The sequence below is a fragment of the Hypanus sabinus genome, chromosome 24 (assembly GCF_030144855.1).
Source record: "Hypanus sabinus isolate sHypSab1 chromosome 24, sHypSab1.hap1, whole genome shotgun sequence".
NCBI classification, from domain to species: domain Eukaryota; kingdom Metazoa; phylum Chordata; class Chondrichthyes; order Myliobatiformes; family Dasyatidae; genus Hypanus; species Hypanus sabinus.
The window spans coordinates 32,228,018-32,299,241 of NC_082729.1; the positions used below are offsets into that span (position 1 = coordinate 32,228,018).

The 71,224-nt window shown below is 53.8% G+C and overlaps 2 protein-coding genes across 2 annotated transcripts in view; one reads left to right on the forward strand and one right to left on the reverse strand.

The window, feature by feature from the left end:
• Nucleotides 1-12,713: 12,713 nt before the first annotated feature.
• On the forward strand, nt 12,714-54,474 carry LOC132380614 (creatine transporter-like). The gene is made up of 13 exons (XM_059949548.1): nt 12,714-13,297; nt 19,506-19,637; nt 25,473-25,710; nt 26,028-26,160; nt 30,802-30,936; nt 32,460-32,563; nt 40,115-40,239; nt 41,348-41,460; nt 42,588-42,725; nt 50,930-51,032; nt 51,480-51,580; nt 52,372-52,542; nt 52,999-54,474. The coding sequence occupies exons 1-13, from the start codon at nt 13,063-13,065 to the stop codon at nt 53,131-53,133; spliced, it is 1,863 nt and encodes a 620-aa protein (XP_059805531.1). The 5' UTR covers nt 12,714-13,062; the 3' UTR covers nt 53,134-54,474.
• A 5,307-nt stretch (nt 54,475-59,781) lies between these two features.
• bcap31 (B cell receptor associated protein 31) overlaps nt 59,782-71,224 on the reverse strand; it is a 44,613-nt gene continuing 33,170 nt past the window's right edge. Inside the window, exons 6-8 of the mRNA XM_059949549.1 lie at nt 68,109-68,229; nt 60,761-60,861; nt 59,782-60,414 (exon numbers count right to left, since the gene is read on the reverse strand). Coding sequence (XP_059805532.1) covers nt 60,376-60,414; nt 60,761-60,861; nt 68,109-68,229 — 261 coding nt within the window. The 3' untranslated portion in view covers nt 59,782-60,375. The remainder of the gene's footprint in view (nt 60,415-60,760; nt 60,862-68,108; nt 68,230-71,224) is intronic.

Here is a 71,224-nt window from a genome sequence, read left to right on the forward strand (position 1 = left end):
TCTGTGGTGTTTGAAATATTCTTTGAAAAGTGGTGATAAAATGTCATTCACCTGAGCCTGTAATTGTTCCCATGCTCAGAAATATTACCTGATCCGGTGAGTATATCCAGCCTTCGTCAACCTGGCTATACAAGTTGGCAGGTTCTGTTGTCGTTGTTGGAGATATTGGATATCGTGTTCAGCTTTGGTTTATGCTCTATGGGAAGAAAGGAATTCAACCGAGTGCAAGAATTGTCACTCGAGGTACTGCCTCCCCTACCTCCCATCGACCTCCAGGCTGTGCTGACCGCCAGCTCTAGTGCATGCACACCCATGGCTAAGAACAGCTCCGATGCCATATAGAAATTTGCTGACAGTGAGCCACAGCGCAGGAATCAGATGGGATACTGGACTGAGTGGTGCCACAAGCTCGTGCCCAGTGTGTGTCGCACTGAAGGGTTGGCAGCTGCCTTCCCAAAGAGGAGCTAAGGCAAACATGAGCCGTTCCTTGTTGGTGGAACAGTGATGGAGAGGGGTCAGCAGCTTTAACGTATCGAATGTTATGTCCTGCACCCAGCACGTTAATCAATCACGCAGAAGACTGCCAGCGTCTTTTCTTTCATAGGAGGGTGAGGAAGCTTGGCATGTCACCAAGTGCTCCAACAAACATCAACAGATGAACTGTTGAGAGTTTCCCGACTGGTTATATCATGCAAATCAAATATGTTGGAATGTAAGATTCAAGGTTCGATATTGTTTAATGTAATTTCAGGACACAAGCGTCAAGGAGAATGAAATAACTGTTACTGTGGATCTGATGCAGCACAAAAACACACACACAATAAGATAAAGAACACAATAATTAAAAAGAAACACAATAAATAGCACATTCATCTCTATTCTGTGCCATGTCACATGATAGTTTTGGCAAATTTTTCTACAGAAGTGGTTTGCCGTTGCCTTCCTCTGGGCAGTCTCTTTACAAGACAGATGACATCAGCCGTTACCCATATTCTTCAGGGATTGTCTGTCAGTGATCACATAACCAGGACTTGTGATATGCACCAGTTGCTCGTACAAGCATCGACCACCTGCTTGCATGACTGGTGACCCTGATCAGGAGGGGGAAGAGAAAAACAGATGCTACACCTTGCCCAGGGCTAGCGGAGGGATGGGGCACCTTACACATCCTCACTGCTGCTCCGGGATTCACCAGGTTCAAAGACCGTTACTACCCCTCAACCATAGCATAAAAGGCGATGACAACACTCACTTGCTGCATCATTGAAATGCGCCTACACCAATGATCTCAATTTAAGGCCTCTTTATCTCATGTTCTCATTATTTATTGCAATTATTCACTGCCTGGTTCAGAAATTGCACCATCTCAGATCGCGAGACCCTGCAGCGGATAGTGAGGTCAGCTGAGAAGATCATCGGGGTCTCTCTTCCCGCCATTACGGACATTTACACTACACGCTGCATCCGCAAAGCAAACAGCATTATGAAGGACTCCACACACCCCTCATACAAACTCTTCTCCTTCCTGCCATCTGGGAAAAGGGTCCAAAGCATTCGGGCTCTCACAACCAGAGGGAGAGATTATTATAATAATAATATAATATATTATAATTTAATAATAATATTAGATTACCTCTCACAACTCTCTCCAAGCTATCAGACCCCTCAATACCCAGAGCCTGGACTGACACTAACTTACTGCCCTATTGTCTTGTTTATTATTTATTGTAATGCCTGCACTGTTTTGTGCACTTTATGCAGTCCTAGGTAGGTCTGTAGTCTAGTGTAGATTTTTTTCTCTTGTTTTCACGTCGTTCAGTCTAGTTTTTTTGTACTGTGTCATGTAACACCATGGTCCTGAAAAACGTCTCGATTTTACTATGTACTGTACCAGCAGTTATGGTTGAAATGACAATAAAAAGTAACTAGACTTGAATTTATTTGTATCTGCATTTGCAGAGTTTGTTGTTCTCTGCACTCTGGTTGATCTTTCATTGATCCTGTTGTTGTCACTATTCCTTAGATTGGCCGAGTCTGCCCACAGGAAAATGAATCTCAGGGTTGTATCTGGTGACAAATGTGAACTTTGAACCCCTATCAGGGCATTGGCTGTCGACAGCATCTCTCCAGACTCCTCTGTCCTGGGCTTGTCATTCAAGCTGTCGCAAGATGTAGGCCATCTTTGAAGATCCTTCTTCTCCCAGTACAGGTTCCTGGAGAGCTTCTGTAGCTCTCTCATGTTTGCTGTTCTCCTATCATCTATCGGCCAGAGATTGAAAAATTGCAGTCAGAGCCCCAACAAGGTCCTTTACCTCCCACAGCCGCCTGGGATCGCCTTGTACCTTTGCAGAATTGATGCAGCTGGAGGGAGAGAGGAGGGGTTGAGGCAGAGAAGTTCTGATGCCCCTACATCTGGCCCAGGGGCAAGGCTGGGTCACTCTGAGCGCTGAGCCAGTTGGAGAAATCAAGAGTGGCTTTGATTTGGGAGGCTACATCTGGGCCCGGAGTAGAGCGTTCTAGGCCCAGAGCCTTTCGCTGCATTAGTGACTGGGTCCGAGTGTGGGGGTACAATCCCCTGTGTGGGCAATAAAGGTTGGAGGCAAAAACTGATCTTGTTTGCTCTCCCACGATATTCAGTCCACTCTCTCTGTGGCACTGAGATTGCCCCCAGCTGCACTGCTCCATGCCTGCTAATATGATGGAGTGATATCAAGGCTTTGGGCCTGCTCCAGACTTCTGATCATTTTAGCTCAGAATGCTGTTGCTTGCATCTATTGTTTGCAGGATTTGAGCTTTCTCCCCCTTGTCTCTGTGCAACAGGTGGCGGTCTTTATTTAATTCTTTTTGGTTGCTTGCTTCGTGGCTGCCCGTAAGCAAACCCAATCTCAAGGTTGTACAAGTTCTGCAGTCTTTGGTAATAAATGTACTTTGAAATCTTTAGGGTGTCTAATGCATTACGTGCCTGATCTGTTTACTGGGGACTTTCACCTCACTGAATTATCCAATTACAAAGTCTGCTCTGTTTGTGAGTGCTGATGAAAAGACTTCATCAGCACCTTCTACACTAAGAGTGACTATCTACACTATCTACAACTCCAAAAGCAACAGATCAGCAAAAGATCTGGGCAGATGGAATTCAATCCAGCTCTTTGGGAGGGGAAGGCAGAGTAAGTGGCAGAACCCTCTTCCTCATTCCCAGGAATCATTTTCCTGAACCCCCTCCGGAATGCCAGCACGCCCTTTCTTGAAAATTCTGTATTTTCTGATATTGAAATGCTGAAAGAATCTGAGATAAAAGTTTGGGAAATTCGATTGGCGAGCAGACTCGATGGCCTAATTCTGCTCCTATATCTTATGACCTCTCGTTGCAGCCTCACTCAACCTCAATGGAAAAAACCTGCTCCCTCAGTACTAAATTAATGCAAACTAACAGTGCACATGGTTCCTTAAAGTTGTTATAGTCAGGAGTGGTACTGGGGGCAGGGTCCTGCTACCTATTAAATGTCATGTATCTCAAACAGCCTCTGACAGCCAAGCCCAGCTCCGAGACTTCACATGTGGCTTAGCTGCTAACCCTTTCTTAGCTAGAAACCATTTCTATTGACAGCTTGCTGGTGCCTTGAAACCAGTCACTTTGGGCAGATGGGGCTCATCATTAGTCATGGTTGTCAGCTCACCTAGGAGAAGGAAAGGTCTGATCTCAAACCTCCGCTGCCTCGCAGCTGTATCCACTCACGGGGAAGGCTTCGGGAGGGAAAAAAATCCTACGCTGAGTTCCTGCAACACTGCCAATGCCAAACTGCATCAGTGTCTGCCGTTCCTTTGGATTCATCAGATGGGTTGAGTTTGTTACATGGGCAACGGCTTGCTCTTCATACCATACTGCCCTGGCAGCTCAGACACAACATCCATGGTCGAACCTGACCAACAAGGGCCTCTAAAACAACATTGCAAACCTCCCCCCACTCCTCTGCCTCACCTGGGATATGGTGTCGCGGTGCACACTCGCAAGACTAGACCCAAGTATGGAAGAACAGCAGACTCTCTCTGTCACAGCGAGTGCTGGCAACAACTCGACCCAGGAGCGGGAGGGGGGGGGGGGGAATGGTAGACTACCCATGAAGAGATTAGATGTAGGGATACCAACAGAGCATTGGAGGCACAACCGAGCACCATTGCAAGACAACACGTTCTCCGCAAACGTACAGGATGGCTCAGCTAATGGAGCACAACTAGCGTCTTCTTCACGTAATCATAGAATCCGGGAAACGTGCCGACAACAATTAACTTGACAAGATTAAATGGAGAGCGTCTAGGTTTCACGGCTCTACCAAAGCGTGATAAACCTTGAAACTCAACACTCTACAGCAAGCCAGGGAGGCTAGCGTGGCTCATGACATGACGTGGTTGTAACCCCTTCTATCCGGACAATCCGGTCTGAGATTCCTTCCCCTGCTGGCTCAGTTTAAAACTTCCCCAACAGCACTCAGACGCCTCTCAGTAAAGGATGCTGGCCCCACCCTGGCGAAGGAGCGAAACACCCCAGTTGTCCAGATCCCGCTTTCGCCTGAAGTGCTGCCCGAGATTCAGGGCCCTAGCCCACCTCCTTCTGTGTTCCTCCAGACAAGTCCCATCACCCTAAAGCCCACCACCTGTGCCGTCGCTGCAGAGATTCACGGCTGTAAAGTACACCAGCTTCACCATCCCTCCGGACAGAGATCCGGGACTGTCCCTACAGCTAAAGCCACCTCCAGAGGAGAATCAGGACCTGAGCCCACCTCCTCCAGAGTCCCATCACCCTAAAGCCCACCTCCTGAACCATCCCCCAACACAGAGATCAAGGACCATGAAGCCCCTCTCCTCAATCGTCTCTCCGGTGGGCTGGAGATTGAGGACCCTACAGCCCACCTCCTGAACTGTCCCTCCATACAGATATCAAGGACCCTACAGCCCACCTCCTGAACTGTCCCTCCATACAGATATCAAGGACCCTACAGCCCACCTCCTGAACTGTCCCTCCATACAGATATCAAGGACCATGAAGCCCCTCTCCTCAATCGTCTCTCCGGTGGGCTGGAGATTGAGGACCCTACAGCCCACCTCCTGAACTGTCCCTCCAGTCAGAGGAGGTCCAGACCCTTAAACCCTACCCTCGGCACCATCCTTAAAGTCAGAAATCCAGGACACTAAAACATACCTCCTGCACCAGCCCGCCAGACGAAGATCCAAGACTGAGGCCTCACTTCTGCACCATTCTGGAACACTAAAGTCTGTCTCCTGCACGGTCACTCTAGACAGAGATACAGGGCCCTAAAGCCCATCATCTGAACCATCCCTCCAGTCAGAGTTCCATGACCCTAACACCCACCTTCTGTGCCATTCGTACATACAGAAATCAAGGACCACAAGGCCCATCTCCTGCACTGGCCCTCGTCAGAGATCCACCCCTGGCACCATCCCTCCAGTCAGAGACAGAGGATAATAAAACCCACCCCTGCACGATTACTCCAGCTAAAACTCACCACTCGCACCATCCCTCCAGACAGAAATCGAGGATCCTTCCTGCACTATCCCTCCAGCTATAAATCCTACCTCCTGCACCATCCCTTCAGTCAGAGATCCAGGACCCTAAAACCCAAATCCTGCACCATCCCTCAATAAAGTTGTCAAGGACAATAAAGCTCACCTTCTGCCCTGTCCCAACAGCTAAACCCATCTCCTGCACCCTGCCCTGTTCCAACAGCTAAACCCATCTCCTGCACCATTGCTCCATACCGAGAACCAGGACCTAAAGCCCACCTTCTGCCCTGTTCCAACAGCTAAACCCAACCCCTGCACTATTGCTCCATACCGAGAACCAAGACCTAAAGCCCACCTTCTGCCCTGTCCCATCAGCTAAACCCATCTCCTGCACTATTGCTCCATACCGAGAACCAGGACCTAAAGCTCACCTTCTGCCCTGTCCCAACAGCTAAACCCAACTCCTGCACCATCACTCAATAAAGTTGTCAAGGACCATAAAGCCCACCTTCTGCCCTGTCCCAACAGCTAAACCCATCTCCTGCACCATTGCTCCATACCGAGAACCAGGACCTAAAGCTCACCTTCTGCCCTGTCCCAACAGCTAAACCCAACTCCTGCATCATCACTCAATAAAGTTGTCAAGGACCATAAAGCTCACCTTCTGCCCTGTTCCAACAGCTAAACCCAGCTCCTGCACTATTGCTCCATACCGAGAACCAGGACCTAAAGTCCACCTTCTGCCCTGTCCCAACAGCTAAACCCAACTCCTGCTACATCCTCGAGTCAGAGATCTAGGAGCCCAAAGTGCACTACGACAGCATCCCTCCAGCTACACCCCATCATCTGCACCAGCCTTTCCAGACAGAGATCAAGGACACTAAAACTTCGCTCCTGCACCATCCCTCCACTCAATGGGAGATCCAGGACCCAAGAGCCCATCCTTTAATAAAGCAGTCAAAGCACCAACTCCTGCACTGTCCTTCAAGTCTGAGATCAAGGACCCTAAAGTACCCAACAGACAGTGTTCCTGGACTCAGAAGGCCACCGCCCCCCCCCAACCCCCCCCCCCCCCCCGCACAGTCCTACCAGATAGGCATCCACAACCCTAAAGCCTGTCTCCTGCACCATCCTTAAAGATAAGGCCCATCTCCTGCCATCCCTCCAGCTAAAAAACAACTCCTGCACCATCCCTCCGGTCAGAGGAGATACAGGAACCTAATACCCATCTCCTGTGACAACTCCCCAAATAGAGATCCGGGGACCCTAAAGTCGACATCCTGTAGCTCCCGTCAAGGCAGAGGTCCACACTCAAAAGACACTTCCTGCACCGTTCCCCCCATAAGTCCATAAAGGACCATTAACTTCAGCTCATGCACTGTCCCTCCAGTCAGAGGAATTCTAGGACTCTAAAGTTCAACTCCTGCATTATCCCTTCAGTTAGAGATCCGGGACACTGAAGTCCATCTCCTGCACGGTCATTTCAGAAGGAGCCCATCTCCTACAGCATCCCTCCAGTCAAAGATCCTGGACCCTAAAACCCATCTCTTTAACCTTCCCATTAGCCAAGGACCATCTCCTGCGCCATCACTCCTGCTGAAGAACACCTTCTGCACCATTCCTGTAGTCAGAGGAGATCCAACGCTGCACCAGCCCTCCAGCAGAGATCAAGGACCACAAAGCCCATCTCCTGCACTGGCCCTCGACTGAATCCAAGGTCCTAAGGTCAACCTCATGCGTTTCCCACCAGTCAGAGATCCAGAACAATAAATCAAGATCACTCCAGCTAATGACTAACACCTGCAGCATACCACCAGACCCTAATCCCTCCAGTCAGACCCTAAAGCGCATCTCCTGCACCGTCCTTCCAGACAGAGATCAAAAAACCTAATGCTCCTTCTTGCACCAGTAAGAGGACCCCAAAGCTCACCTCCTGCACAAGCCCTCCAGTCAACTGGAGATCCGGACCGCTAAACCCTACCTTCTGCACTATCCCTAAACTCAGAAATCCAGGACCCTAAAACATACGTCCTGCACCATCCCACCAATCAAGGGGAGATCCTGTAACCTAAAGCCCAACTCCTGCACCATCCCTCCAATCAAGGGGAGATCCTGTACCAACTCCTGCACCATCCCTCCAATCAAGGGGAGATCCTGTACCAACTCCTGCACCATCCCTCCAATCAAGGGGAGATCCTGTACCACCTCCTGCACCATCCCTCCAATCAAGGGGAGATCCTGTACCAACTCCTGCACCATCCCTCCAATCAAGGGGAGATCCTATACCCTAAAGCCCACCTCCTGCGCCATCCCTCCAATCAAGGGGAGATCCTGTACCCTAAAGCTCACCTCCTGCACCATCCCTCCAATCAAGGGGAGATCCTGTACCCTAAAGCCCACCTCCTGCACCATCCCTCCAATCAAGGGGAGATCCTGTACCAACTCCTGCACCATCCCTCCAATCAAGGGGAGATCCTATACCCTAAAGCCCACCTCCTGCGCCATCCCTCCAATCAAGGGGAGATCCTGTACCCTAAAGCTCACCTCCTGCACCATCCCTCCAATCAAGGGGAGATCCTGTACCCTAAAGCCCACCTCCTGCACCATCCCTCCAATCAAGGGGAGATCCTGTACCCTAAAGCCCAACTCCTGCACCATCCCTCCAATCAAGGGGAGATCCTGTACCCTAAAGCCCAACTCCTGCACCATCCCTCCAATCAAGGGGAGATCCTGTACCCTAAAGCCCAACTCCTGCACCATCCCTCCAATCAAGGGGAGATCCTGTACCCTAAAGCCCATCTCCTGCACCATCCCTCCAATCAAGGGGAGATCCTGTACCAACTCCTGCACCATCCCTCAATAAAGTGGCCACGGACCATAACGCCCAACTCTCGCACTGTCCCCCAAGTCTGAGATCAGGGACCCTGAAGTCCGTCACCTGCAATAGCACTACAGACTACTACTACTGTAAATCACAGCCCCTGCACAGTCCAGTACCCTAAAGTCTATCTGCTGCACCCTCCCAAAAGATAGCGACCACCTCCTGCACCATCCATACCCCCACCTCCTGCACCATCCATACCCCCACCCACTGCACCATCCATACCCCCACCTCCTGCACCATCCATACCCCCACCTCCTGCACCATCCATACCCCCACCTCCTGCACCATCCATACCCCCACCTCCTGCACCATCCATACCCCCACCCACTGCACCATCCATACCCCCACCTCCTGCACCATCCATACCCCCACCCACTGCACCATCCATACCCCCACCTCCTGCACCATCCATACCCCCACCCACTGCACCATCCATACCCCCACCCCCTGCACCATCCATACCCCCACCCACTGCACCATCCATACACCCACCTCCTGCACCATCCATACCCCCACCCACTGCACCATCCATACCCCCACCCCCTGCACCATCCATACCCCCACCCACTGCACCATCCATACCCCCACCCACTGCACCATCCATACCCCCACCTCCTGCACCATCCATACCCCAACCACTGCACCATCCATACCCCCACCCCCTGCACCATCCATACCCCCACCCACTGCACCATCCATACCCCCACCTCCTGCACCATCCATACCCCCACCTCCTGCACCATCCATACCCCAACCACTGCACCATTATCCATTTTGAGATAAGTCTTGAAAGCCCAGCACCTGCAGCATCCTTCCAATCAGAGAGCCAAGACCCTAAATTCTATCCTCTGCACCATCCCTGTACATGCAGGGTGTACGTGTCTCTGTGCTCCGTGTGTGTGTGTGTGTGTCCCCGTCCATCCCAGTGTGAGACAGACACACAGTGTGGGTGTATATATCCCTGTGTGTCCACGCATTCCCATGACCTTGTGTCAATGTGTTTAAGGGTGGGGGTGTATTTGAGAGTGTTTGTGTGCGTGTGTTTCTGTATGTACATCTGTGTCTGTACATTTATGTGAGTGTATGTGCGTGTGAGAGAGAGAAAGGGAGAGTGGTGTGTGTACGTGCACGTGAGGGGGTGCATGAGGGAGGGGTGTGTACCTGTGTCTGTGTGAGAGTGTGTGGTGTGTCTGAGAAAGAGTGGTGTGTGTGTGTGAGAGAGAGAAATCGGTATATGTGTGAGAGAGAGTGAGAGAGGGAGAGAGAAATTGGTATGTGTGTGTGTGAGAGAGTGAGAGGGAGTGCGAGAGAGAGAAATTGGTACGTGTGAGAGAGAGAGTGAGAGAGAGAAATTGGTATGTGTGTGAGTGAGAGAGAGAGAGAGAGAAATTGGTATGTGTGTGAGTGAAAGTGAGAGTGAGAGAGAGAGAGAGAGATTGGTATGTGAGAGAGAGAGAAATTGGTATGTGAGAGAGAGAGAAATTGGTATGTGTGTGTGAGAGAGAGTGAGAGGGAGTACGAGAGAGAGAAATTGGTATGTGTGAGAGAGAGAGTGAGAGAGAGAGAAATTGGTATGTGTGTGAGTGAGAGAGAGAGAGAGAAATTGGTATGTGTGTGAGTGAGAGAAAGTGAGAGTGAGAGAGAGAGAGATTGGTATGTGAGAGAGAGAAATTGGTATGTGTGTGTGAGAGAGAAAGAGAGTGAGAGAGAGAGAGAGAGAGAGAAATTGGTATGTGTGTGTGAGAGTGAGAGAGAGAGAGAAATTGGTATGTGTGTGAGTGAGAGAGAGAGAGTGAGAGAGAGAGAAATTGGTATGTGTGAGAGTGAGAGAGAGAGAAATTGGTATGTGTGAGAGTGAGAGAGAGAGAAATTGGTATGTGTGTGTGTGAGAGAGAAAAATTGGTATGTGTGAGAGTGTGAGAGAGAGAGAAAGAGAGTGTGAGAGAGGGAGAGAGAGAGAGTGTGTGAGAGAGGGAGAGAGAGAGAAATTGGTATGTGTGAGTGAGAGAGAGAGAGAGAGAGAAATTGGTATGTGTGAGAGAGAGAGAGAGAAATTGGTATGTGTGAGAGTGAGAGAGAGAGAAATTGGTATGTGTGTGTGTGTGAGAGAGAGAGAGTGAGAGAGAGAGATAGAAATTGGTATGTGTGAGAGTGAGAGAGAGAGAGAAATTGGTATGTGTGTGTGAGTGAGAGAGAGAGAGAGAAATTGGTATGTGTGAGAGTGAGAGAGAGAGAAATTGGTATGTGTGTGAGTGAGAGAGAGAGAGAAATTGGTATGTGTGTGAGTGTGAGAGAGAGAGAAATTGGTATGTGTGTGTGTGAGAGAGAGAAAGAGTGAGAGTGAGAGAGAGAGAGAGAGAAAAATTGGTATGTGTGAGAGTGAGAGAGAGAGAAATTGGTATGTGTGAGTGAGAGAGAGAGAAAGAGAGTGTGAGAGAGGGAGAGAGAGAGACTGTGTGAGAGAGGGAGAGAGAGAAATTGGTATGTGTGTGTGTGAGAGAGAGAGAGAAATTGGTATGTGTGTGAGTGAGAGAAAGTGAGAGTGAGAGAGAGAGAGAGAGATTGGTATGAGAGAGAGAGAAATTGGTATGTGTGAGAGAGAGAGTGAGAGAGAGAAATTGGTATGTGTGTGAGTGAGAGAGAGAGAGAGAGAGAAATTGGTATGTGTGTGAGTGAGAGAAAGTGAGAGTGAGTGAGAGAGAGAGATTGGTATGTGAGAGAGAGAGAGAAATTGGTATGTGTGTGTGAGAGAGAAAGAGAGTGAGAGAGAGAGAGAGAAATTGGTATGTGTGAGAGAGAGAGAGAGAAATTGGTATGTGTGTGTGAGAGAGAGAGAGAGAGAGAAATTGGTATGTGTGAGAGAGAGAGAGAAAGAGAGTGTGAGAGAGGGAGAGAGAAATTGGTATGTGTGAGAGTGAGAGAGAGAGAAATTGGTATGTGTGTGAGTGAGAGAGAGAGAGTGAGAGAGAGAGAGAAATTGGTATGTGTGAGAGTGAGAGAGAGAAATTGGTATGTGTGAGAGTGAGAGAGAAATTGGTATGTGTGTGTGTGTGAGAGAGAGAGAGTGAGAGAGAGAGAGAGAGAAATTGGTATGTGTGAGAGTGAGAGAGAGAGAGAAATTGGTATGTGTGTGTGAGTGAGAGAGAGAGAGTGAGAGAGAGAGAAATTGGTATGTGTGAGAGTGAGAGAGAGAGAGAAATTGGTATGTGTGTGAGTGAGAGAGAGAGAAATTGGTATGTGTGAGAGTGAGAGAGAGAGAGAGAAATTGGTATGTGTGAGAGTGAGAGAGAGAGAAATTGGTATGTGTGTGTGTGTGAGAGAGAGAAAGAGTGAGAGTGAGAGAGAGAGAGAGAAAAATTGGTATGTGTGAGAGTGTGAGAGAGAGAAATTGGTACGTGTGAGTGAGAGAGAGAGAAAGAGAGTGTGAGAGAGGGAGAGAGAGAGAGTGTGTGAGAGAGGGAGAGAGAGAGAAATTGGTGTGTGTGTGAGAGAGAGAGAAAGAGAGTGAGAGTGAGAGAGAGCGAGAGAGAAATTGGTATGTGTGAGAGAGAGTGAGTGAGAGAAATTGGTGTGAGTGAGAGAGAGAGAGAGAGAGAAATTGGTATGTGTGTGAGAGAGAAATTGGTTGTGTGTGAGAGAGAGAGAGAAATTGGTATGTTCGTGAGAGAGAGAGATTGGTATGTGTGTGTGTGAGAGAGAGAGAAATTGGTATGTTCGTGAGAGAGAGAGAGAGAGATTGGTATGTGTGTGAGTGAGAGAGAGAGTGAGAGTGAGAGAGAGAGAGAGAGAGAGTGTGTGAGAGAGGGAGAGAGAGAAATTGGTATGTGTGTGTGTGAGAGAGAAAGAGAGTGAGAGAGAGAGAGAGAAATTGGTATGTGTGTGAGAGAGAGAGAAATTGGTATGTGTGTGTGTGAGAGAGAGAGAGAGAAATTGGTATGTGTGAGAGAGAGAGAAATTGGTATGTTCGTGAGGGAGAGAGAAATTGGTATGTGTGTGAGAGTGAGAGAGAGAGAAATTGGTATGTGTGTGTGTGAGAGAGAGATTGGTATGTGTGAGAGAGAGAGAGTGAGAGAGGGACGGAGAGAGAGTGAGAGTGAGAGAGAGAGAGGGAGAGAGAGGGAGGGAGAGAGAGGGAGAGATTGGTATGTGTGTGTGTGAGAGAGAGAGAGGGAGAGGTTGGTATGTGTGTGTGTGTGAGAGAGAGAGAGAGAGAGAGAGAGGGAGGGAGGGAGAGAGAGAGAGAGAGATGTTTGTGTGTGTGAGAGAGAGAGAGAGAGAGAGGGAGGGAGGAGAGAGAGAGAGAGAGATTGATGTGTGTGAGAGCGCCGGGGAGAGGAGCACAGGGTTTCTCCGCCTCGTCCCACTTGTGCGAGGACTCACTGCCCAAATTAGGTGGCGAGGGGTGTGAGAGTCCGAGGAGGCGGCGCCGGTCGCTGCGGGTATAAAGCAGCCGGACTGCGGAGTGGGAGAGAGCGGTTGGCCGGGGGAATTCTCTGTTGTTCGTGGCCGTGCCGAGGGAGCGCAGACTCTGGAGCCGACCGCGCGGTCCCGGGGCCCCTAATGCACTACTTCAGGCTGAGCTTCAAGTGCTTCGTGGACTGTTTCTGAAGCTGGTTCCGCCGGAGAGAGCGACACAACTCTGCGCCGATCCTGCCCGAATGGAGAGCCGCGACCCCCGCGGCGGCGCCCAGCACCTGTGGAAGGAGAAGCGGAGATCAGCGCGGCCCGAGCGCCCGGCCGACGGCGGGAGCGGGGGTGGGGGCACGCCGGAGGGGATGCCCCAGAGGGTGACCTGGAGCAACCAGATGGACTTCATCATGTCTTGCGTGGGCTTTGCGGTGGGGCTGGGCAACGTGTGGCGCTTCCCGTACCTGTGTTACAAGAACGGCGGAGGTAAGGGGGCGGGACCTCTCTCGGTCACTCCTTTAACATCAACTCGAGATCGCCTGCTTGCTTACGCGTGGCCACCGCCAGGGACACAGAAATCACCCTGGGGTTCCCTCATCTCAACTGGTGTAGCACCGACATCACCCGGGCGAAACCCTGACATCTCTCGCTCCACACGGGTATCACCGCCGGAGATATTTTGAGAATCCTTTGCACCCCAAAGTAACCCCAGCCACGCATAACCCCACTTTTGCATAGCTTCATCCCTGCACGCCCCCCCGCCCGAAATAGTCCCAACCCCTCAACCCTTCGCCATACCCTGACCCCCAAATATCTGCTCAAACATTTAACCCCAGTAATATCGCCCTCATTCACAGAATGCCCCCAAACCCATCAAAAAGAACCCGAACCCCTCCCAGAGTACTCTCATTTACCCCCAATCCTTTACCAAGTAACTGGCCCTGCAAATACTTCCAATGCTGCAAATTACCCCAACCCTCCAATTCCTGGTCCTCTCATGCCCCCAAAGGACGGTTGTACGAGCAGCCGGTGCAGATCACAAGTCCTGGGCATGTGACTACCGACGCCAGGCAGACAGTCTCCGAAGAGTATCGATGGCGGGGGTCACCGTCTTGTAAAGACACGGCCCAGAAGAAGCCAATGGCAATCCACTTATGTAGGAAAATTTGCAAAAACAATCAAGATCACAGAAAGATTGTGATCACCTACATCGTACAACACGGCGCATAATGAAGGGACAAACTTGCCCTGAAGATGTAAAATCACTCAGCCCCTCCAGGGGAGAAAACACCCCAGCCATCCAAAACAGACCAACTTTGCAGTTCACCCTATACAGGACCCTGGCCAGACCCCACTTGGAGTACTGTGCTCAGTTCTGGTCACCTCACTACAGGAAGGATGTGGAAACTATAGAAAGGGTGCAGAGGAGATTTACAAGGATGTTGCCTGGATTGGGGAGCATGTCTTATGAGAACAGGTTGAGTGAACTCGGCCTTTTCTCCTTGGAGCGACGGAGGATGAGAGGTGACCTGATAGAGGTGTATAAGATGATGAGAGGCATTGATCGTGTGGATAGTCAGAGGCTTTTTCCCAGGGCTGAAATGGTTGCCACAAGAGGTCACAGGTTTAAGGTGATGGGGAGTAGCTACAGAGGAGATGTCAGGGGTAAGTTACGCAGAGAGTGGTGAGTGCATGGAATGGGCTGCTGGCGACGGTAGTGGAGGCGGATACGATGGGGTCTTTTAAGAGACTCCTGGACAGATACATGGACACCACGAGCACCTTGGAATGTCAGTTTCTAGCTAGGGTTAGGGGCAGGCTCTCAGATTACCCACACCCTTCGAATTCCACATCCCAGCTCTCGCTCCCCACTGGGAAAGCTGCCCGACTCTACCCACACCCCACTAGGACCTGGGGGTGATGCACTGGGACAGCGGCTTGATGCCTGCCCCTGGCGATGGCTGGGTGTGGAGTTCACACCTGTGAACACCTGGCTTTTCCCCAGGAACTCTGATCCCCCCCCCCCCCCACCGACATCCCTTCCCGTCTCTGTGAGCCCCCCCCCGTCTCTGTGAGCCCTCAAACCTACAACCCTCCCCGTCTCTGTGACCTACTATTCCCCATCTGTGATGGGTCAGTGTAGAGGGAGCCTCTCTTCTCTAATCCATGATTTTCCTGTGCTGTGGCTCCCTACCCATCCCTCGACACGCCAACAAATCTTAAGTGGGAAATAAAGTGACGTTATTAGATAATTTTTGTTTGGTAGGACATCGGCTTCTCCTTTATATCTTATCCATCTGGGTCACGTGACTCCATTTCACTCTCTGAGTTGTGTGTCTCTCATTCAGTGTCTGTCTGTCTGACTGTGTGAGTATGTGTGTGTGTGTCTGACTGTGTGAGTGTGTGTGTGTCTGACTGTGTGAGTATGTGTGTGTGTGTCTGTCTGTCTGTCTCTGTGTGAGTATGTGTGTCTGTCTGTCTCTGTGTGAGTGTGTGTGTGTGTGTCTGTCTGACTCTGTGTGAGTGTGAGTGTGTGTGTGTGTGTGTGTGTGTGTCTGTCTGTCTCTGTGTGAGTGTCTGTCCGTCTGACTCTGTGTGAGTGTGTGTCTGTCTGACTCTGTGTGAGTGTGTGTCTGTCTGTCTGACTCTGCGTGAGTGTCTGTCTGTCTCTGTGTGAGTATGTGTGTGTGTGTGTGTCTGTCTGTCTCTGTGTGAGTGTGTGTGTCTGTCTGTCTGACTCTGTGTGAGTGTCTGTCTGTGTCTGTTTTACTCTGTGTGAGTGTGTGTGTGTCTGTCTCTCTCTGTGTGAGTATGTGTGTGTGTGTGTGTGTCTGTCTGTGTGAGTGTCTGTCTGTCTGACTGTGTGAGTGTGTGTGTCTGTCTGACTCTGTGTGAGTGTCTGTCTGTCTGACTCTGTGTGTGTGTCTGTGTCTGACTGTGTGTGTCTGTCTGTCTCTGACTTTGGGGGTGTGTGTGTGTGTGTGTGTCTGTCTCTGTGTGAGTATGTGTGTGTGTGTGTGTCTGTCTGTCTCTGTGTGAGTGTGTGTGTCTGTCTGTCTGACTCTGTGTGAGTGTCTGTCTGTGTCTGTTTTACTCTGTGTGAGTGTGTGTGTGTCTGTCTCTCTCTGTGTGAGTGTGTGTGTGTGTGTGTGTCTGTCTGTGTGAGTGTCTGTCTGTCTGACTGTGTGAGTGTGTGTGTGTCTGTCTGACTCTGTGTGTGTGTCTGTGTCTGACTGTGTGTGTGTGTCTGTCTCTCTCTGACTTTGGGGGTGTGTGTGTGTGTGTGTGTGTGTCTGTCTCTCTCTGACTTTGGGGGGGTGTGTGTGTGTGTGTGTGTGTCTGTCTCTGTGTGAGTATGTGTGTGTGTGTCTGTCTCTGACTCTGTGTGAGTGGGTGTGTGCATGTTTCTATCTCTGACTGAGTGTGAGTGTGATTGTGTGAGTGTGTCTATCTCTGACTCAGTGTGTGGGATGAGTGTTTAAGCAGACAATCTCCTTACATAGTAAGTGCTTGCACGAGCCCCTCTCAGTCACTCCTGGTATCTCCGCCCCAGTGCCTGTGAACAGCTGCCATTAACCCTGACCAGTTCCCCACCGTCTGTGACTCTCGTTTTCTCAAAGTCTGCATTTCTGCATGTGGTGATAATGTTCATCTCCTCTCCAATTTCTCGCATGCCCCTTCTTCATTTCAGATTCTCCTTGGCTTTCACTCTCTAACCTTCAAGACCTTACTTTACTTTATCCAGTAGCCCCCCCCTCCACTCCTCCACCCCTCCACCCCACTCTCCCTCCCCTCCCGTCTCACCTCTCCACTCCTCCACCCCTCCCCCCTCAGCAAATGGATGCCATCTGCACTCTACAAGAACCACTCATGACCTGCTCCATATCCAGTGCCTGCATGTCTCCCTCACCCGTCTGTCTGACTCTATTCTCGTCCTCTCTTTATTTACCCCATGCCGTCCCCTGCCTCTGAACCTTACTACCGTTCTCTTCCCTGTCAGCCCACCCCTCAGCCTCCACCATCCTCTCTCACTTCCCTTCCCCCCACCCCGATATCTGCAATCTGTAACCGTCAGCTGCTCTGGGGTCTCACCCGGTGGTCTGGGGTGGGGGGGAGAATGGGTTTTCACAAAGAGATGTGGGGTCACGGAACTGAATGCTTGATGGGGGCAGGGACTCAGGGATGGAGACGGGAACTGTGCACGGTGCTGCCGGTGTGGGTCTGACCCAGGGATAGGGAGACAGGAACTGGTGCACGGTGCCCCCGGTGTGGGCTGATCCAGGGTTAGGGAGACGGGAACTGTGCACGGTGCTCCCAGTGTGGGTCTGACCCAGGGATATGGAGACAGGAACTGTGCACGGTGCTCCCGGTGTGGGCTGATCCAGGGTTAGGGAGACGGGAACTGTGCACGGTGCTCCCAGTGTGGGTCTGACCCAGGGATACAGAGATGGGAACTGTGCACGGTGCTGCCGGTGTGGGTCTGACCCAGGGATACAGAGATGGGAACTGTGCACGGTGCTCCCGGTGTGGGTCTGACCCAGGGATACAGAGATGGGAACTGTGCACGGTGCTGCCGGTGTGGGTCTGACCCAGGGATACTGAGATGGGAACTGTGCACGGTGCTCCCGGTGTGGGCTGATCCAGGGATACGGAGACGGGAACAGTGCACGGTGCTCCCAGTGTGGGTCTGACCCAGGGATACAGAGATGGGAACTGTGCACGGTGCTGCCGGTGTGGGTCTGACCCAGGGATACAGAGATGGGAACTGTGCACGGTGCTCCCGGTGTGGGTCTGACCCAGGGATACGGAGACGGGAACTGTGCACGGTGCTCCCAGTGTGGGTCTGACCCAGGGATACAGAGATGGGAACTGTGCACGGTGCTGCCGGTGTGGGTCTGACCCAGGGATACAGAGATGGGAACTGTGCACGGTGCTCCCGGTGTGGGTCTGACCCAGGGATACGGAGACGGGAACTGTGCACGGTGCTGCCGGTGTGGGTCTGACCCAGGGATACTGAGATGGGAACTGTGCACGGTGCTCCCGGTGTGGGCTGATCCAGGGATACGGAGACGGGAACAGTGCACGGTGCTCCCGGTGTGGGTCTGACCCAGGGATACGGAGACGGGAACTGTGCACGGTGCTGCCGGTGTGGGTCTGACCCAGGGATACTGAGATGGGAACTGTGCACGGTGCCCCCGGTGTGGGCTGATCCAGGGTTAGGGAGACGGGAACTGTGCACGGTGCCCCCGGTGTGGGCTGATCCAGGGTTAGGGAGACGGGAACTGTGCACGGTGCCCCCGGTGTGGGCTGATCCAGGGTTAGGGAGACGGGAACTGTGCACGGTGCCCCTGGTGTGGGCTGATCCAGGGTTAGGGAGACGGGAACTGTGCACGGTGCTCCCGGTGTGGGTCTGACCCAGGGATATGGAGATGGGAACTGTGCACGGTGCTCCCGGTGTGGGTCTGACCCAGGGATACGGAGACGGGATCTGTGCACGGTGCTCCCGGTGTGGGTCTGACCCAGCGATACGGAGACGGGATCTGTGCACGGTGCTCCCGGTGTGGGTCTGACCCAGGGATACGGAGACGAGAACTGTGCACGGTGCTCCCGGTGTGGGTCTGACCCAGGGATACGGAGACGAGAACTGTGCACGGTGCTCCCGGTGTGGGTCTGACCCAGGGATACGGAGACGGGAACTGTGCACGGTGCTCCCGGTGTGGGTCTGACCCAGGGATACGGAGACGAGAACTGTGCACGGTGCTCCCGGTGTGGGTCTGACCCAGGGATACGGAGACGGGAACTGTGCACGGTGCTCCCGGTGTGGGTCTGACCCAGGGATACGGAGATGGGATCTGTGCACGGTGCTCCCGGTGTGGGTCTGACCCAGGGATACGGAGATGGGATCTGTGTTCCCGGTGTGGGTCTGACCCAGGGATACGGAGATGGGATCTGTGTTCCCGGTGTGGGTCTGAACCAGGGATACGGAGATGGGATCTGTGTTCCCGGTGTGGGTCTGACCCAGGGATACGGAGATGGGATCTGTGTTCCCGGTGTGGGTCTGACCCAGGGGTACGGAGACGGGAACTGTGCACGGTGCTCCCGGTGTGGGTCTGACCCAGGGGTACGGAGACGGGAACTGTGCACGGTGCTCCCGATGTGGGTCTGACCCAGGGAGACGGAGATGGGAACTGTACACGGTGCTCCCGGTGTGGGTCTGACCCAGGGATACAGAGATGGGATCTGTGCACGGTGCTCCAGGTGTGGGTCTGACCCAGGGATACGGAGATGGGAACTGTGCATGGTGCTCCCAGTGTGGGTCTGACCCAGGGATACTGAGATGGGAACTGTGCACGGTGCTCCCGGTGTGGGTCTGACCCAGGGATACTGAGATGGGAACTGTGCACGGTGCTCCAGGTGTGGGTCTGACCCAGGGATACGGAGATGGGAACTGTGCACGGTGCTCCCGGTGTGGGTCTGACCCAGGGAAACGGAGATGGGAACTGTGCACGGTGCTCCCAGTGTGGGTCTGACCCAGGGATACTGAGATGGGATCTGTGCACGGTGCTCCCGGTGTGGGTCTGACCCAGGGATACGGAGATGGGATCTGTGTTCCCGGTCTAGCTCTGCCCCAGGGATACGGAGATGTTGAACTTTCCATTGCTATGTAACTCGTCTATCTGCCCCTCACTCACAGGTGTTTTCCTCATTCCCTACATCCTGGTTGCCTTGTTTGGCGGGATTCCCATCTTTTTCCTGGAAATCTCGCTTGGGCAGTTCATGAAGGCCGGTGGGATCAAAGTCTGGAACATCGCACCTCTTTTCAAAGGTTCGTTGCAGAGTGTGTAACCCTGTCCCCCGTACTCACTCTGACACCCCCTCCCTGTCCCCCGTACTCACTCTGACACCCCCTCCCTGTCCCCCGTACTCACTCTGACACCCCCTCCCTGTCCCCCATATGTGCTCTGACACCCCCTCCCTGTCCCCCGTACTCACTCTGACACCCCCTCCCTGTCCCCCGTACTCACTCTGACACCCCCTCCCTGTCCCCCGTACTCTCTCTGACACCCCCTCCCTGTTCCTGTACTCACTCTGACACCCCCTCCCTGTTCCTGTACTCACTCTGACACCCCCTCCCTGTCCCCCGTACTCACTCTGACACCCCCTCCCTGTCCCCCGTACTCACTCTGACACCCCCTCCCTGTTCCTGTACTCACTCTGACACCCCCTCCCTGTCCCCCGTACTCACTCTGACACCCCCTCCCTGTTCCTGTACTCACTCTGACACCCCCTCCCTGTCCCCCGTACTCACTCTGACACCCCCTCCCTGTTCCTGTACTCACTCTGACACCCCCTCCCTGTCCCCCGTACTCACTCTGACACCCCCTCCCTGTCCCCCATATGTGCTCTGACACCCCCTCCCTGTCCCCCGTACTCACTCTGACACCCCCTCCCTGTTCCTGTACTCACTCTGACACCACCTCCCTGTTCCTGTACTCACTCTGACACCCCCTCCCTGTCCCCCATATGTGCTCTGACACCCCCTCCCTGTCCCCCGTACTCACTCCGATCCTCCCCGTCTCCTGTACGCCCGCTGACACCCCCTCCCCAACTCCCGTACTCACTCTGACCCCCCCCCGTCTCCCGTACTCACTCCAGCCCTCTCTGTTTCCTGTGCTCATTTAACGCCTTCCCCTCACTACCTCGCTTTAACACTCACTTTATCCTCATTCATTCCAAACCTCTTCTTGCCCCGGTCAAGTTCCTTCTCCAATCCCTCTCTCCCTCACAACCATCATCTTGAGTCTCCTGCCCTCCATACCATTCCCAAATTCTTTCACCCAGTCTTCCCATCAATCTCCATCTGTCTCATTTTCTTCATCCTCACACACCTCCTCATTCTCTCCATTCTCTCTCTCTCTCTCAGACACTTTCTCATTCTCTCTCTCACACTTCCTCACTCTCTCTCTCTCTCCCCTTTCACAGGCAGATTTTTTCTCTCTCTCTCTCTCTCTCTCTCTCTCTCTCTCTCTCTCTCTCACACACACACAGAGTTGGGATTCAAGGGAAATGGATGTGCAAACATTGTCTCATTGGTTTCACTGGTGGGAGGGAGGACCGTGGGAGAGGGGTTGTCAAGGGAACTCTGTGCTGTGGGGGTGCGCCAGGCGGTCATACTGCTGTGGGAGGGGTGGTCCGGGGGGGGTCACTGTGCTGTGGGAGGGGTGGTCCGGAGGGGTCACTGTGCTGTGGGAGGGGTGGTCCGGGAGGAACACTGTGCTGTGGGTGGGGTGGTCCGGAGGGGTCACTGTGCTGTGGGAGGGGTGGTCCGGGGGGAACACTGTGCTGCGGGAGGGGTGGTCCGGGGGGGTCACTGTGCTGTGGGAGGGGTGGTCGGGGGGGTCACTGTGCTGTGGGAGGGGTGGTCCGGAGGGGTCACTATGCTGTGGGAGGGGTGGTCCGGGAGGAACACTGTGCTGTGGGAGGGGTGTTCCGGGAGGAACACTGTGCTGTGGGTGGGGTGGTCCGGAGGGGTCACTGTGCTGTGGGTGGGGTGGTCCGGGGGGGGTCACTGTGCTGTGGGTGGGGTGGTCCGGAGGGGTCGCTGTGCTGTGGGAGGGGTGGTCCGGAGGGGTCCTTGTGCTGTGGGAGGGGTGGTCGGGGGGGGGTCACTGTGCTGTGGGAGGGGTGGTCCGGGGGGGTCACTGTGCTGTGGGAGGGGTGGTCTGGGGGAGTCTGTGCTGTGGGAGGGGTGGTCCGGAGGGGTCACTGTGCTGTGGGTGGGGTGGTCCGGGGGGGGTCACTGTGCTGTGGGTGGGGTGGTCCGGAGGGGTCGCTGTGCTGTGGGAGGGGTGGTCCGGAGGGGTCACTGTGCTGTGGGAGGGGTGGTCGGGGGGGGTCACTGTGCTGTGGGAGGGGTGGTCCGGAGGGGTCACTATGCTGTGGGAGGGGTGGTCGGGGGGGGTCACTGTGCTGTGGGAGGGGTGGTCCGGGAGGAACACTGTGCTGTGGGTGGGGTGGTCCGGGGGGGGACACTGTGCTGCGGGAGGGGTGGTCCGGGGGGGTCACTGTGCTGTGGGAGGGGTGGTCCGGGGGGGTCTGTGCTGTGGGAGGGGTGGTCCGGAGGGGTCACTGTGCTGTGGGTGGGGTGGTCCGGGGGGGGTCACTGTGCTGTGGGTGGGGTGGTCCGGAGGGGTCGCTGTGCTGTGGGAGGGGTGGTCCGGAGGGGTCACTGTGCTGTGGGAGGGGTGTTCCGGGAGGAACACTGTGCTGTGGGTGGGGTGGTCCGGAGGGGTCACTGTGCTGTGGGTGGGGTGGTCCGGGGGGGGTCACTGTGCTGTGGGTGGGGTGGTCCGGAGGGGTCGCTGTGCTGTGGGAGGGGTGGTCCGGAGGGGTCACTGTGCTGTGGGAGGGGTGGTCGGGGGTGGTCACTGTGCTGTGGGAGGGGTGGTCCGGAGGGGTCACTATGCTGTGGGAGGGGTGGTCCGGGAGGAACACTGTGCTGTGGGTGGGGTGGTCCGGGGGGAACACTGTGCTGTGGGAGGGGTGGTCCGGGAGGAACACTGTGCTGTGGGAGGGGTGGTCCGGGAGGAACACTGTGCTGTGGGAGGGGTGGTCCGGGAGGAACACTGTGCTGTGGGTGGGGTGGTCCAGAGGGAACACTGTGCTGTGGGAGGGGTGGTCCGGGAGGAACACTGTGCTGTGGGAGGGGTGGTCCGGGAGGAACACTGTGCTGTGGGAGGGGTGGTCCGGGAGGAACACTGTGCTGTGGGTGGGGTGGTCCAGAGGGAACACTGTGCTGCGGGAGGGGTGGTCCGGGGGGAACACTGTGCTGTGGGAGGGGTGGTCCGGGAGGAACACTGTGCTGTGGGAGGGGTGGTCCGGGAGGAACACTGTGCTGTGGGAGGGGTGGTCCGGGAGGAACACTGTGCTGTGGGTGGGGTGGTCCAGAGGGAACACTGTGCTGTGGGAGGGGTGGTCCGGGAGGAACACCGTGCTGTGGGAGGGGTGGTCCGGGAGGAACACTGTGCTGTGGGTGGGGTGGTCCAGAGGGAACACTGTGCTGTGGGAGGGGTGGTCCGGGAGGAACACTGTGCTGTGGGTGGGGTGGTCCGGGAGGAACACTGTGCTGTGGGTGGGGTGGTCCAGAGGGAACACTGTGCTGTGGGAGGGGTGGTCCGGGAGGAACACTGTGCTGTGGGAGGGGTGGTCCGGGAGGAACACTGTGCTGTGGGTGGGGTGGTCCAGAGGGAACACTGTGCTGTGGGAGGGGTGGTCCGGGAGGAACACTGTGCTGTGGGAGGGGTGGTCCGGAGGGGTCACTGTGCTGTGGGAGGGGTGGTCCGGGGGGAACACTGTGCTGTGGGAGGGGTAGTCCGGAGGGGTCACTGTGCTGTGGCGGGGGTGGTCCGGGGGGGTCACTGTGCTGTGGGAGGGGTGGTCCGGAGGGAACACTGTGCTGTGGGAGGGGTTTTCCGGAGGGGTCACTGTGCTGTGGGAGGGGTGGTCCGGAGGGGTCACTGTGCTGTGGGAGGGGTGGTCCGGGAGGAACACTGTGCTGTGGGTGGGGTGGTCCGGAGGGAACACTGTGCTGTGGGTGGGGTGGTCCGGAGGGAACACTGTGCTGTGGGAGGGGTGGTCCGGGAGGAACACTGTGCTGTGGGAGGGGTGGTCCGGAGGGGTCACTGTGCTGTGGGAGGGGTGGTCCGGGGGGGTCTCTGTGCTGTGGGAGGGGTGGTCCGGAGGGGTCACTGTGCTGTGGGAGGGGTGGTCCGGGAGGAACACTGTGCTGTGGGTGGGGTGGTCCGGGGGGGTCACTGTGCTGTGGGAGGGGTGGTCCGGGAGGAACACTGTGCTGTGGGTGGGGTGGTCCGGGGGGGTCACTGTGCTGTGGGAGGGGTGGTCCGGAGAGGTCACTGTGCTGTGGGAGGGGTGGTCCGGGAGGAACACTGTGCTGTGGGAGGGGTGGTCCGGAGGGGTCACTGTGCTGTGGGAGGGGTGGTCCAGGGGGATCACTGTGCTGTGGGAGGGGTGGTCCGGACGGGTCACTGTGCTGTGGGAGGGGTGGTCCGGGGGGAACACTGTGCTGTGGGAGGGGTGGTCCGGAGGGGTCACTGTGCTGTGGGAGGGGTGGTCCGGGGGGGTCACTGTGCTGTGGGAGGGGTGTTCCGGAGGGGTCACTGTGCTGTGGGAGGGGTGGTCCGGAGGGGTCACTGTGCTGTGGGAGGGGTGGTCCGGGAGGAACACTGTGCTGTGGGAGGGGTGGTCCGGAGGGAACACTGTGCTGTGGGAGGGGTGGTCCGGGAGGAACACTGTGCTGTGGGAGGGGTGGTCCGGAGGGGTCACTGTGCTGTGGGAGGGGTGGTCTGGAGGGGTCACTGTGCTGTGGGAGGGGTGGTCCAGGAGGAACACTGTGCTGTGGGAGGGGTGGTTCGGAGGGGTCACTGTGCTGTGGGAGGGGTGGTCCGGAGGGGTCTGTGCTGTGGGAGGGGTGGTCCGGAGGGAACGCTGTGCTGTGGGAGGGGTGGTCCGGAGGGGTCACTGTGCTGTGGGAGGGGTGGTCCGGGGGGGTCTCTGTGCTGTGGGAGGGGTGGTCCGGAGGGGTCACTGTGCTGTGGGAGGGGTGGTCCGGAGGGGTCACTGTGCTGTGGGAGGGGTGGTCCGGGAGGAACACTGTGCTGTGGGTGGGGTGGTCCGGAGGGGTCACTGTGCTGTGGGAGGGGTGGTCCGGGGGGAACACTGTGCTGTGGGAGGGGTGGTCCGGAGGGGTCACTGTGCTGTGGGAGGGGTGGTCCGGGGGGGAGGGTCACTGTGCTGTGGGAGGGGTGGTCCGGTGGGGTCACTGTGCTGTGGGAGGGGTGGTCCGGAGGGGTCACTGTGCTGTGGGAGGGGTGGTCCGGAGGGGTCACTGTGCTGTGTGAGGGGTGGTCCGGAGGGAACGCTGTGCTGTGGGAGGGGTGGTCCGGAGGGGTCACTGTGCTGTGGGAGGGGTGGTCCGGAGGGGTCACTGTGCTGTGGGAGGGGTGGTCCGGGGGGAACACTGTGCTGTGGGTGGGGTGGTCCGGAGGGGTCACTGTGCTGTGGGAGGGGTGGTCCAGAGGGAACACTGTGCTGTGGGAGGGGTGGTCCGGAGGGGTCACTGTGCTGTGGGAGGGGTGGTCCGGAGGGGTCACTGTGCTGTGGGAGGGGTGGTCCAGTGGGAACACTGTGCTGTGGGAGGGGTGGTCCGGAGGGGTCACTGTGCTGTGGGAGGGGTGGTCCGGAGGGGTCACTGTGCTGTGGGAGGGGTGGTCCGGAGGGGTCACTGTGCTGTGGGAGGGGTGGTCCGGGAGGAACACTGTGCTGTGGGAGGGGTGGTCCGGGAGGAACACTGTGCTGTGGGAGGGGTGGTCCGGGGGGAACACTGTGCTGTGGGAGGGGTGGTCTGGAGGGGTCACTGTGCTGTGGGAGGGGTGGTCCGGAGGGGTCACTGTGCTGTGGGAGGGGTGGTCCGGAGGGGTCACTGTGCTGTGGGAGGGGTGGTCCAGTGGGAACACTGTGCTGTGGGAGGGGTGGTCCAGTGGGAACACTGTGCTGTGGGAGGGGTGGTCTGGAGGGAACGCCATGCTGTTGTTGGGTGAGGAGCTTGGTGTGAGTGATGATTAACTGCGAATCTTGCGAACAGGATTGGGCTTTGCCTCGATGGTGATCGTCTTCTTCTGTAATACCTACTACATCATGATCCTGAGCTGGGGCTCCTTCTACCTGGTGAACTCGTTCTCCAGCCCCCTGCCCTGGGCCTCCTGCAACAACACGTGGAACACCAACGCTTGCTCCGAAGGCTGCAGCCTCTCCGGCAACACCAACCTCAGCGCCTGCACGCCCCAGGAGCAGGTGCAGTCCTCCATCGTCGAGTTCTGGGAGTAAGTCGCGCCACAGCGAGGGTGGGTTTGGGGAGTCAATCGGATGCAATTCTGAGGCTGTCGGGCCGAAAGGCCTTCTCTTCCTGATCGTAAGTTCATGATGGGCTGGCTGGTCTCACTCCAGCAGCCAGAGTCGACTGAATGCTCTCCTAGTCCCTGTGGGCTATCATAAATGGACTGAATGGTCTCCCTGACCCTTTGGAGTAGCCTCGATGGGCTGACTGGACTGCTGTTGCAGCCTCCATGACGGACAGCCTCTCGCTCAGAGTCCGCACTTGTTGCCTATCCCAGTTAACCAGCCTCGGCCTCTCTTACAGGAGGAGGGTCCTGCGGCTGTCGAGTGGACTGGCAGACATGGGTGAGATGAGCTGGCAGATGACGCTGTGCCTCGCAGCCATGTGGCTCCTTGTCTATTTCTGCATCTGGAAGGGCGTGAAGTGCACAGGGAAGGTAATGACGACCGAGGTGGCACGGGGGGAGCGACTGGGGTGAAACCGGATCATGACCCTCACTGATCCCCAATCCCATCACTCAGATCCCTAACACCGTCACTCCCACTGACACACGTCACTCCAAACCCCAATCCCGTCACTCTCACTGACACGAGTCACTCCGATCCCCAACCTCGTCACTCCAATCTCCATCCCCATCACTCCCACTGACACACGTCACTCCGATCCCCAACCTCGTCACTCTGACCCCCAAACCCGTCACTCCCACTGATACACGTCACTCCGATCTCCATCCCCATCACTCCCACTGACACACGTCACTCCGATCCCCAACCTCGTCACTCCGATCTCCATCCCCATCACTCCCACTGACACACGTCACTCCAAACCCCAATCCCGTCACTCTCACTGACACGAGTCACTCCGATCCCCAACCTCGTCACTCCGATCTCCATCCCCATCACTCCCACTGACACACGTCACTCCGATCCCCAACCTCGTCACTCTGACCCCCAAACCCGTCACTCCCACTGACACACGTCACTCCGATCTCCATCCCCGTCACTCCCACTGACACACGTCACTCCGATCTCCATCCCCGTCACTCCCACTGACACACGTCACTCCGATCTCCATCCCCGTCACTCCCACTGACATGAGTCACTCCGATCTCCATCCCCGTCACTCCCACTGACACACGTCACTCCGATCTCCATCCCCGTCACTCCCACTGACATGCGTCACTCCGATCTCCATTCCCATCACTTCCACTGACATGCGTCACTCCGATCTCCATCCCCGTCACTCCCACTGACACGCGTCACTCCGATCTCCATCCCCGTCACTCCCACTGACACACGTCACTCTGATCTCCATCCCCGTCACTCCCACTGACACACGTCACTCCAATCTCCATTCCCATCACTTCCATTGACATGCGTCACTCCGATCTCCATCCCCATCACTCCCACTGACACACGTCACTCCGATCCCCAACCCTGTCCCTCTCACGGCACAACCTATGTCAGTGACAGATTGTCTCGGTTACATTCTGCCTAGCTTTGGATTGCAGCTTCTCTCTCAGGACAGAACAGAACACACGGGACTGGCCCTTCGGGCCACAATATCTGTATAACCATCCTCTCGTCTTGGCTGCACCCCGTTGATGCTTCCTGTTATCATTGCCATCACGTACTGTCTCATATGACGTGGGTGATCATGGTCTCTTGACTGTGATTGTTCTTGGCAAATTTTCCTACAGAAGTAGCTTTTGCCTTCTGGGTAATCCAAGATGGGTGACCCCCGCCATGATCAATCCTCTTCAGAGATTGTCTGCCTGGCATCAGTCGTCACACCACCAGGACTTGGGATCTGCACCGGCTGCTCATATGACCGTCCACCGCCTGCCCCCGTGGCTTCGCGGGACCCTGATCGGGGGCTAAGCAGGTGCTGCACTTCGCCCCAGGGTGGCCTGCAGGCTCGCGGAGGGAAGGAGCTCCTTTGCTAGAGACGTATCTCCTCCCTTCCTGTAACCTCTTCAAATTCTCCACGTCTTTCCCGAAATGGGGAAACCAGGGATGCACACTAAGTACAGCCTTGGACAACTGCAAGGGGACGTCATGCTTGCTCCGGTCACTCTGCACACGTTTATTATCTCAGGCATGTGTCCTGTTACAAAGTAACTCTCAATTACAGTGAGATATGTATTAACAGTTAAATAAGTAAGCCATTCCTGAATCACCAAGTGTGTGTCTTCAGGCTCCTGTCTCTCTCAACACGCACAACACGCTGGTCGGGCAGCATCCATGGAAACGAACAGTCAACGTTTCGGGCCGAGACCCTTCGTCAGGACTGAGGGAGGGGGCGGGGGCCCTGTAAAGAAGGTGGGGGGAGGGTGGAGATCAAGGGGTGGGGAAGGGGAAGCAGGGAGGGGATAGGCAGGAGGGGTGAAGAAGGAATGTAAGGGGAAAGCACTACGGGTAGTAGAAGAAGGCAGAATCATGAGAGAGGTGATAGGCAGCTGGAAGAGGAGGCAGAGTGATAGTGGGATGGGGGGGAGGGAGAGGGAGGGAATTACCGCAAGTTGGAGAATTCAATGTTCATACCAAGGGGCTGGAGACTACCCAGACGGTAGATGAGATGTTGTTCCTCCAACCTGAGTTTGGCCTCATCACGGCTGTAGAGGAGGCCGTGTCTGGACATATCCGAATGGGAATGTGAAGGAGAGTTGAAGTGGGTGGCAACCGGGAGATCCTGTCTGTTGTGGCAATGGAGCGGAGGTGCTCGACGAAGCGGTCCCCCAATCTGCGTCGGGTCTCGCCGATGTAGAGGAGGCCGCACCAGGAGCACCGGATGCAATAGATGACCCCAACAGACTCACAAGTGAAGTGTTGCCTCACCTGGAAGGACTGTCTGGGGCCCGGAATGGTGGTAAGGGGGGAGGTGTGGGGACAGGTGTAGCACTTCCGCTTGCAGGGATAAGTACCAGGTGGGAGATCCGTGGGGAGGGACGTGTGGACCAGGCAGTCGCGGAGGGAATGATCCCTGTGGAAAGCGGAGAGGGGTAGAGAGGGAAAGATGTGCTTGGTGGTGGGGTCCTGTTGAAGGTGGTGGAAGTTGTGGAGGATAATGTGCTGGATCCGGAGGCTGGTGGGGTGATAGGTGAGGACAAGGGGGACACGGTCCCTGTTGTGGTGACGGGAGGATGGGGTGAGGGCCGAAGTGTGGGAAAGGAATAACACCTCATCTGCCCTCTGGGTAGCCTCCAGCCCCTTGGTATGAACATCGAATTCTCCAACTTCCGGTAATTCCGTCCCTCTCCCTTCCCCCATCCCACCTTCACTCTGTCTCCTCCTCCAGCTGCCTATCACCTCTCTCATGGTGCCACCTTCTTCTACTACCCGTAGTGCTTTCCCTTTCATTCCTTCTTCACCCCTCCTGCCTATTCCTTCCCCACCCCTTGATCTCCGCCCTCCCCCCACCTTCTTTACAGGGCCCCTGCCCCCTCCTTCTTCAGTCCTGACGAAGGGTCTCAGCCCGAAACGTTGACTGCTCGTTTTCCACGGATGCTGCCCGACCTGCTGAGTTCCTCCAGCTTTTGTACGTGTTGCTTTGACCACAGCATCTGCAGTGCGCTTTGTGTTTTCCTGTACCTCCTCCCTGATGGTTGCGATGAGAAGAGGGCATCTCCTGGGTGATGGGGGGTCCTTAATGATGGACGCTGCCCTTTTGAGGACGCAGGGAAGTCCAGTGCCCATGATGGAGCTGACCGAGTTTACAACTTTCTGCAACTTATTTCGATCCTGTGCGGTGCCCTACCCCTTACCAGACGGTGATGCAGCCGGTTAGAATGTCCTCCACAGTACGTCTGTAGAAATTTGCAAGTATCTTTGGTGACATACCAAATCTCCTCAAACTCCTGATGAAATTCAGCCTGTGTTGTGCCTTCGTCGATATGATAGATCCTCAGGGCTGCTGACACCCAGGATCAGCGCCCGCCCATTTGCTGCCTACCTCCCCTTTTCACCTGACCATCCGAAACGCCACATCACACAGATTGAACTTCACCTGCCATATCTTCACTCAGACCCACAACCCTCTTCACTGTCCCCAATCTCTGTGTCAGCTGCAAAGTTAAGGATCAGCTCAACAACGGAGGTCCCAGCACAGGACCCTGCGGACCTCCCGTCATGAGCCGTCGGCCTCTGACGTCTGTGGGCAAGTCAGTCTTGAATGCAGTCGACCAAGTCATCTTAATCTTTGCGACAAACTGACCACGAGGGACCCCGTCTTCTCTCCATCTTGGCATCTGACAATGCCTGCCACTCATCAATCTCCTCAAAAATACATACAGAACTGTGCAGGCCTTGGGCAAATATACATATTTAGGGCACAATGCTGTATTTGTCAACTTGGAGCGGAGTCTGTAAATCTGGTGGGAGCAAAGGATGTTGGGGTGGTGAGGGTGGAGTGACGTGGGAGGGGTGTGGGACTGATGGCAGAGAAGGTGTGCCGGGGTGAGGGGTGGCACAGGTGCAGACACACCCAGCCCTGAGCTACCAGGCAAGCTCACTTGATTCCAAACAATTGGTTTATTGATCATTACAGAATGTCTCTCTGGTGCTTCCCACTCCCTCCCCTCTCCCGGCCATGATTCCCCGACTGTTTTTGTGGTGACAGAGCTCAAAGTGTCCCTGTCTCCAGTATTTGCCGGGAATGTTGACCCGGGCCCCGGGCAGGAACCATGCTCCGCACTCAGAGGGTACCAGGGCTCCCCACGTTGGGCCGTGCGCTCCAGGGCCTAGGTGCTCACTGAGCCTGCTCTCTGCTTTGTTCCTGCAGCGGGCTGCTGCCTTGCAGAGCGATGGAGGCCAGTTGCCATGGATACTGTCGTAGGCCCGGGGAGCCTGAAAGCTCATTGGCCCTGGGTCACTCGGACAAAGGCAGAGTCAGTGCCAGCCATCTCCTGGGCAACGTCCCATCGTCAAAATCTAATTCAACTCCTCCCCCCTCACCGCCTCTCCCCTTTCAGTGACAGGGCGGGACAGTATGGTGCCCGTGCGTAGGGACTGGGTCCCAGGTGTACAGCTCGCTCGAGGGCGGGTGTGTGGGGGTCTCACTGCTTTCCCTCTGCCTACAGATTGTCTACTTCACGGCCACGTTCCCCTACATTATCCTGACCATCCTGCTGGTCCGCGGAGCCACACTCCCTGGAGCCGTTCAGGGTATCATCTACTACCTGCAGCCTGACTGGAGCAAGCTGGGAGAGCCTCAGGTGAGTGGGTGAGGGACGATATAGGGGGCGAGAGAGAGACATGAGGTACCACACTATCCAGTAGGCCTGCAGAGACTCTCCAAGGCTACAACCTCCACCCAGATTCAATCACCAGCCATTTCTGCCAGCACTTTCACCAGCTCCCGTTCACTCAGGGGGCCATAGGGGAGAATTAGGATTGATACCCCATCCTGGTGTATTTCGGTTGAACGTTGGGATAGGGTGAGGTGTGGACCTGGTGTATTTCATAGAAACATAGAAAGCCTACAGCACAATACAGGCCCTTCGGCCCACAAAGCTCTGCTGAACATGCACTTACATTAGAAATTACTAGGCTTACCCATAGCTCCATGTACCTGTCCAGGACTCTCCTAAAAGGCCCTATCGTATCCACCTCCACCATCATCGCCGGCAGCCCATTCCACGCACTCAGCACTCTCTGTGTAAAAAAAAACTTACCCCTGACATCTCCTCTGTACCTACTTCCAAGCACCTTAAACCTGTGCCCTCTCATGCCAGCCATTTCAGCCCTGGGAAAAAGCCTCTGACTATCCACACGATCAATGCCTCTCATCATCTTATACACCGCTATCAGGTCACCCTCCGTTGCTGAAAGGAGAAAAGACCGAGTTCACTCAACCTATTCTCATAAGGCATGCTCCCCAATCCAGGCAACATCCTTGTAAATCTTCTCTGCACCCTTTCTATAGTTTCCACATCCTTCCTGTAGTGAGGTGACCAGAACTGAGCACAGTACTCCAAGTGGGGTCTGACCAGGGTCCTATATAGCTGCAACATTACCTCTCGGCTCTTAAACTCAATCCCACGATTGATGGAGGCCAATGCACCGTACGCCTTCTTAACCACAGAGTCAACCTACTCAGCTGCTTTGAGTGCTTTTTTATACTGCCAAGAGTCTTACCATTAATGCTATATTCTGCCATCATATTTGACCTACCAAAATGAACCACTTCATAGTTCTCTGGGTTGAACTCCATCTGCCACTTCTCAGCCCAGTTTTGCATTCTATCAATGTCCCGCTGTAACCTCTGACAGCCCTCCACACAATCAACAACACCCCCAACCTTTGTGTCATCAGCAAATTTGCTAATTCATCCCTCCACTTCCTCATCCAGGTCATTTATAAAAATCACGAAGAGCAGGGGTCCCAGAACAGATCCCAGAGGCACTCCACTGGTCACCAACCTCCATGCAGAATATGACCTGTCTACAAAGGCCTTCCGTGGGCAAGCCAGTTCTGGATGCACAAACCAATGTCCCCTTGGATCCCATGCCTCCTTACTTTCTCAATAAGCCTGGCATGGGGTACCTTGTCAAATGCCTTGCTGAAATCCATATACACCACATCTACTGCTTCATCAATGAGTTTAGTCACATCCTCAAAAGATTCAATCAGACTCGTGAGGCACGAGGCATGAGGTGTGGATCCTGGGAGGGGAGGGCTGAGAGACATTGAACCAGGTTAGTCCCCACCCCCTCTCTATCTGCTCCTCTCCCCACAGGTATGGATCGACGCTGGTACACAGATTTTCTTCTCGTACGCCATCGGGCTTGGGGCCCTCACCGCTCTGGGCAGCTACAACCAGTTCCACAATGACTGCTACAAGTAAGGATGGGGGAGTGGCGGGCGTCAGGGGTCAGGAGGTGGCCAGCAGACTCTCTGTGGCAGGGCTGAGGTTAGCAGGTGGGGCCAGGTTAAAGTTGCAGGTGAGGTGTGGTTGGGCACAAGAAAAGGTCGGGGTCCGAGGGAGGATTTAAGGTCGAATTCAGTTGCCTAATGGTTGGCCTACTTCCAAGTTCACTTTCTAAGCTGAGGAGGTCGTTTCCTGCGGGGCCCTGCCTCGGGCGAGAGCAATGACAGTGTCAAATGGAGAAGCTGAGGAAACTCTTTGGAATCTGCAGGATTCGTGGCTACGAGCGGCTGTGGAGGCAGAGGTTGATTGGGTCTTGATTCGTCGGGGCATGAATGGGGTTGAGAGGCAGTGGGTTGCCATGGTGGGTGGTAGTGGCAAATACAGTGGGACGTTGGGACAGGCACTCGGAGGTGAGGGAGATGGAGGGTTACGGACATTGAGTTGGTAGGAGGGATTCGTGTTTGGGGTCCTTTTTTTTTACTTACTTTTCAACTCACCCAGCAGCACAATGTGGGCTGAAGGGCCTGTTCCTGTACTGTACTACATTTAGACTTGATGGGCCAAATGGCCTAATTCTGCTCCCATGGTCTTACGAGTCACGCCCATGCAAGATGACGAACTCCACTGTGTCTCTGTAGTCTCTCTCCTGACCTCAGAATACTCGGAGACTGGTGATTTGCTTGTCCGGAGACACCGTGGCAAACTCTGTTTGCGAGCCATCCGCACGGAACGTCGTGGAGGCCCGGGGGAAAACCGTATCAGAGAGTTACACTTGCTAAAGTGCTCAACCAGAGATCGGTTCATCTTCATCGATCAATATAGTTCATTGAAGGCTGCGTCATGGGTAGATAGAGTTGTTTAAACAAATGCTTTTCCCACTTCGGCCTTCACAGATCAAAATACTGAGTATAGCAGATGGGATGTTGAAGCTGTTGGTGAAGCCTAATTGGGAGTATTGTGGGCAGTTTTCATCACCTGCCTACAGGAAAGATGTAAATAATGTTGAAAGTGCGGGGAGAACTTACAAGGATATTGTCAGGTCTCGAGGACCTCAAAGATGGAATAGATTGGGGCTTTATTCCCAGTGCAGAAGACCGAGGAGAGATTTGACAGAGGTATTCAGAGTTATGAGGGGTGGAGATCGGGGGGGGAGTAAATGCAAGCAGGCTTCTTCTGCTGAGATTGGGTGGGATGGCAACGAGAGGTCATGGGTTAAAGGTGAAAGGCAAGATATTGAAGGAGAACTTTATCGGGGAACTTCTTCACGCAGAGGGTCGAGAGGATCTCTACCGACAGGAGAAAGGGCAAAGGTGGGTCACCGGCACCATAACGCCGGTCATTTCGGGTAGATGGGGCTTGTCATCCACGTTTGACAGCTCACGGTGGTGGGCCACACCGTCACCCCTGCTCAAGGGTAGCAGAGGGAAAGAGTGCCTTTGGTGGAGACATACCTCCTCCCCAGCAACCAAGTGTTTCAACTTTGATTTCTCTAACTTCCGTTAATGCCCCTCCTCCCCTTCTTACCCCATCCGATTTACTTATTTCCCCCCCTTTCTTTCTCTCTCTCTCTCTCTGCCTGTTCTCCATCTCCCTCTGGTGCTCCCCTCCCCCTTTCTTTCTGCCTAGGCCTCCCGTCCCATGATCCTTTCCCTTCTCCAGCTCCACCTTTCCGGCTCTCAACTTCAACCCACCCCCTCTGGTCTTCTCCTATCATTTTGCTTTTCCCCCTCCCCCTCCTACTTTCAAATCTCTCACTATCTTTCCTTTCGATCAGTCCTGACGATGGGTCTCGGCCCAAAACGTCGACAGTGCTTCTCCCTATAGATGCTGCCTGGCCTGCTGTGTTCCACCGGCATTTTGTGTGTGTTGCACCTCTCTTTAACCTACTTTGCACAGTGGGACCACAATTAGAGGTCATAGGTTAAGGGTGAAAGGTGAAATGTTTAAGGGGATCATTCAGAGGGCAGTGAGAGTTTGGGACGAGCTGCCGGCACAGTTGGTGGACACAAGCTCGATTTCAATGTTTAAGAGAAGTTTGGGTAGCGAAGGCTGTTGGACCAGAAGGTCCTCTATCTCTAAATCGAACTGAATTCAGTTCCAGTAAACCCCTATATTGGGTGATGGCCAAGATATAACCCCCTTCCCCACCCAAACCAAGTCACGTGAAGCCATGGGGGCAGGTGGGGGAGGGTCGTACGAGCAGCCGGTGCAGATCACAAGGTCTGGTTATGTGACCACTGCCACCAGGCAGACAATCTCTGAAGAGTATTGATAATGGCCGGGGTCACCCGTCTTGTGAAGACACTGCCCAGAAGCAGGCAATGGCAAAGCCCTTCTGTAGGAAAACTTGCCAAGAACAATCATGGTCATGGAATGACCACAATTGCCCACATCATACAACACGGCGCATAATGTTGATGTCATACGAGGATCATAGTGATGATGTCATATGACACGGCACACGATGATGATGTAGGATTTCCCCAGTTGCAGATTGTTCTTCGGTGAATCGTTCAGCCCCGAGAGAAGATTTCTCCTTGTGGACCTTGTTCCACTTCAACCCCTGAACATGTTAAATCGACATCTTAGAGGAGATTGCCAGAGAACTGCGTGATTGCAGACATCTCTCCCTCTTACAATTCACCAGGCGTCCTCAGCACTTCCAAGAGAACAAACTGTGGCCTGGCCTAATTTGTTTAAAATTAAGCAACTTGAACAAAGGAGCTGTGAAGGACAAGGGCAACGACTCGGCTGGCTCGGCCTCTCCAGCTGAATTTCAACTCGTTGACTTGTTTCAACTTTTTTCATTCCCTGTTTCTGAAAGTCTCAGTCAGTGTTGAAGACCTGATCTCAAACTGTGTGTCAGAGAGCAGGGAGAAACGTCAGCCAGCAGAGGCGACGTGGGGGTGAAGATTTCTGTCGGTGGCCTGGAACGTGCTGCCAGGGGTGGAAGTAGGTGTAAAAAGTGAAGTTTAGGGGGCTTTCAGATTGAAAATGATCAGGGATGTAGGGATGTCAATTCATAGGAGGTCAAATGAGGCAGCTTAACAAGATGAGCCCGTGGTATTACAGGAAGGATGTCAGCACGCACAGAGCGGTGGCTGAGTGGGAACGAAGGGAACATTTTCTGGTCGTCTGCCAGTGACTAGTGGTGTTCCGCAGGGGCTTGTGCTGAGACCCATTCTTTTTATGTTATATGTCAATGATCTGGATAATGGCTTCATGGCCAAGTTTACGAATGATACGAAGATAAAGTGGGGGGGGGTGTCAGGGAGTGTGCAGGAAGCAGAGAGGAAGGACTTGGGCAGATCGGGAGGATGGACAAAGAAGGGGCAGATGAAACGCAATGCCAGTCACACACTTTGGTCGAAGAAACAACAGTACAGACTGTCTTCTAAATAGAGAGAAAGTTCAAAAATCTGTGGAGCAAAAGGACTTGATTCAGTGTGCAGGAGTTGCTGAAGGTTCATTTCCACATTGAGTCAGTGGCGAGGAAGTGCAATGTCAGCTTTCACTTCAAGTGGACTGGAATATAAGAGCAAGGATGTTCAGACTTTATAAGGCACTGGTGAGGCCTCTCTTGCAGTATCATAGTGGTTGTGTGTAAGAAGGGATCTGCTGACGTTGGAGAGAGTCCAGGGGTTGAGAAGAATGATTCTGGAATGAAATGGTTATCATATGATCCTCTCAGTAGAAACTGTTCTGCCAGGCTTAGTAGCTAATTAATTAATAAATTGTAATTGATAGCCCTATTAATCAGAGTTAAACCACGGTAGTGTTGCGGTTAGCACAATATCGGTGTGCAGAGTTCAGTTCTGGTGTCCTCTATAAGGAGTTTGTATGTTCTCCCTGTGACCGCGTGGGTTTCCTCCCACAGTCCAAAGGTGTACCGGTTGGTAGGTTAATTGGTCATCGAAACTCGTCCCGTGGTTAGGCTGGGGTTAAACCGGGGATTGCTGGGCGGTGCGACTCGAAGCTTAATTCATAGATAAACAGTTTGTTCCTGTGGGGCAAGCTGCACACAGATCACACAGGAGTCGGGAAGCGCGCGGAGTATTGTAATGGAGGAACTCAGCAGTCGACGTTTCGGGCCGAGACCCCTCTCTCGGACTGAGGAGGAAGCGGGCAGCAGCAGCCAGAATGGGAAGGTAGGGGGAAGGGGAAGGAGGACAAGTGGGAGGTGATAGGGGAGGGGTATGAAAGGCTGACACAGGGAGCTGGGAGCAGATAGGCGAAAGAGCCACCAACCATTTTATAGATCCGAAGCACTGTGGCATTTCCGAGGTGACCCTGTATAACTTTCCTCATGACTACCGTACCAGACTGCAGGGGGTGGCCCAGAGGGTAGGACCCTCCTCACTGCCTCTCAGCTCCAGCGAGCTAGGTTCCACTCTCACTGTGTGGGGTTCGCTCGTCCCCCCCGAGACCGCACGGGTTGTCCTCCGGGCTCCTCCCAGGTCTCAGACACGAGTGGGGTCGTTACGTCACGTGTGGAGGGGGAAGAGGAGGTCAGTGGTTCCCTGTCAGAGAGAAGGTTGAGACTGGCGTTCGTTTGATAGCACAGACTCAGTGGAGCGAAAGGCCAGATAATTCATTTATTAAGATACAGCGTGGAATTCTTTCTGCCTAGCAACCCGTGATTTAATCCTGGTCCAATAACGGGACAATTTACAGTGACAAATTAAGCCACCAACCGGTACGTCTTCGGACTGAGAGAGGAAACCCACGCGGTCACGGGGAGAACGAGCAGGCAGCAGCGGGAATTGAACCCTGGTCACCGGCACGGTGGTGTTTGAGCTAACCACACAGTGAGGTATTAAACCCAGCTTCATAACGCTCAGAGAGGTTGACAGCAGCCTGGCATTGCTGCTTCCGGAGGAGGGGGGAAGGCTGTCAGTGTTTGCCGCGGAATGTGGCAAGTTGGAACAACGGCAGAAGGAATTTAACGCCGATAAGCGTGAGGTGTTGCATTTGGTCGCAGAGAGAAGTATAACCCAGGAAAAGGCCCTTTGGCCCATCTGGTTCTGGGAGGACCAAACAGGGTAGGTCTTAGTGAGTGAGTGGTAGGGCACTGAGTGTGGCAGAACAAAGGGATCTACTTTATGAATCCAAAACTCCTTCAACACTCACAGGTGGGGAGGCTCATGAAGAAAACTTTTGGCACAATGGCTTTCTGAAAGCCAAGTGTCGAGTACAGGAGATGGGATGATATGTTGACCTTGGTGAGGCCTGATTTGGACAGTTCTGGCCACCGACCCAGAGGAAGGTATCAGTAAGATTGAAAGAGTGCAGAGAAATTTAAAAGGATGTCGCTGGGACTTGAGGACCTGAGTTAGAGGGAAATATTGTATAGGTTAGAACTTTATTCCCTGGAGTGGAGGAGACTGAGGATTTTATGAGGGGTATAGGTAGGATAATTGGAAGCAAGGCGCTGACAGGGCCAATGATTCTTAGGTCAACTTCTGCTCCACTGGGCGAGGATGACAGTGGTTCAGCTCTCTGAGAAATCAGGAGCCGAAGAGTGAAGCTCCCTCCGTACAGGGGGCAGGAGCTGCAACAACCTGTTACAGGTGTACGAGGACCCCTCCACCCCAGCACCTCGCCAAGTCCCCGCTGATGTGTGGCTATTCTTCAGCAGAATTCACTCCATAATCATCAAACATTCACCAGTGACACACTGCGGCAGGCTGTTGGTTAGATGGCCCTCCAACATCTTGTGTAGAGAAAGACGCACTCTGTGTCTGACCCCGGGAGTGTGTGATGGGACGGTGTGGAGGGAGATTCATTCTGTGTCTGACCCCGGGAGAGTGTGATGGGACGGTGTGGAGGGAGATTCACTCTGTGTCTGACCCCGGGAGCGTGTGATGGGACGGTGTGGAGGGAGATTCACTCTGTGTCTGACCCCGGGAGTGTGTGATGGGACGGTGTGGAGGGAGATTCACTCTGTGTCTGACCCTGGGAGTGTGTGATGGGACGGTGTGGAGGGAGATTCACTCTGTCTGACCCCGGGAGTGTGTGATGGGACTGTGTGGAGGGAGATTCACTCTGTGTCTGACCCCGGGAGTGTGTGATGGGACGGTGTGGAGGGAGATTCACTCTGTGTCTGACCCCGGGAGTGTGTGATGGGACGGTGTGGAGGGAGATTCACTCTGTGTCTGACCCCGGGAGTGTGTGATGGGATGGTGTGGAGGGAGATTCACTCTGTCTGACCCCGGGAGTGTGTGATGGGACTGTGTGGAGGGAGATTCACTCTGTGTCTGACCCCGGGAGTGTGTGATGGGATGGTGTGGAGGGAGATTCACTCTGTGTCTGACCCCGGGAGTGTGCGATGGGACGGTGTGGAGGGAGATTCACTCTGTCTGACCCCAGGAGTGTGTGATGGGACGGTGTGGAGGGAGATTCACTCTGTCTGACCCCGGGAGTGTGTGATGGGACGGTGTGGAGAGAGATTCACTCTGTCTGACCCCGGGAGTGTGTGATGGGACGGTGTGGAGGCAGATTCACTCTGTCTGACCCCGGGAGTGTGTGATGGGACGGTGTGGAGGGAGATTCACTCTGTGTCTGACCCCGGGAGTGTGTGATGGGATGGTATGGAGGGAGATTCACTCTAGGTCTGACCCCGGGAGTGTGTGATGGGACGGTATGGAGGGAGATTCACTCTGGGTCTGACCCCGGGGGTGTGTGTGATGGGACGGTGTGGAGGGAGATTCACTCTGGGCCTAACCCCGGGAGTGTGCGATGGTAAGGTGTGGAGGGAGATTCACTCTGACCCCGGGAGTGTGTGATGGGACGGTGAGGAGGGAGTTTCACTCTGTGTCTGACCCCGGTGGTGTGTGTGATGGGACGGTGTGGAGGGAGATTCACTCTGGGTCTGACCCCAGGAGTGTGTGATGGTACGGTGTGGAGGGAGATTCACTCTGGGTCTGACCCCAGGAGTGTGTGATGGGACGGTGTGGAGGGAGATTCACTCTGGGTCTGACCCCAGGAGTGTGTGATGGGAGGGTGTGGAGGGAGATTCACTCTGTGTCTGACCCCAGGAGTGTGTGATGGGACAGTGTGGTGGGAGATTCACTCTGTGTCTGACCCCGGGAGTGTGTGATGGGATGGTGTGGAGGGAGCTTCACTCTGTGTCTGACCCCAGGAGTGTGTGATGGGACGGTGTGGAGGGAGATTCACTCTGTGTCTGACCCCGGGAGTGTGTGATGGGATGGTGTGGAGGGAGCTTCACTCTGTGTCTGACCCCAGGAGTGTGTGATGGGACGGTGTGGAGGGAGATTCACTCTGTGTCTGACCCCGGGAGTGTGTGATGGGATGGTGTGGAGGGAGCTTCACTCTGTGTCTGACCCCGGGAGTGTGTGATGGGACGGTGTGGAGGGAGATTCACTCTGTGTCTGACCCCGGGAGTGTGTGATGGAACGGTGTGGAGGGAGATTCACTCTGTGTCTGACCCCGGGAGTGTGTGATGGGATGGTGGAGATGGCCTATTTTAATGTCTTTTTCTCTCTCTGTTCTGATTCACGCAGAGATGCCTTCATCCTGTCGCTGGTGAACAGCGGCACCAGTTTTTTTGCGGGCCTGGTTGTCTTTTCGATCCTGGGATTCATGGCGGACGAGCAGGGGGTGGACATCTCGGAGGTGGCCGAGTCAGGTAAGGGAGAAAGCTGCCGGCAGGAAGGCCCAGTTTCCCACACTGACGACCCCCCCCCCCCCACCGTCCCTGGGGGCTTAGGGAGGAGTGGTATTCTGGGCCGAGGCAGGAAGAGACTGTGAATACAGTAGTTAATGGTTCAGGGTGTGCTGAGGGTCCAGGGTTCAGTACGAGGCTGTGTAAAGCATTTGGTTGGCCGAATGACCTCTTATGTTCCCGGGGTGGCCCGCAAACCTAGAGGGTAAACATCGTCACAGAATACCCCCTGATCCAGGAGCCATGTATGTTGCACCTGCCTTCGTGTTGTTCCAGGGAACTTAGGGGAAGTGTGTGTGATTGTGTGTGTGTGTGTGTGGTGGGGGGTCAGATTTTACATTATTTGGGGTTTCTGCATTTCGTTGTGGCAATGCACTGGCCCTCCATTCTGGCTCAGTATCGTGTGCTCCCATCCATCCCGGGAACAGGGTCTGCAACATCCCAGCCACATGCGCTCCGTGTCATCCTGGTAACGGGGTCTGCACCGTCCCAGTAACATCCGCTCCGTGTCATCCCGGTAACGGGGTCCGCTCCGCTCTGTCGGTAACGAGCGCTCTGGTCTGTGTTGGTAACGGGTCTGCTCCGCTCTGTCGGTAACGGGGTCTGCACCGTCCCGGTAACGGGTCCGCTCCGCTCTGCCGGTAACGGGGTCTGCACCGTCCCGGTAACGAGGTCCGCTCCGCTCTGTCGGTAACGGGGTCTGCACCGTCCCGGTAACGGGTCCGCTCCGCTCTGTCGGTAACGGGGTCCGCTCCGTGTCGTCCCGGTAACGAGCGCTCTGGTCTGTGTTGGTAACGGAGTCTGCACCGTCCCGGTAACATCCGCTCCGCTCTGTCGGTAACGGGGTCGGCACCGTTCCGGTAACGGGGTCCGCTCCGTGTCGTCCCGGTAACGAGGTCCGCTCCGCTCTGTCGGTAACGGGGTCTGCACCGTCCCGGTAACGGGTCCGCTCCGCTCTGTCGGTAACGAGCGCTCTGGTCTGTGTCGGTAACGGGGTCCGCTCCGTGTCGTCCCGGTAACGGGGTCCGCTCCGCTCTGTCGGTAACGAGCGCTCCGCTCTGGTCTACCCTAGGGCCCGGCCTGGCCTTCATTGCCTACCCGAAAGCCGTGACGCTCATGCCACTGCCCCAGGTGTGGGCCGCCCTGTTCTTCATTATGCTGCTCTTCCTTGGCCTCGGCAGCCAGGTAACGAGTGGCTGGTGGAGGGAATGGAATTGAGGAATGAGGGGGCTAAGGAGAAAGGGAGGATGGGGTAAGGGGGAAGGGGGTGGGGGGAGTGGGGGTAGAGTATGAGGGGGAGTGGGAAAAGTGGAGGGAAGAGTGGGAGGGGGATGGGAGGAGGGGGGAGGGGTGGTGGAAATGGGGGGAGAATGGGGTGGAGGGGAAGAGAGGGGGAGGGGTGGGGGAAGTGGAGGGAGGATGGGGTCGAGGGGAAGTGGAGAGAGGATGGGGTCGAGGGGAAGTGCAGAGAGGATGGGGTCGAGGGGGTGGGGGAAGTGGGAGGATGGGGTCGAGGGGAGGGGAGGGAGGATGGGGTCGAGGGGAGGGGAGGGAGGATGGGGAGAGGGAAGAGAGGGGGAGGGGGAAAGTGGAGGGAGAATGGGGTTGAGGGGAGGGGGGAGGGGGTCGAGGGGGAGGGGGAAGTGGAGGGAGGAGGGGGAGGGAGAAAGTGGAGGGAGAATGGGGTTGAGGGGGAGGGGAGGATGGGGAGAGGGAAGAGAGGGGGAGGGGGAAAGTGGAGGGAGAATGGGGTTGAGGGGAGGGGGAAGTGGAGGGAGGGGGTCGAGGGGAGGGGGAAGTGGAGGGAGGAGGGGGAGGGGGAAAGTGGAGGGAGAATGGGGTTGAGGGGGAGGGGGAAGTGGAGGGGGGGTCGAGGGGGAGGGAGAAGTGCAGAGAGGATGGGGTGGAGGGGAAGTGGAGGGGGATAAACAGCAGAACCCCACCCATCTGCCTCGGGGCACAGTCCTGTCCACATCTCCCAACCCTGATCATATTTCACTCAATGTTCTTCTCCCCATCTGTGGACCCCTCCTCAATTCCATGACCCCTTCAGCACCCCTCCCCATCTTACGACCCTCCTCTGGCCCCTATACCCCTTCCGCTCTGTGACCCTCCTCACGCCCCTAAACCCCTCCCCGTCTCTGTGACCCTCCTCAGGCTCCTCTACCTCCTCCTCTCTGTGACCCCCCCCCTCCCCATCTTTGTGAACCCTCCAGCCCCTGTACAGAGAGAGGGAGCCCACTGAAGATGATAGTGTACGGGGAGAGCGAGGGGCTCTCTTGCTCACGTTCTGGCCTGCTTGTCGCCCCCAGTTTGTGGGTGTGGAGGGATTCGTCACTGGCATCCTCGACTTGCTGCCCGCCAAGTGCTCCTGCCGCTACCAGAGGGAAGTTCTAGTGGCCATTGTCATCATGATCAGCTTCATCATCGACCTCTCCATGGTCACCCAGGTGAGCCTCGGCACCTCAGACTTCTCTGTGAGTTCTACTAGTCCAACCGGCTGTGGGTGGGGCAGAGGGGTGTGATGAGGAGGGAGCTCCGCGACCATAAGACACAGGAATAGAATGGGACCTTTGGCCAATTGAGTCTGCTCCACCATTTCATGATGGCCAAACTGATTCCCTCTCAACCCCACTCTCCCGCCTTCTCCCTGTCCCCACACTAATCAGCAACCCATCAACCTCTGCCCGAAACCTACCCAGAAAGACTCAGCTTCCACAGGTTCACCACTCCCATCACGTCCATTCGAAATGGACGCCCCTCTGTTGTGAACCTGTGACCTCTGGTCCTGGACTCCCTCCACCCCCCCCCCCCACATGGGAAATATTCTCTGTACGTCCACTCTGTTGAGGCCTTTTAACATTCGATGGGTTTCAATGAAAATTCCCCCCTCATCTCTTCTGAATGCCAGTGAGTCCAGGCCCAGAGCTATCTCCCAGGAGCCCAAGAATCTCTGTGTGTCAGTTTTATTCGAGCGGACGGCAAAATTTAAAATTTTATTTTTGGCGGCATCGGGTATGCTTCTGTGCCATTGTACTCCAAGGAAAATGACACCCTGGCTGGGGCCCTGTAATTTTTCCATATTAATGGCCCAGCCCCGTCCCCTGAGGGATTCGATTCGCATGTGAAGGGCCTTTGACGCAATGGTCTCAGATGGACCTTGGAGAAGGATATCGTCTAAATAATGTGCAATCGAAATCTCCGGTGGGAATTGGATGTTGTGTAAATCACTGGAGACAAGCCCATGGCAGATTGTGGGGCTGTGCTTGTAGCTTTGGGGCAGGCGATTAAATGTGTTTTGTCTGCCATCCCAAGTAAAGGCAAACTGGTCTTGGCTATCTGGGTGCAGGGGAATCGAGAAAAATGCATTCGCTAAATCGACAACAGCGTATCAAGGTTTATGGGGACGGCCTGCAATGTCTTCAATCAGGGTGACAATGTCAGGTACAACGGCGGCGAGGGGGGGTGCGGCCTTGTTCAATTGCCTATAATCAACGGTCATCCGCCAGGAGCCGTTCCTCTTACGGACGGGCCAAATGGGGCTATTGAAAGGCGAGGCAGCGGTTCTAATAATTCCTCCCGTAACAGGGCTTGAATGGAGTCTGCGATTTCTTGGCGCCCCCCCCCCCCCGGCACTCCGTACTGACTGTTACAGATGATCTTGGAGGGAGGGGGAATGACGATTGGCTCCCACTTAGCTGCCCCGACGACAGTAGTGGCTCGCGCGATGCCGAAGGTGAACTTGCCCCTGTTTGTTTCAAGTGATCATCCCTTTAAAACATTGATCCCGAGGATACATTCCGGGGAGGAGGCAATAAGGACTTGTACACGTCTGGGGGAAGGGTGACCTCCCTAGCTGGTAACAGGGAGCCCCCCAATCCCTCTATCTGCATGTCCGTACCCCTCCATAAGGCAGGATTGCCTGGGATAATCGTGTGCTGGGCGCCTGTGTCGACAAGCGCCACACACCTCTGTGTGTTTCCCTTTCCCCAGTGTACTGTGACGGGTATATGTGGCCTCAGGTCCCCCGGGGGGGGAAGGGCGAGAGAGCAAATGTGCCAGGGGCCCTGGCCTTCATCCTGTGGGAGGGGGGAAGAGGGCTGCCACGCCGGGGGTGAGGCACTTTGCGGGTGGAGGTGGGACATTTCCTGCCTGACGAGCTGTCCGAGTTCTGCTTCGAGTTCCTTTGAGACAGTTTCAGGCAGGGGAGGCGCGGAGGGTGGCTCAGTGTGGGTGGTCTTTTTGTAAGTAGTCTTCCCCCTGCAATGCTCCTTCCACAGGGCATATAGGTTGGGGGTGGGGATGCCGTCTATCTGGTTACGATCCACCCCTGCACGCAGCAGGTCCATGTACAGCTGCCTGCGTGTATATCTGAGAGGGATAGTGTCTTGGGCCCTTGTCTCGGTCTTCCGGACCTGCGTAGGTGCCCCCCTCTGCATATATTCTAATCCCTCCAGGAGGGTGATGACATCCTGTACTGTCCTACCACTGGCTGGTGCCATGAGGGGCAGGATTACCGACTTCAGATCGGGGCGCGCGGTAGTGACTAAGTATCCCGCTAGGGCACCGGTCACTCGTGTGTTTTCAAGGAAGTTACGGTCGCAGGCACCTTGATAGATGCCGTTGACCAGTGCCCATTCCCTGATAACCCGGGTGCCCTCACTGACCGTACCCCATTGCGGGTGCCTGTGCAGATCCCACTCCAGCAGTGTGGGATAGCGAGCTCGTACCGCGGTCACTACCCGATCCCACAGGGTTGTGCCGTTGTGGATTTCAGCTTGTGGTGCCAGCAGCGCATTGTTTATGCTCTGCTGGTCAGAGAGGCTTCCCAGGGCGCTTGCCTCCTGATGGGAGAGGCTGAGGTTGGGACCCCCTCGTCTCACAGCCGGAGCAGCCAGGCCGCGAGGTTCTCACCTGGTCGTTGGCAGTACCGATCCGCCAACTGGGTCAGCTCCTTGGGGGAGAAGTCCCGGGTCTCCGTGGTCTTGGAGTCACTGGGGAAGGTCCGTCCGTCTCCCCCTCGTTCCCTTCCTCCCTGTGGTGAACCTGGGACCGCGTGGTGACGGTTCGGGCATGTTGGAGCTCGGGTGAGAAGGGGGAAAGGCGGTTGTGGGACCTTGGCTCCTCAGGCACCCCCTCGTCGTCACTATCCAGCCAGATGTCCCCATCCCCAGCCATGCATCCAGCTTGTCACCACACTGGACTAAGGCTCGAATCTTTTAACGGGTCCGGCTGCCAGCCAGACCGACGGGCTGCCCCGGCCTGCTGAAGCTTCATGAGGCGACAGGCAAGTTCAGTTCCCCTAACTTCAAGGTCATTGGCTCGGACCTGGGCAGCCTGTGCTGCTTCCTTCAGCGTGCAACAACGCTGACTGAGGTCTTCAATTTCCCTGTCCTTCCAACCACACAAGTGCTGCGGGTGATCAGTAATTCTAACCTGGCGTCTCAGCAGGGACGCAAACAACCAGAAGGCAGCCCTTGGACTCCCCTTGGCTTTGGGGAACCCTGATTCCTTCAGGAGGGAGACCACATGATGGCCCAGCTTCTCTCTACGGGGCTCTAACTGCTCAGACCAGTCCACTGGTTTTCCGTGGTCTGCCAGCATGCTGGCCAGACTCTCAAATCCCTCCCTTTCATCAGCCCACCCTGGGATCTTATCCTGGGTGCCTGTACTGGCTTTCTTCCCTTTGTTCCAGAACATTCTCTCGTGCTTGTGTCCAGCCAAAACCTACGAGACCCTGCTCTGCAGCACCAAATGTTGTGATGGAAATAACTGGTTCTTTGAGCCTCAACAGTAGAGGCCTGGACACACACAGTTTTAATAATAAGGAATTTATTTACAAGGGGAAGTCGGGTCAACACAAGCAACTACAATACACAGGAAGCGGTGTGGGGACAGGGTACAGTTACACATACAAAGAACAAGGGAAAAGCACTACAACAGCTATCCCCCTTGACCTTGGATAGCCGCGGCTCCCTGACCAGGACAAATGATAGACCTTCCCAAGCATAGATCAATGCACTTACCTTCAATGAGGTGGTCTGTAAGAGAGGGCTAGCCAAGGCCAAGTCTCACCTTTTAAAGCACGGGGCTGGGCGAGATAATCCAATTAAGGTGACCAATAATTTAGGTGTGCATTGATTAGTTGGAAGGGACCAAATGTTGATTGGCATGTGGTGTGTCCTCCGACCAGCCAGGTGGCAGTGCGTCTGTCATGTGGCCGGTATCTCTGCATACATAAGGGGATCCTTTCGATCCCGGAATCATTTTCCAGTGAACCCTCTCCAATGCCAGCACATCTTTTCCTAGATGTGGGGTCCAAAACTGCTCACAATACTTCAAGCAAGCTCTCACATTGCTCAGTGAAGTCTCAACATCTCAACCCTGCTTTTATATTCTAGTCCTCACAAAATTAACGCTAACATTGCATTTGCCTTCCTCAGCACTGACTGAACCTGCAAATTAACTTTAAGGGAGTCCTGCACGAATCCTCGAATCCCCTCGTCCCCTTTGTACCCAAGTTTTTGAATTTCTCTCTGTTTAGAAAATAGTCGACCCTTTAATTTCTTCTAACAAAGTGCACGAGCAAACACTTCCCCACACTGTATTCCATCCACAACTTCTTAGCACATTCTCCTAATCCGGCCAAGTCCTTCTGTAGTCCTATTTCCTCAAAGCTACCCGCCCCTCCATCTATCTGCAAACTTGGCCGCAAAGCCGTCAATTCTGTTATCCAAATCATTGAGATATAATGAAAATGGAGCGGTCCCAGCCAGACACCTGTGGAAAAGCATAGAAAAGGCCCCCCTTATTCCCACTCTTTGCCTGCCGCCGATCAGCCAATATTCTATCCATGTTAGTATCAAGGGTTCTTAATTTGTTAAGCAGCCTCATGTGCAACAACTTCTCAAAATCCAAAATCTATTCGCAATTGTACTTTGTCTATTCTGCTTGAATTCTAGCAGATTTGTCATGCAAGATTTTCCCTGAAGGAAACCATGCTACTGCAGCCTATTTTTAACCACGTGCCACCAAGTACTCCGAACCTGCATAAGAAACAGGAGCAGGAGTCGGCCACGGACTCATCTCCACCCACCGGCCTTTCCCCCATATACCTCAATTCCCCGATACAAAAATCTATCCATCCTTGTTTAAGTGTATTTACTGAGGTAGCCTCCATTGGGCAGAGAATTCCACAGATTCACCACTCTCTGGGAAAAGTAGTTCTTCATCTCCAGTCTAAATTTACTCCCACAGATCTTGACGCTGTGTCCCCTAGTTCTAGTCTCACTGGCCAGTGGAAACAATTTTCTTGTCTCTATCTTATCTATCCCTTTCATAATTTTGTTTCTGTAAGATCTCTCATCCTTCTGGATTTCAGTGAGTACAGTCCCAGGTGACTCAATCTCTCCCCATAGTCCCTTATCTCTTATCATTCCCTTATCATTATCCTTATCTCTGGAATCAACCTGCTGAGCCTCCTCGGCACCGCCTCCAAAGCCAGTATATCCTTCCTCAAGTATGGAGACCGGAACTGCACACAGTACTCCAGGTGCGGCCTCACCAGTACCCTGTATAGTTGCAGCATGGCCTCCCTGCTCTTAAATTCAATCCCTCTAGCAATGAAGGCCAACGTTCCGTTTGCCTTCTCGATTGCCGGCTGCACCTGCAAAGCAACCTTCTGCGATTCATGCACAAGCACTCCCAAGTCCCTCTGCACAGCAGCATGCTGTAATTTTTTACCAATTCAATAATCCAGACAGACATAATTTATTGATCCCGAGGGAAATTGGGTTTTGTTACAGCCGCACCAACCAAGAATAGTGTAGAAATACAGCAATATAAACCATAAATAATTAAGTAATAATAAATAAATTATGCCAAGTAGAAATTAGTCCAGTCTTCTATTTTTCCTTCCAAAGTGGATGGCCTCGTATTTACCATCTGCCAGACCCTTGCCCACTCACTTAACCTATCTATATCTCTCTGAAGACTCTGCATCCTCTGCACAATTTGCTTTTCTACTCAATCTAGTATCATCAGCAAACTTGGATACACTACTCCCAGTTCCCTCTTCCAGATTGTTAATGTGTTGTGGGCCCAGCACCGACCCCTGTGTCACACCGCTCACCACTGATTGCCAACCAGAGTAACACCCATTTATCACAACTCTCTGCTTTCTATTGGTTAACCAATTCTCTATCCATGCTGACACATCACCCCCAGCTCCATGCATCCTTGTGGATAAGTCTTTCATGAGGCACTTTATCGAACGCCTTCTGGAAATCCAAGTAAATAACGTCCATTTGTTCCCCTCTACCTTTGTTCTATTCTCAAAGAACTCCAGTAAGTTTGTCAAACAGGACCTGCCGTTGCTGAATCCATACTGCGTCTGCCTGACTGATACATTTCTTTCCAGATGCCTCGCTATTTCTTCTTTAATGACAGCTTCAAGAATTCTCCCAACTACAGTTGTTAAACTAACTGGCCTATAGTTACCTGCCTTTTGCCTACATCCTTTTTTGAACAGTTCACCTTTCAATCTGCTGGGACCTGCCCAGAGTTGAGAGAATTTTGGTAAATTACCACCAAAGCCTCAACTACAACTTTAGACCCACAAGTTTGCCGTGCACTACCATCACATCCATATCACCCCTCTTCAGCATGTTAGATGTGTCCTCCTCTGTGAAAACTGACACAAAATAGTCATTCAAAGCCCTGGTCATTTCATCATTACCCAATATCAATTTCCCCTTCTCATCCTCCAAGGAATCCACATTCACTTTGACCATCATTTTCCACTTTATATTATTATAATATCCTACTATCCCTTTTTATATTTTGTGCTGGTTTATTTTCATAATCTATCTTCCCTTTCTTTAGTCTTCCTGGGTGGTTCTTTGTTGCTTTATGAAGTTTTCCCAATCTTCCAGTTTCCCGCTACACTTGGCAACTTTGTATGCACGAGCTTTCAGTTTGCTGTCTTCCTTTATTTGCTTAGTTCTTGAAGACTGGCTCTCCCCACCTCCACTGTCCTTATCTTTAACTGGAATACACTTCTGTTGAGCACCATGAAAAATTTCCTTGGAAGTCTTCCACTATTCCACCATATAGCCAGTGTTCCTAGTCTACGCTACCCAACTCCTCCCCCATCCTTTTGTAGACTCCCTTGTTTAGGCACAATACACTGGTTTTATTGCACCCTCCATTTGTATGAGAAACTCGATCATACTGTGATCACTCTTACCAAGAGGATCTCTATAAGTTCACTAATTTTACCCGTCTCATTGCACAGGACCAGATCCAAGATAACACATTCCCTTGTAGGCTCAATACATGCTGTTCAAGAAAGCCATCATGTATGCATTCTATGAAGTCCTTCTCAAGACTGCCGAGACCAACTTGATTCACCCAATCTACGTGGAAGTTAAAGTCTCCCATGAGACTGTTCCGTTCTTACATGCCTCAGATATTTCTCTTCATTCTCTGTGCCACTGTAATGTTATTCTTCAGTAGCCAATAGACAACTCTCAGAGATTTTATTTCCCTTCACTATTCCTAATCTCCACCCAGATGGATTCAAAATTCTTCTTGGGTCTTGTATCATCTCTCACCATCACCATCGGTCGTGGTCGTGCCTCCGTTGGTCACTGGTCTCCGGGGCGGAGTTGACATAGAGATCCATCTGTTGCCCATGCAGTGGGAACCCCCCTCTCCATGCTCGTGATAGGTCCAAAGGAACGACGAAAGTCGATACGGTTTGGTGCCAGCAACATCGCAGGAGTCGCCGTGCCCATGCTGGGTACACATCATCCTGGTCTCACCCTTAAGAGCACTTGCCCCACCTCCCTTACATTCCTGCCTATCCTTCCGCTTTACCTGATATCCTTGGATATTTAATTCCTAATCCTCTCCACCCTGCAACCACGTCTCTGTAATGGCCACTAAATCATACCTCTTTGTACTGATTTGTGCCACAAGTTCACTGACCTCATTATAAATTCTATGGGTATTCAAATAAAGTGCCCATTATGCTTTTAAGATCTAGTAAACTGTCTCTCTTGCACTTGACTTTCCTGCGCTCCACCCTTACTGTTCTCTTTTTCACCCCATCCAGAATAGTTGATCAACCACAAGCTATTCTAAAAGCCATCTCATAGGTATTCAACAAATTCTCTTGGGGTTGAGTACCAATCTGATTTTCCTCGATCTACCTGCAAATTGCAATCCCCCGTGACTCCCATGACATTGCCCTTTTGACACGCCTTTTCTATCCCCCCCGTTGTAATTTGCATTACAAGTTGGTGAGACATTAACCCACAGCTCCCTCTGCCCCTGTGGGTGGGGTGTAACCCCTCGGATGGGAGGTTAGGAAACGAATCTCCCCATGGTGGGATTTTGTTGTGCACGAGTTGGGATGTGCAGAATCAGCTTCAAGTCCCAATTGGTTGACTACCTCGCAGCTCTAAATACCGATTGGCTGACCATCCCACAGCTCTAAATACTGATTGGTTGACCACTCCACATCAGGAAAGTAGATCTCCTGGCGCCTGCCAGGAGGTAGTGAGAGTTTGTTATCGGGTGGGGAAGCATGTATTGAGTTTATAGCGTGTGCTGTGTTAGTGACATCTCCTTTCTCTCTTCTGCTGCCCAGGCTGGCATGTTCATCTTCCAGCTCTTTGATTACTACTCAGCCAGTGGGATGACGCTCCTTTGGCAAGCCTTCTGGGAGTGTGTGGTGGTGGCCTGGGTTTACGGTGAGTGTTACTGCACAGGTAGAGAGGGTGCAGGAACCCACCATTCGGATGTGACGGTACTGGCCTGAGTGTCACTGACTCGCCCTCCCTGTGCGCTGGGAGGAACGGGGCAGGAACCCCGTGAGCTGTTGGAGAGATGCTGAGAGGGTGGGCTTGTGGTGTACATTTACTGTGAGGGAGAGGTGCCATGACTGGGGGCAGTATGGGGAGGGGCAGTGACCCAGAGGGAGGGAAGGGGGACAGGAATCCCTGAGTGGGTTCTGGTTGAGTCTGACCCTGGAGTAGGAGTGGGGAAGGAGGTGTTGATTCACTTTGGGTCAGGAATACAAAGTGGTGGGAAGAGGAAGGGGGAAGGAGTGGCTGCTGGGTCAGGGGATGGAAGGGAGTTAATGATCCACCATCCACCCCATCCTTAGCCGGTGTTAACCCCCATGTCTGTCCCTGTAGGCGGAGACCGATATATGGGTGACCTGGAGTGTATGTTGGGGTACCGGCCCTGTGCGCTGATAAAATGGTGCTGGTCGTTCATCACGCCTCTGATCTGCATGGTGAGGACACGGGGCATCCCATGGCGGTGGCGGCAGGGGGGAGGAGGTGAGGTAGGGTGTCGAGGGGTTGAAGAAGGAAGGGTTGGAGGAGGAAGAGGGGTGGTGGAGGGGTTGAAGAAGGAGGGGTTGGAGGAGGAAGAGGGGTGGTGGAGGGGTTGAAGAAGGAAGGGGGCGGTGGAGGGGTTGAAGGAGGAGGGGTTGGAGGAGGAAGAGGGGTGGTGGAGGGGTTGAAGGAGGAAGGGAGGCGGTGGAGGGGTTGAAGGAGGAAGGGAGGGGTTGAAGGAGGAAGGGAGGGGTTGAAGGAGGAGGGGTTGGAGGAAGAGGGGTGGTGGAGGGGTTGAAGGAGGAAGGGGGCAGTGGAGGGGTTGAAGGAGGAGGGGTTGGAGGAGGAAGAGGGGTGGTGGAGGGGTTGAAGGAGGAGGGGTTGGAGGAGGAAGAGGGGTGGTGGAGGGGTTGAAGGAGGAAGGGAGGCGGTGGAGGGGTTGAAGGAGGAAGGGAGGGGTTGAAGGAGGAAGGGAGGGGTTGAAGGAGGAAGGGAGGGGTTGAAGGAGGAGGGGTTGGAGGAAGAGGGGTGGTGGAGGGGTTGAAGGAGGAAGGGAGGGGTTGAAGGAGGAAGGGAGGCGTTGAAGGAGGAAGGGAGGCGTTGAAGGAGGAGGAGTGGGCAGTGGAGGGGTTGAAGAGGTGGTGGAGGAGGGAAGGGTAAGAGGAAGGGGGAGGCTGATCAGGGAACATGGGGGTGGGTGGGCAGACCCTTTCCCCTCCACCTCACCCTGTCTCCTCCCCGACTCCAGGGTATCTTCACCTTCCACCTGGTGAACTACCGGTCCCTGACGTACAACAAGACGTACACTTACCCCTGGTGGGGCGAGGCCATCGGCTGGAGTCTTGCCCTTGCCTCCATGCTTTGCATCCCCATCACCGTCCTCTACAAACTCAGCCACAGCAGGGGCTCCCTCAAAGAGGTGAGTACGGGGCAGGGAGAGAGGAGGTGGCGGAGAGGGTGGGAGAGGCAGTGGTGTGGGAACAGCGCGGGACAGGAGACGGTGAGTGGGTCTTGGACAGGGTCCCAGTCCCACATTAAAACTTTCAGAGGTGGGGTGTGGGGGCTCCCTCACACGGTAGAGTAGTGGTTAGCCCAGTCCAGACAACCGGGGTTCAATTCCCACTGCACGTCCCCCTGTGACTGAGTGGCGTTTATCCCAGTCCAAAGTTAATTGGTCATTGTAAATTGTCCCGCGATTCAGCCAGGGTCGCTGGGCGGTGCAGCTCAGAGTGCCGATTGTGTGATTGTATATCAATAAATAAATTCAGATCCCTCCCCCTATCCTCGGGGGGGGGGGGGGGTGCCTGCAGTATTTTGCCTGTGTAAAGAAACGGCCTCCTGTGACGTTGTGCACGCTCTCCCTCCCTCCCCTCAGCGGTGGCAGGCGCTCACCAGGCCCGTGTGGGGGAGTCACCACCTGATGTACCAGGCCGCAGAAATGGACGTCAAGCAACCGTGCCAGGGAGCTTCCTCCTCCGAGAAGGTGGTCATCTACGAGAGCGTGATGTGAGGGCGCACCCCACTTCAACTCCAGTCTGGGGTCAGCCCAGGGATGGTCTTCCAGAAGATTCTGCTGCTGCGTGTGTGCGTGTGTCTGTCTCTGAGGTTTCGGGAGGGGGTGGGGGGGATTGGGGTGAAGAGTGGGAGGGGCTACTGACTTCGTGAATGCAGAGGCCGTCTCAAAGGACAGTGGGTCTATTGATGAAAGGGTGCAATTTCAATGTACCCACCCTATCCTGGGGGGAGGATGTTGTGACCCTCTCTGAGGGTACACCCACTGTCCTCTGGGAATGTGTGGGGGTGCGGTGAGGTGATGTTCTGATAAAACCTGCACAGAAGTGTGACTGATCTTCACCCACGTCCGTTTCTGCTGATCACCGAGCCCTCCCCTTGACACATTCTGCAGGCTGGGATTATTTTGGTGTCTTCCCTCCCTCACCTCAAAGCTCCCCCTCCTGAACCTCAGGCCGAATGATAGTGTACTGTGATTATTTATTATATAACATGTAATTAATGTGTTAAACTTTGGAAAAGATGCACTTCATACCAACGGTCAGCTCCTTGCTGGTTCCAGTTGGACAGTACTTGCCCACCTCCCTGCACTCTGTAAACACAGTTCAACTGGTACCCTGAGATCCATTCCCAGGCAGAACATTCTTCCAAATTCCTCCTTGGATTGAACTGGAGACTGTAAATCAGGGAACCATGTTCCTGCTGCTGGGAATAGAGATGGGAACTGTGCACGGTGCTCCTGGTGTGGGTCTGACCCAGGGATACAGAGATGGGAACTGTGCATGGTGCTCCCGGTGTGGGTCTGACCCAGGGATACAGAGATGGGAACTGTGCACGGTGCTCCCGGTGTGGGTCTGACCCAGGGATACAGAGATGGGAACTGTGCATGGTGCTCCCGGTGTGGGTCTGACCCAGGGATACAGAGATGGGAACTGTGCACGGTGCTCCCGGTGTGGGTCTGACCCAGGGATAGGGAGACAGTAACTGTGCACGGTGCTCCCGGTGTGGGTCTGACCCAGAGTTAGGGAGACGGGAACTGTGCACGGTGCTCCCGGTGTGGGCTGATCCAGTCTGTAGGTGGAATTGAACTAGAGTTTGTACAGAGTGAATGGGGGAGACTAACCTCCTTGGAAGTGCTCATTGTGATTGTGCCAATAACGATAGAAATGATTGTACATCAGAGTGATGTAATCACTTTAAAATAAGCACCTTAATATGATACTGTGATAACTGCACAAGTTAACAATCGGAGTGATTCTTAGAGCATGCTTGAGATTTTTGAGTCTTCTCCTGGATTTTGTGTGTGAATTGAAATGAATAAAATATTTTGACAACTGGTCTCCATGGCGATCTGGAGTCTGGTTTCAGCCTAGGCTGTGCAGCCTGTTTCACAGGGCCTGGTGCCGGAGGTTCACTCCTGACACCAACTACTGCCAATCTGCCAGTTTCACACACCCTGTGGGTGGTTTGTGCAACCCACCCCACCCCAGCCTCCCCAGGGACACAGCTGGACTTGCCCGCTCCCAGCTCCAACATGAAGCATTTGGGCTGGAAGGATTCCTGATGTCGAGGGGCGGGGTGGAAGAGGGTACTGGTGGAGGGCGACAGAGAGAGAGGAGGTTCCCGAGAACTGGTCGCTGCCTCGTCAGCCTCAAACCCGTCGCTCACTGCCCAGAGGCCGGGGGTGGAGGACAGGCAGGAGTGAGGGGGCTACCGGAGAGAAGCAGTGAGATTTAGATGTTGTCCAGTCAGACTCTCCATCACTGGTTCAAACCCTGGTGGTGGCGGCTGTGATTTTACTGTCCTGGCGAATAGGCTCCTATTGAGGGTGTGCCGAGGAGGGGAGAGGCCCCATCAGCCAGTGGCTCAGGAGCATTCAGACCTACCAGTGTCCTCATCGGACCCACGCTGGCCCGAGAGACCTTACCCCACCCAGGGCTCCGGCTAAGCGGCAGGCTGCTCCTTTCCGCCACAAAGGGAGCCACAGTCCGACGGCCTGGCCATCTTCTTCCACTAGATCAGTGCCAACCATAATGCCAAACTAAACCCTCCCTCATCTAAACACCGCTGTTATATCTGTTTCTGCCACCACCTCTGGCAACCCATTCGAGGTACCCTGGGTAAAAACAGACCCAACTACAGCACAGTACAGGCACTTCAGCCCAAAATCTTGTGCCAATCTGCTCTATGATCAATCTAACCCCTCCCCCTAGACCAGGTCACTGTGTAAAAATCTCCCCTAAACCTTCCATAAATCAGCGGTTCCCAATCTGGGGTCCATGACCCTTCAGTTAATTGTAGAGGTCCATGGCATTTGAAAAAAAGGACGGGACTGTTGCCTTAAACTGATCTCCTCTGGTATTGGCCATTTCTGCCCTGGCTGTCCACTCAGTCTTACATCCAACTTCGCTCCAAAGAGACAAGCCCTTGTTCTCTAATCCAGGCAGCATCCTGATATATCTCTCTGAAGCATCCACATCCTTCCTACAATGAGGCGACCAGAACTGAGCACAATACTCCAGGTGTGGTCTAAGCAGGGTTTTACAAAGCTGCTACATTACCCTCATACATTGGAGCAGACTCCGGCCATTGGTAGAGTCTGCTCTACCAACCCATCATGACTGATTTATTATCCTTTCAGCCACGTTCTTCCGCCTTCTCCCTGTAACTAACCTTTGACGCCCTGACTGATCAAGAACCTATCAACTTCTACTTTAAATACACCCAGTGACTTAGCGATGAATTCCACAGATTCACATCCTCTAAGGAAATTCCTCATCATCTCTGTTCCGAACGGACATCCTTCTATTTTGAGACCGAGCCCTCTGGTCCTCGACTTCCCCCCACTGAAGGAAACATCCTCTCCACATCCCCTCTATTTGGACCTTTCAGTATTCAATAGGCATCAATGAGATTCCCCTCCCCCTCATTCTTTTAAACTCCAACAAGTACAGGCCCAGAGCCATCAAATGCTCTTCATAAGTTAACCCTTTCATTCTCGTGAACCTTCTCCAATGGGTTCAACCACAAAGCTGCTCTAGAAAGTCATCCCGCAGGCATTCTGCAAACTCTCCCTCTTGGGATCCAGCACCAACCTGCATATTGAAGTAATGTTGCCCTTTCGACAAGCATTTTTCATCTCCCGTTGTAATTTGTAGATCACAGAGGCCTGTATACAACTTCCATCGGCATCTTCTTACCCGTGCAGTTCCTCAACTCTACCCACAAGGATTCTACATCTTCTGATCCTGCGTCACCTCTAAGGATTTTATTCATTTTTTTAACCAACAGAACCACATTCTGTCCTTTTGAAACAATCTGTATCCTTAAATGTTAAGCTCCCAGCTATAATCTTCTTCCAGCCACAACTCAGTGATGCCCACAACATCTCTAACTGCACTACAAGATCATCTACCTTATTCCATTTTCCACGATTTCAAATATTACACTTTCAGTCCTGTATTCATCACACTTTTCGATATTGCAATATACTGACTACAGGTTCCCCATCTGCCTGTACCTCCTTACAGTCTCACTACACGCTGCATGTACTTGTATACAAAGTGCCCCCTCAGACTTGTGGCCCCAGTTCCCACCCACTGCCAACTTAGTTTAAACCTCCCACAGCAGCTCCAGCAAACCTGCCCACTAGGATATTGGTCAGGTGTAACTCGTCCTTTTTGTACAGGTCGTACCTTCTCCAGGCTATTACCTTGCTGCTCTCGAACTCAACCCCTGACTAACGAAGGCCAACAAGTCAGGTGCCTCTTTTACAACCCTATCAATTCTGTGGTATTTCTGGATGTGGAAATCAAGCTCCACACTGCAGGAATGTGGTCTTTAACCCTGTGCTTTGATTTTATCTCCCTGAAACTTTGCCACTCTCTTCGGCCCCGTGCTCCTGCACGTTTCTCACCTGGGAGAAAGGTGTGACTATCTTCCCCATGTATGACTCTCACAAATGTCAGATCTCTCCAGAGCATCCACCGCTCCACAGAAATCAACCCCAGATTGTCCAACCTCTCCTCACAGCTCACCAGATCCTTCACTACCGGGGCATCGGAGTCAAAAGCGCATCGATCCCCAGAGGCTGCTGACAAGAATGGACACTGAACAGCCGAGTGCCCTGTGGGAATACAAGTCTCCTGTCCCCTACTGAAACCGTGGAGCAGTCAGGCTTGCAGATCACACGTCAGCCCGCCGCTGCCGGTCTCTGGGGTGAGGTTGGCTCAAAGGTGTTTCAGATGATCCAGCTGGCAGGCAGCCAGCCTGTAATCTAATCGCAGCTGTTACGTGTGAAGCAGTACCAAGGGTCAAGGCCAGATAAAGCTCTCAGCAGCTACAACCCGCCTGACCTTGCCCGAGGGTTAATGACAGGGTGCATGAGCTCTCGCACGTCTCTGGGCTGCTAGAAACTCGGAACCCTCCTGCGGACCTCTCACAGGAGCTGGGGATCCACGCACAGCAAGCACTAACGGGAGGATGGTCACAGCCAAGTGGCGGAAAAGAAGGTGCTGTGTGAAGGTGCTGCGCTGGACACAGGATCGAGTCCTGCCGGACGGACCCGTGCTGCACGACAGCGAAGTAACCGTGCAGCAGCTAACAGGGAATGACACCGTCCTGCACTGCAGCGAAGGTGCCATATAAGAGCTGACATCCGACACGGAGACGGGACAGTCCCATGTTACAGTGAGATGCTGTACGGGAGCTGACATCTGACATGGAGACGGGACAGTCACACGTTACAGTGAGATGCTGTACGGGAGCTGACATCTGACACGGAGACGGGACAGTCACATGTTACAGTGAGATGCTGTACGGGAGCTGACATCTGACACGGAGACGGGACAGTCCCATGTTACAGTGAGATGCTGTACGGGAGCTGACATCTGACACGGAGACGGGACAGTCACATGTTACAGTGAGATGCTGTACGGGAGCTGACATCTGACACGGAGACGGGACAGTCACATGTTACAGTGAGATGCTGTACGGGAGCTGACATCTGACACGGAGACGGGACAGTCACATGTTACAGTGAGATGCTGTACGGGACCTGAAATCTGACACGGAAACGGGACAGTCCCACGTTACAGTGAGATGCTGTACGGGACCTGACACTGACACAGAGACTGGACAGTCACACGTTACAGTGAAATGCTGTACGGGAGCTGACATCTGACACGGAGACGGGACAGTCACACGTTACAGTGAGATGCTGTACGGGAGCTGACACTGAGACGGAGACGGGACAGTCCCACGTTACAGTGAGATACTGTACGGGAGCTGACATCTGACACGGAGACGGGATAGTCCCACCTTACAGTGAGATGCTGTACGGGACCTGAATTCTGACAAGGAGACGGGACAGTCCCACGTTACAGTGAGATGCTGTACGGGACCTGACATTTGACACGGAGACGGGACAGTCCCACGTTACAGTGAGAAGCTGTACAGGAGCTGACATCTGACATGGAGACGGGACAGTCCCACGTTACAGTGAGAAGCTGTACGGGACCTGACACTGAAACGGAGACGGGACAGTCCCACGTTACAGTGAGATGCTGTACGGGACCTGACATTTGACACGGAGACGGGACAGTCCCACGTTACAGTGAGAAGCTGTACAGGAGCTGACATCTGACATGGAGACGGGACAGTCCCACGTCACACTGAGATGCTGTACGGGACCTGACACTGAAACGGAGACGGGACAGTCCCACGTTACAGTGAGATGCTGTACGGGACCTGACATTTGACACGGAGACGGGACAGTCCCACGTTACAGTGAGAAGCTGTACAGGAGCTGACATCTGACATGGAGACGGGACAGTCCCACGTCACACTGAGATGCTGTACGGGACCTGACACTGAAACGGAGACGGGACAGTCCCACGTTACAGTGAGATGCTGTACGGGAGCTAAAATCTGACACGGAGACGGGACAGTCCCACCTTACAGTGAGAAGCTGTACAGGAGCTGACATCTGACACAGAGACTGGACAGTCACACGTTACAGTGAGATGCTGTACGGGACCTGACACTGAGACGGAGACGGGACAGTCCCACGTTACACTGAGATGCTGTACGGGACCTGACACTGAGACGGAGACTGGACAGTCCCACGTCACAGTGAGATGCTGTACGGGACCTGACACTGAAACGGAGACAGGACAGTCCCACGTCACAGTGAGATGCTGTACGGGACCTGACATCTGACACGGAGACGGGACAGTCCCACGTTACAGTGAGAAGCTGTACAGGAGCTGACATCTGACATGGAGACGGGACAGTCCCACGTTACAGTGAGATGCTGTACGGGAGCTGACACTGAGACGGAGACGGGACAGTCACACGTTACAGTGAGATGCTGTACGGGAGCTGACACTGAGACGGAGACGGGACAGTCCCACGTCACAGTGAGATGCTGTACGGGAGCTGACATCTGACACGGAGACGGGATAGTCCCACCTTACAGTGAGATGCTGTACGGGACCTGACATCTGACACGGAGACGGGACAGTCCCACGTTACAGTGAGATGCTGTACGGGATCTGACATCTGACACGGAGACGGGACAGTCCCACGTTACAGTGAGATGCTGTACGGGACCTGACATCTAACACGAAGACAGGACAGTCCCACGTTACAGTCCAAAACCATTTATTATTCCCATAACAGCGGATGTGTAAACACTTTTTCCGTGAGATTACAAAAGAACTGAGACCTTCAGCCCAGAGACAAGGTGGGCATCTGGTAAACACTGGCCTCACACCCAGTGAGCGGCAAGCTATATCACACAGCATACATTTACAAGCCCAGTCGTTGATCCTTGTGTCGCATACACGCCCCGACTGGAGTTCCCTCAACCACCGCACAACTCCACATGAAGGAGAGAGTGAGTGGGACAAGGATGTGCAGAGAATGGGGGTGGGGGTGAGGGGTGGAGAGAGTGGTCAGAGGGGAGGTGCTGTGGGAGGCCGGAAGGGACAGGGGTCCCGGGGCTCAGTGAATGATCCCCACCGCCTCAGGCCGGCCGACGGGACCCACCACCCACAGCACGCAGGCACCTGAGGGGCTGCAGGTGGGAGGTGGGAAGAGGGGCCGGATCCCAGTGGCCAGTGCGACGTGGAGTGAGCGGGGCAGGGGATCCTGCTGAGGGTGAGGGGAGGGATAGGGGTTCCCGGGACAGAAGAGCTCAGCATCAGGCCGGGGGACCGGTCCTCAGCACCAGACACGTCTACTCCTCCTTCTTGTGGGTCGGTCTGTCCACCTCCGACTGCGTGGGGAGAGGAAGGGAGAGGGGGTCAGCAAGAAACAGACGCTACCCTCTCTCTCACCCCAGGTTTCCTCCCCTCCCAAGGTATCTCCCCTAGATACCTCCCACCCATCTTCGGGATCCCTATTTCTCCCTTCCCATTACTCCTCTGCCCTTCCCCCAGGAAATCCCACCGGACACCCCCACCCAGGACATCCATCGCCATCACTCCTCAATCTGGGATCACCTGCACACCCCCCCCCCCACCCCATTCACGCTCCCACCTCTCCTAAATGAGGCCACTGAGAAACTCCCAGCCTGGTCCACCCCTTTCCCAACCCAATCCCGCTGGCAATCCCAGACCCACCTGGAGCCGGGAATGCTCCTCCAGCAGCCGATCGTACTCCTTGGTCAGGCCCTCTGCTTGCCGCTTCATCGCCGTCAGCTCGCTCTCCGAGCGCTGCAGGGCTGTGGAGTGCAGGGACGTCAGTCTACGAAATACCCTCTCCACCTCCACGCCACTAGAACATTGCCCCCCCCGCCCCCCACCCCCGACTCCAGAAACCCAACTTGAAATAGTGACAGAGCGTGACAGGGTGGGACACATTTGAAAAGAACAACCCTCTTCTGCAGCCAGTTTTATTATTTGCCTGGGTGTAAGCAGAGCGGCCATCGTTGAAGTGGGCCAGAGTTGGAACAGTCAGGCTGGGGAAAGCACAGGCAGAGGTCTCATTTTGTTTGTACAAAGCCAGTGCGCTGAGAATCGGTCTAGAGTTGTGGTGTGTCCTTTGGGCGAGATGTGGGAAGTCTGGTCTCACCGATAACTATATCTGTATGAAATGCAGCTCCTTAGAGACTGTTTTAAGGAACTGGAGCTGCAGCTCACTGACCTTCGCCTCATACGGGAGAATGAGGAAGTGATAGAGAGGAGCAACAAGGAGTATAGACAGCCAGTGCAGAGTGCCCCTGTGGGCATTCCCCTCACTGAGATTATACTGTTTTGAGTACTGTTGGGGGAAACAACCTACCAGGAGGAGCCCATAGCAAGCAGGTCTCTGGCACTGAGTCTAGCTCTGTAGCTCAGAAGTGAAGAGGGGAGAAGAGGAGTGCAGTAGTGATAGGGAATTCCGTAGTCACAGGCGCAGGCGGGAGTTTCTGTGGACGTGAAAGAGGCACACGGATGATATTTTGCCTCCAGGTGCCAGGGATGTCACGGATCGGGTCCACGACATTCTAAAGTGGGAGGGTGAGCAGCCAGAAGTCGTGGCACATATTAGCACCAACAACAACAGAAGGAAAAGGGAGGAGGTCCTGAAGAGAGAAAATAGGGAGTTAGGCAGAAAGCTGAAAAGCAGGACCAAGGGTAGCAATCTCTGGATTATTCTGCCACGTGCCATTGAGGGCAAGAATAAGATGATTTGGCAGATGAATGTGTGGCTGTGGAATTGGTGCAAGAGCAGGGTTTCAGATTTCTGTAACATTGGGATCTCTTCTGGGTTAAAAAACAGGAGGTTACAACCCAAGGGGGACCAATATCCAGGTGGGCAGGTTTGCTGGAGCTGCTGGGGAGGCGTAATAAGACTGCAAGGACAGGTAGACGATAGGGCAAAATTGCAGTCCGTGGGATGAGCTGAAACATAACAAGGCTAAAATCAAAAAGGATGATGAATATAGGACTGAAGGTTATATATTTGAATGCATGCAGTGTACAGAATTGTAATGCAGTTAGGCATCACTGAATCATAGCTGAAAGTTCATAGTGGGAGTTCAAAATCCAAGGATACACATCTATTGAAAGGCAGGGGACCAGAAGGGATGGGGTGGCTTTGTTGGTAAAAAATGAAAGCAAATCTTTAAGAAGAGTTGACATAGGATCAGATGGTAGAGAATTTTTGTGGGTGGAATTAAGAAACTGCATGGGTAAAAAGACCCTGATGGGATCCAAAGACTAGCCAGGATGTGGGCAGGTAGACTGGGAAAATCAGGCTAGTGGTGGATCCCAAAAAGAGAACTGCAGCATGCCTATGTGATGGCTTTTTAGAGCCGCTAGCTAGTGCCGGAGGTCAATTGGGTAAAGGCAATTCTGGATTGGGTGTTGCGTAATGAACCAGATTTGATTGGGGAACTTAAGGTAAATGAACTCTTTGGAGGCAGTAATTAGAGCATGATAGAGTTCACCTTGTGACTTGAGAGGAAGAGGCTCAAGTCAAGTGTATCAGTATTGCACTGGAGTAAAGGGAACGGCAGAGGCACAAGAGAGGAGCTGGCCAAAGTTGACCAGATGATGGCACAACAGCAATGTCTGGAGTTTCTGGGGTCAGTTGGGATGGTGCAGGATATATACATCCAAAAGATGGTGAAGGATTCCAGGGGGAGGATGAGGCATCTGTGGGTACACAGCATTAGAGCAAAAGAGAGAGCATACAATAGAACAAAATTTAGTGGGCAGTTAGAGGATTGGGAAAAACAATAGGAGGCAACTAAAAAAAAGTCATAAGGAGAAAGAAGATGAACTATGATGGGAGGCTAGTTAATAATATCAAAGAATACCAAAAGTTTTTTCCGATATATGAGGAATGCTGGTAAATGATGTTGGAGAGGCAGTAATGGGGGACAAAAATGGTAGACAAACTTAATAAGTATTTTGCATCAGCCTTCACTGTGGAAGACACTAGCAGTATGCCAGAATTTCAAGAGCGTCAGGGAGCAGAAGTGAGTGTAGTTGCTATTACTGGGGAGAAGGTGCTTGGGAGGCTGACAGGTCTGAAGGTAGATAGGTCACCTGGACCAGATGGACTACACCCCAGGGTTCGGAAAGAGGCAGCTAAAGAGACTGTGGCAGCATTGGTAATAATCTTTCAAGAATCACTGACTACAAATCTGCAAATGTCAACTCCACTTCTTCAGAAGGGAGGGATACTGAAGGCAAACTATAGGCCAGTTAGCCTGACATCAGTAGTTGGGAAGATGCTGGAGTCCATTATTAAGGATGAGGTTTTGGGGGTACTTTGACGCAGATGATAAAACAGGCCAAAGTCAGCATTGTTTCTTGAAGGGGAAATCTTGCCTGACAAATCTGTTGGAATTCTTTTGAGGAAATAACATGCAGGATAGACAAAGGAGAATCAGTGGATGCTGCGTACTTGAATTTTCAGAATGCTTTTGACAAGGTGCTGCACATAAGGCTGCTAGGACTACAGGAAAGACATTAACACAGACAGAGCAATGGCTGACTGGTAGGATGGGAAGAGTGGGAATAAAGGGGGCCTTTACTGGTAGGCTGATGGTGACCAGTGCTGTTTCACAGGGGTTGGTATTGGGTCCAATTATTTTCACTTTATACGTCAGTGATTTGGATGACGCAATTTGTGTCTGCACACAGCAGGAAGATGGTGGAGGGACACAGTGTTGAAGAAGCAGGGAGGGTCCAGAGGACTTAGACTGGGAGAATGGGAAAACGGAATTCATTGTAGGGAAGTGTGTGGTCATGTTCTTTGATAGAAGGAATAGAAGTGTAGACAGGGAGAAAATTGAAAAGATGAGAAGTGCAAAGAGACTTGGGAATGGTTGTGCAGGGTTCCCTGATTGCAGGTTGAGTCGGTGCTAAGGAAGGCAAATGCAAGGTCAGCATTCACTGGGACAGGACAGAACAAGAATGTGCTGCTGAAGCTTTGTAAGGCACTGGTTAGATTGCACGGAGTACGAGGAGCAGTTTCAGGCCCCAAATCTAAGAAAATCTGTGCTGGCATGAGGGGGCTCATGAGAATGATCCCAGGAATAATAGGGTTAATGTATAAGAGGTGTTTGATGGGGGAGGGGGGTGGAGCGATTGCCTAGCTAGAGTGGATGTGGAGGCACTGTTTTCCGTAGTAGGGGAGTCTAAGACCAGGGGGCACACCCTCAGAATAGAGGAACATCCATTTAGAACGTAGGTAAAGAAAAACTTCAGCCAGAGGCCGGTGAATCTGTGAAATTCATGCCACAGATGGTTGTGGATACTATATCCCTGAGTGCATCTGAAGTGGAGGTTGATAGCTTCTGATTTGCCAAGTTGTCAAAGGTTATGAGGAGAAGCAAAAATGGAGTTAAGAGGGAAATGGATCAACCATGGTGAAATGGCAGAGCCAGCTGAATGGGCTGAATGGCCTAATTCTGCTCCCATATCTTATGATCGAAACCAGCCCCTCACCATCTCCACACAGTCAGAACAAACCCACATACCATCCCCACACTGTCAGAACAAACCCACCAACCATCCCCACACTGTCAGAACAAACCACCAACCATCCCCACACTGTCAGAACAAACCCACAATCCATCCCCACACTCAGAACAAACCCACAATCCATCCCCACACTGTCAGAATAAACCCACATACCATCCCCACACTGTCAGAATAAACCCACATACCATCCCCACACTGTCAGAACAAACCCACCAATCATCCCCACACTGTCAGAACAAACCACCAACCATCCCCACACTGTCAGAACAAACCACCAACCATCCCCACACTGTCAGAACAAACCACAAACCATCCCCACACTGTCAGAACAAACCCACCAATCATCCCCACACTGTCAGAACAAACCACAAACCAACCCCACACTGTCTGAACAGACCACAAACCATCTCCACTGTCAGTACAAACCCACATACCATCCCCACACAGTCAGAACAAACCCACCAACCATCCCCACACTGTCAGAACAAACCCACAAACCATCTCCACACTGTCAGAACAAACCACCAACCATCCTCACACTGTCAGAACAAACCCACAATCCATCCCCACACTCAGAACAAACCCACAATCCATCCCCACACTGTCAGAATAAACCCACATACCATCCCCACACTGTCAGAACAAACCCACCAATCATCCCCACACTGTCAGAACAAACCACCAACCATCCCCACACTGTCAGAACAAACCACAAACCATCCCCACACTGTCAGAACAAACCCACCAATCATCCCCACACTGTCAGAACAAACCACAAACCAACCCCACACTGTCTGAACAGACCACAAACCATCTCCACTGTCAGTACAAACCCACATACCATCCCCACACAGTCAGAACAAACCCACCAACCATCCCCACACTGTCAGAACAAACCCACAAACCATCTCCACACTGTCAGAACAAACCACCAACCATCCCCACACTGTCAGAACAAACCACAAACCATCCCCACACTGTCTGAACAAACCACAAACCATCCCCACACTGTCTGAACAAACCACAAACCATCCCCACACTGTCTGAACAAACCACAAACCATCTCCACACTGTCAGAACAAACCACAAACCATCTCCACACTGTCAGAACAAACCACAAACCATCCCCACACTGTCAGAACAAACCACATTCCATCCCCACACTGACAGAACAAACCACAAACCATCCCCACACTGTCTGAACAAACCCACCAACCATCCCCACACCGTCAGAACAAACCACAAACCATCCCCACACTGTCAGAACAAACCACAAACCATCCCCACACTGTCAGAACAAACCCACAAACCATCCCCACACTGTCAGAACAAACCCACATACCATCCCCACACTGTCAGAAAAAACCCACATTCCATCCCCACACTGTCAGAACAAACCCACCAACCATTCCAACACTGTCAGAACAAACCCACATTCCATCCCCACACTGACAGAACAAACCACAAACCATCCCCATACTGTCAGAACAAACCCACCAACGATCCCTACACCGTCAGAACAAACCACAAACCATCCCCACACTGTCAGAACAAACCACAAACCATCCCCACACTGTCAGAACAAACCCACAAACCATCCCCACACTGTCAGAACAAACCCACGTACCATCCCCACACTGTCAGAACAAACCACAAACCATCCCCACACTGTCAGAACAAACCCACAAACCATCCCCACACTGTCAGAACAAACCCACATACCATCCCCACACTGTCAGAAAAAACCCACATTCCATCCCCACACTGTCAGAACAAACCCACCAACCATTCCAACACTGTCAGAACAAACCCACATTCCATCCCCACACTGACAGAACAAACCACAAACCATCCCCATACTGTCAGAACAAACCCACCAACGATCCCTACACCGTCAGAACAAACCACAAACCATCCCCACACTGTCAGAACAAACCACAAACCATCCCCACACTGTCAGAACAAACCCACAAACCATCCCCACACTGTCAGAACAAACCCACAAACCATCCCCACACTGTCAGAACAAACCACAAACCATCCCCACACTGTCAGAACAAACCCACAAACCATCCCCACACTGTCAGAACAAACCCACATACCATCCCCACACTGTCAGAAAAAACCCACATTCCATCCCCACACTGTCAGAACAAACCCACCAACCATTCCAACACTGTCAGAACAAACCCACAAACCATCCCCACACTGTCAGAACAAACCCACATACCATCCCCACACTGTCAGAACAAACCACAAACCATCCCCACACTGTCAGAACAAACCCACAAACCATCCCCACACTGTCAGAACAAACCCACATACCATCCCCACACTGTCAGAAAAAACCCACATTCCATCCCCACACTGTCAGAACAAACCCACCAACCATTCCAACACTGTCAGAACAAACCCACATTCCATCCCCACACTGACAGAACAAACCACAAACCATCCCCATACTGTCAGAACAAACCCACCAACGATCCCTACACCGTCAGAACAAACCACAAACCATCCCCACACTGTCAGAACAAACCACAAACCATCCCCACACTGTCAGAACAAACCCACAAACCATCCCCACACTGTCAGAACAAACCCACAAACCATCCCCACACTGTCAGAACAAACCCACAAACCATCCCCACACTGTCAGAACAAACCCACATACCATCCCCACACTGTCAGAACAAACCACAAACCATCCCCACACTGTCAGAACAAACCCACAAACCATCCCCACACTGTCAGAACAAACCCACATACCATCCCCACACTGTCAGAAAAAACCCACATTCCATCCCCACACTGTCAGAACAAACCCACCAACCATTCCAACACTGTCAGAACAAACCCACATTCCATCCCCACACTGACAGAACAAACCACAAACCATCCCCATACTGTCAGAACAAACCCACCAACGATCCCTACACCGTCAGAACAAACCACAAACCATCCCCACACTGTCAGAACAAACCACAAACCATCCCCACACTGTCAGAACAAACCCACAAACCATCCCCACACTGTCAGAACAAACCCACATACCATCCCCACACTGTCAGAACAAACCCACATACCATCCCCACACTGTCAGAAAAAACCCACATACCATCCCCACACTCTCAGAACAAACACACATACCATCCCCACACTGTCAGAACAAACCCACATACCATCCCCACACTGTCAGAACAAACTACAAGCCATCTCCACACTGTCAGAACAAACCACAAACCATCTCCAGCCCAGGAACATCCTGACCCCACCCTCTAGAAAGAGCCACAAGCCACCCCTTAAGAAAATATAGATAGACCTGACTCTGCGGCTCACAATGTACCCCCCCCCCCCCCGAGAAACAAGCGTTAGATCCACCTTCCTCCCCCACAGGAGTAAACAGCCAGACCAAGAGAGGACAGGAAGGGCAGAGGCAAGGTGGATTGGGGTCTAGTAGCACTGAGGGTGGAGTGGGGTGTCTGCTAACCTCTCTGGGCTGTTGCTGCCTCCTCCTTCAGTTGGCTCAGCTTGGCCTGGAGGCTCCGGTTCTCTTCCTCCAGCTTACTGGCGTCTCGGCTCACCGGCTCCACCCCGGCCTCCTTCAGGGCCTGGAACAGATACACCGTTAGCACCAGCTCAAACGCCCAGCCTCCTCACACCGACCACCGAATCCATACCCAACGCAGCACACGCTCACCACCAAACCCAGCCCAGGCCTGGACCATCACGCAACCCAGCACTCCCCTCTCACCACCAAACCCAGCACAGGCCTGGACCCACACCCAACCCAGCACTCCCCTCTCACCACCAAACCCAGCCCAGGCCTGGACCCTCACCCAACCCAGCACTCCCCCCTCACCCCCCACCAAACCCAGCCCAGGCCTGGACCCTCACCCAACCCAGCACTCCCCCCTCACCCCCCACCAAACCCAACCCAGGCCTGGACCCACACCCAACCCAGCACTCCCCTCTCACCACCAAACCCAGCCCAGGCCTGGACCCACACCCAACCAAGCACTCCCCCCTGACCACCAAACCCAGCCCAGGCCTGGACCCACACCCAACCCAGCACTCCCCCCTCACCACCAAACCCAGCCCAGGCCTGGACCCACACCCAACCCAGCACTCCCCTCTCACCACCAAACCCAGCCCAGGCCTGGACCCCACCCAACCCAGCACTCCCCCTCACCAAACCCAGCCCAGGCCTAGACCCACACCCAACTCAGCATTCCCCCCTGACCACCAAACCCAGCCCAGGCCGGGACCCACACCCAACCCAGCCCAGGCCTGGACCCACACCCAACCCAGCACTCTCCCCTCACCACCAAACCTAGCCCAGGCCTGAACCCACACCCAACTCAGCACTCCCCCCTCACCACCAAACCCAGCCCAGGCCTGGACCCACACCCAACCCAGCACTCCCCCCTCACCACCAAACCCAGCCCAGGCCTGGACCCACACCCAACCCAGCACTCCCCCCTCACCACCAAACCCAGCCCAGGCCTGGACCCACACCCAACCCAGCCCAGGCCTGGACCCACACCCAACCCAGCACTCCCCCCTCACCACCAAACCCAGCCCAGGCCTGGACCCACACCCAACCCAGCACTCCCCCCTCACCACCAAACCCAGCCCAGGCCTGGACCCACACCCAACCCAGCACTCCCCCCTCACCACCAAACCCAGCCCAGGCCTGGACCCACACCCAACCCAGCACTCCCCCCTCACCACCAAACCCAGCCCAGGCCTGGACCCACACCCTACCCAGCACTTCTTCCTCCTCCTCACACCCCACCAAACCCAACCTCCAACAGAAGGCTGGCTTCCAGTCCCACCTCCTTTCGGGCTCAAAGATAGAGCCTCCACCAGCACTGGCCCAGACCCCTCATCAATCCCATGATCATTGGCTGCCACCAGCGGGCCGGGGTTCTGGATCTCCCTGGCCCTCAAGAGAAAATGTCTCTTAACTTCACCCATGTGAGCCCAGATCTCACTTACGTCAGAACTAGCATCAGTAGTCAACTATTTCTGGCAGATACTTTGGGGACATTTAAGCTCTTGGATGATGGAAAGGTGGAGGGGAAGGTTGAATGATTTTAGAGGTTAGCGCACTGACTGCTCCACCACTCAGTAAGATCATGACTGCTCTGGCCGTGGACTCACTTTCCCCAGACTCTCACCACGACATTAGTGACAGGAAACCCAATTCCAATTCTGAACAATGAGGCCACCTTTGCTGCTTCCCGAGGCAGAGAGTTTCACAGAGTCACTACTCTGAGAAAAGCGGTTCCTCCTCATCTCTGTCCTAATTCTACTGCCCCCAATCTTGAGGCTATGTCCCCCTAGTTTTAGTCCCACCCACCAGTGGAAACAACTTTCCTGTCTCTATCTATCCCTTCAATGATTTTAAATGTTTCTCCAAAATCCCCTCTCATTCTTCTGATTCCAGTAAGTACAGTCCCAGACGGTTCACCATCTCCTCTTCAGAATCAACCCATTGAAAGTCCTCTGTATCAAGTCAGAAAGATTTGAAAGGGTGCAGAGGAAGTTTACAAGATTGTTGCTGGGTCTGGAGGACCCGAGTTATAAGGAAAGAATGAATAGGTTAGGACGGTATTCTTTAGAAAGTAGAATACTGCAAGGAGATTATACGGAATTATGATAGATAGGATAAATGCAAGCAGGCTTTTTCCATGAGGCTGAGTGAGACGACAACCAGAGGTCATTGGTTAAGGGTGAAAGGTGAGAAGTTTAAGGGGAACATGAGGGGAAACTTCTTCACTCAGCATCATGAGTGTGGAACAAGCTGCCAGCACGAGTGGAGCATGCAAGCTCGATGTCAACATTTAAGAGAAGTTTGGATAGGTACATGGATGGGAGGGGTATGGAGGGCTCTGGTCGCAGTGCAGGTCGATGGGACTAGGCAGCTTAAATGGTTTAAGGATGGGAGGGGTATGGAGGGCTCTGGTCCCGGTGCAGGTCGATGGGACTAGGCAGCTTAAATGGTTTAAGGATGGGAGGGGTATGGAGGGCTCTGGTCCCGGTGCAGGTCGATGGGACTAGGCAGCTTAAATGGTTTAAGGATGGGAGGGGTATGGAGGCTCTGGTACCGGTGCAGGTCGATGGGACTAGGCAGTTTAACTGGTCTAAGGATGGGAGGGGTATGGAGGGCCGTGGTCCCGGTGCAGGTCGATGGGACTAGGCAGTTTAAATGGTTTAAGGATGGGAGGGTTATGGAGGGCTCTGGTCCCGGTGCAGGTCGATGGGACTAGGCAGTTTAAATGGTTTAAGGATGGGAGGGGTATGGAGGGCTCTGGTCCCGGTGCAGGTCGATGGGACTAGGCAGCTTAAATGGTTTAAGGATGGGAGGGGTATGGAGGCTCTGGTCCCGGTGCAGGTCGATGGGACTAGGCAGTTTAAATGGTTTAAGGATGGGAGGGGTATGGAGGGGTATGGTGGGCTCTGGTCCCGGTGCAGGTCGATGGGACTAGGCAGTTTAAATGGTTTAAAGATGGGAGGGGTATGGAGGGCTCTGTTCCCGGTGCAGGTCGATGGGACTAGGCAGTTTAAATGGTCTAAGGATGGGAGGGGTATGGAGGCTCT

Coding starts and splice junctions, on each gene's coding strand:
- LOC132380614 (XM_059949548.1), top strand. CDS start 13,063: ATGGAGAGCCGCGACCCCCGCGGCGGCGCCCAGCACCTGTGGAAGGAG. Junction 41,461..42,587: donor TCCTTGGCCTCGGCAGCCAG/GTAACGAGTGGC, acceptor TGTCGCCCCCAG/TTTGTGGGTGTGGAGGGATT. Junction 51,581..52,371: donor TCACGCCTCTGATCTGCATG/GTGAGGACACGG, acceptor CCCCGACTCCAG/GGTATCTTCACCTTCCACCT.